This window comes from Hippopotamus amphibius, chromosome 17 (assembly GCF_030028045.1).
Source record: "Hippopotamus amphibius kiboko isolate mHipAmp2 chromosome 17, mHipAmp2.hap2, whole genome shotgun sequence".
Taxonomy (NCBI): domain Eukaryota; kingdom Metazoa; phylum Chordata; class Mammalia; order Artiodactyla; family Hippopotamidae; genus Hippopotamus; species Hippopotamus amphibius.
The window spans coordinates 30,764,111-30,836,199 of NC_080202.1; positions in this window are offsets into that span (position 1 = coordinate 30,764,111).

A 72,089-nucleotide genomic window follows, 5' to 3' on the forward strand; every position below is an offset into this window, starting at 1 on the left:
GAGAAGACAGCCTTTTCAATAAGTGGTGATGGGAAAACTGGACAGCTACGTGTAAAAGAATGAAATTAAAACAATTCCTAACACCATACACAAAAATAAACTCAAAATGGGTTAAAGACCTAAAATAAGCCCAGTCATGATAAAAATCTTAGAGGATAACATAGGCAAAACACTCTATAATGTAAATGACAGCAAGATCCTTTTTGGCCAATCGCCTAGAGTAATGGAAATAAAAACAAAAATAAACAAATGAGACCTAATAAATCTTAAAAGCTTTTATGCTTCCACCTAGGAAGTCCCAAGGTTAGGTTGTTTATTTCAGATTTTTCTTCTTTCTTGAGATAGGATTGTATTGTTATAAATTTCCCTCTTAGAACTTTTGCTATATCCCATAGGTTTTGGGTCATTATATTTTCATTGTCATTTGTTTCTAGGTATTTTTTGATTTCCACTCTGATTTCTTCAGTGATTTCTCGGTTATTTAGTAGCATATTGTTTCACCTTCATGTGTTTGTGCTTTTTACAGTTTTTGTTCCTGTAATTAATAACTAGTCTCATAGTCAGAAAAGATGCTTGAGAAAATTTCAATTTTCTTAAATTTTCCAAGGCTTGGTTTGTGACCTGAGATGTGATCTATCCTAGAGAATGTTCCATGTGCACTCGATAAGAAAATGTATTCTGCTACTTTCAGATGGAATGTCCTATAAATATCAATTGTTTATCTGGCTTAATGTGTCATTTTTGGCTTGCATTTCCTTGTTAATTTTCTCTCTGGGTGATCTGTGCATTGATGTAGATGGAGTGTTATAGTCCTCCACTATTACTGTGTTACTCTTAATTTGCCCTTTTATGCCTGTTAACATTTACCTTATATATTGAGGTGCTTCTATGTTGGGTGCATAAATATTTACAATTGTTATATCTTCTTCTTAAATTGATCCTTGATCATTATATAGTATCCTTCCTTGTCTCTTTAATAGTCTTTATTTTAAAGTCTATATTGTCTGATATGAGTATTGCTACTCTAGATTTCTTTTGATTTCCATTTTCAGAAAACATCTTTTTCCATCCCCTCACTTTCAGTCTGTATGTGTCCTTAGTTCTAAAGTGGGTTTCTTGTAGACAGCATATGTATGAGTCTTATTTTTCTATCCAGTCAGCCAGCCTGTGTCTTTTGCTTGGAGTATTCAATCCAATTACATTGAAGGTAATTAGCAATATGTATGTTCACGTTACCATTTTTTTTAATTGCTTGGATTTGTTTATGTAGGTCTTTTTTTCTTCTTCTGTGTTTCTCACCTAGAGAAGTTTATTTAGCATTTGTTGTAAAGCTGATTCGGTGGTGATGAATTTTCTTACCTTTTGCTTCTCTGTAAAGCCTTTTATTTGTCTGTTGAATCTGAATCAGATTATTGTTGGGTAGGGTAATCTTGGTTGTAGGTTTTTCCCCTTCATCACTTTAAATATATCCTGCCATTCCCTTCTGGCCTGCAGAGTTTCTGCTGAACTATCAGCTGATAACCTTTTGGGGATTCCTTTGTATATTATTTGCTGTTTTTCCCTTGCTGCTTTTAATATTTTTTCTTCATTTTTATTTTTTGTTAGTTTGATTAATATATGTCTCAGTGTGTTTCTCCTTGGGTTTATCCTGTATGAAACTGTTCACACTTCCTAGACTTGGGTGATTATTTCCTTTCTCATGTTAGCAAAGTTTTTGACTATAATCACTTGAAATATTTTCTCAGACCCTTTATCTTTCTATTCTTCTTCTGAGACCCAATAATTAGAATGTTAGTGTATTTAATATTGTCCCAAATGTCTCTGAGACTGTTCTCATTCATTTCCACCATTCTATCTTCCAGGTCACTTATTTGCTTTTTTGTCTCAGTTATTCTGCTATTGATTCCTTCTAGTGTATTTTTCATTTGTTATTGTGTTTCTCAGCACTATTGTTTATTCTCTAGTTCTTCAAGGTCCTTGTTAAATATTTCTTTTATCTTCTTGATTTATACCTCCATTCTATTTCTGAGATCTTGGATCATCTTTACTATCATTACTCTAAATTATTTTTCAGGTAGATTACCTATTTCCTTTTTATTGATTTGGTCATATGGGTTTTTACTTTGCTCCTTCATCTGCAACATATTTCTTTATCACCTCATTTTGTCTGACTTACTGTGTTTATGGTCACTTTTCTACAGGCTGCAGCATCATAGTTCCTCTTGCTCCTATTGTCTGCCCCCACTGGGTGAGGTTGCTCCAGGGGCTTGTGTAGGCTTCCTGGTGGGAGGGACTAACAACTGCTCTCTGGAGGGTGTAGCTGAGTATTTTCCCTCTGGTGGGCAGGGCCATGTTAGGTGGTGTGTTTTGGGGTGTCTGTGGGCTTAATATGATTCTAGGTGGCCTGTCTGCTAATGGGTGGGGCTGTGTTCCTGTCTTGCTGGACATTTGGCATGAGGTGTCAAGCAGAGGAGCCTGCAGGTAGTTGGGTGGAGCTGTATCCTAGTGTCAAGATGAATACCTCTGGGAGAGTGCATGCTAAATAATATTCCCTCTGTCTGCAGTCCAGCATCCTGGGCTTGATGCTCCCACCCTGGACACCCAGGCTCAACCCTTGGGCAGGTAACCAAGAACCTGGAAGTTGCACAACATGGGCAGAGAAAAAAGAAAAAAATGTAAAGAAAGGAAACAGACAAACAAAACCCAAGACAATTAGCAAAAACAAAAACCAACAAACAGCAACAACACACACACAGAAAAAGAAAAAACTAGCAGACAAACCAAATCCAAGACAAATGATAAAAACAAAAGCAAACAGAAACAGACAAAAATAAAAAAAGAAATAAAACAAAAAACAAGAGAGCAAAGAAAGAAAAGAACTGAACTCAAAAATGAAAACAATTATCAAAGACTAACAAAAGCAAAAAATGAAAGACAAAACAAAAGCAGAAAACAAAAAAGCAAAAATATAAACACATAAAATGATTCAAATAAAACAGAAAAACAAAAACAAGAAAGAAAATAAAAAAGTGAAAATAGAAAAATAAAGAATAAACAAATGAATACATAAATAATAAAAATAACTGAACTAAATGAAGAAAAATAGTAGTAATAAGATACTTGTCCTGGGGTATCTTCTGTCAGTGTCCTTGCTCCCATATTGAGCCACAACCAACCCCTTCCTCTCCATGAGGTCCTCTTATAACTCTAGGTAGATCTCTGGACCCATTTTGGGCACTGTGGGCAGCTCAGGCTCTGACCTGGCCCAACTCCTGCATGTATTTGCCATTAAAATTCAATGTTGGCAAACCTAAACCAGTCTCAGTTGTGGGAACATTTATTTTCTATTCAGATATAACACAGACTCAGTATTTACAAAGATGATCATGAGAGTTAACCCATGGCTTGTGCAGCTGCATGGAGAGATTTCCGTTCCTATTCCTTAGTCCCACTGCCTCTGGTGCTCAGCTTTGGTTTTAGCCCACCTCTGTGTGTGCACCATCTTCAGGCATTTATTCCCTATGCAGACAAGAGGGGGCAAAATCAGTGGCTGATTGGGGCACACTTACTCACTCAGGCCAGTGTGGGGTACAGCAGCCACAGCTGGGGTGTGCACAAAGTGCCTGTGGTGGAAGAGACCAGCAGCCATTTGCAACAGACTGGGACAGGCTTGCTCTGGTGTGAGTCCCTCCCAGTGTCTGTGGAGGCAGGGGCTGGCATGTGGGGGTGGTTGCAGCCCTTCCCCTTGTGCATCATTCAACATTGGCATCTCATTTCCTAGATAGACCATGCTTCCTCTAGGGGCATTCCCAGCTGTGGAGCCACTGACTCCAGTCTCCTCTATTGTATCTGTGCAGTCAACAGAAGTCCTGTCCCCAGATCTGCTCTCCTAACCCCAGGCTTCAGCACTCAAGCCCTGCCAGCATTGGCAGATTCCCAACTCAGGCCATGGTGACCAGGGCTGATTTCTGAGGAGGCTTTGGGTTGGACAGCACTCAGGACCCCAGAGACTACACAGGCAGAGGAGGCCTTGGCTTGAGAGGTGGGTGAGTCTGCTCAGTGCCCTTGGAAGCAGAAGCTGGCAGGTGGGGAGGGGATTTGAAATGGTACCCTGCCCCTTGTGTGCCACTCAACAATGACAACTTGCTTCTATGGTGTCCCAGACTTTTCCCACAAACATTCCTGGTTATGGAGCTCCTTACTTCTGTCCCTTCAGGCTGTATTTTCACAGCCAACAGCTGTCCTCTCTCTGGGTCAGTGCTCTAAACCCCTATTTCTAGCACCCAGCCCTCCTCCACAACAGGAGACATACAACTCTGGCTGGCATGTGCAGCACTGTGGCACAGACCATGCACACAGTTCTTAATTTGTCCTGTCTTCCACAGACTGTCCACTGCATTCCCCTTTGATTCCCAAAGCTCCCTTTCTGCACCAGCTGATCTCCACACCATGAGGGGGTTTTTCTGAGGGCGGGAACCTCTCCTCATCTTCAGCTTCTCACCAGGGGTGCTAGTCCATTTTTTCATTTGTCTCTTTTTTTCTTTCTTTCTTTCATCATACTCAGTTGCAAGGGGGGTTTTATTGTACATTTTGATGTCCAAAGTCTTTCACTAATGTTCATCAAGTGCTGTGTGAGAATTGCTCCATTTGTACATGTATTCTTTTTTTTAAAAGAACTTTTATTGAGATACAGTTAACATACAACATAAACTGCATGTATTTAGAGAGTACAATTTGGTATCCCAATCTCCCAATTCATTCCCCCCCAACCCTCTCTGCTTTCCCCACTTGATGTCCATATGTTTTTTTCTCTACATCTGTGTCTCTATTTCTGCCTTGCAAACTGGTTGATTTGTACCATTTTTCTATATTCTGCATATATGTGTTAATATACGGTATTTGTTTTTCTCTTTCTGACTCACTTCACTCTGTATGACAGTCTCTAGGTCCATCCATGTCTCTACAAATGTCCCAGTTTCATTGTTTTTTACAGCTGATGTACATGTATTCTTGATGTACTTGTGAGGAGAGACAAATTCCGCATTCTCTTTTTCTTCCATCTTGACTCCTCCCTCACATACTAATCTCCAGAACAATTCTTTAGCATTAAGCTCACCATTACTTTGGATATGGAGTTATTTTGGGTTAAGCACCCATTTCTACATGAACTGATATACATCTACATATCAGCTTTGTCCCTCTATTCTCCCTAATGAAGCCCATCCAAATGTTTTTTCACACACATCCTTGGATTACTTATTTCCTATACTTCAGAATGAATTACTTCTCATTTGGGGTCCATTAAGCCTCTCCTTAGTCCTCAGTCTAAACTTGACAGGTTGCTGTTTCTACACTCCTTGTCTTGATCTCCACTAACTAGTATATGTTAGGTTCTCACCAAATGTTTGTTACAGTGAATAAATAGTATAAAGGAATGAATTAGTACTTTGGAGGGTCTTTCCAGAATTGCATATGCTTTCTACAGATAGTGTTTTTTTTTCCTACTTGAATAATTGCTTCCAGATCTTCAATCCCTAATTACTCAGAGTGTTTGCTGTCCATTGCAGAACAGGACCTGGTTTTAGGGAGGGCTTAAGTTTATGTTAGATTATATCTTTTGTATGGTAACTAGCTTTGGTCTGAATCTTTGTATCTCCCCAAAGTTTCATGCTAAAATCCTAACCCCCAATGTGATGGTATTAGGTGGTAGGGCATTTGCAGGGGTAATAAGCTTATGAAGGCTGAGTCCTCAAATAGGATTAGTGTTCTTATAAAAGCAGTCCCAGAGAGATCTCTTGTTCCTTCCATCATATAAGGTTACAGTGAAAAGTTAGTCACCAAGCTGTCATCATCATGATCTTGGACTTCCCAGCCTCCAGAACTCTAAGAAATAAATGTTTGTTGTTTACAGGCCACACAGTTTATTGTATATTTGTCATAGAAGCCCAAATGGATTGACATAGCTGTTATTGCTGCTCAAGGAAAATAATCAAAATAAGGTTTTGTTTGCACCTCCAAATGAGGGAAGTTCAATCCCCAAAATTCTAAATAACACTTTTCCAAAACTGCTTTTGGATTGCTCACCTCTGCTATTATGTAAAAATCATATATAGCAGCGTAACTCTGAAAGCAGTTTAAATTTTGTAAAAGTTATCAAATATAAGGCATTAACTATGGCAGATTTGATGGTAAGTTTGCAAACATTAGCTTCCTAACAATCTAAAAATATCACATGTCAAGTTTCTTAGGGGGCCTTATTCTTAGGCCTTATTTGGGGGTCAGAATATATATCAGCTCTCTAATAAACTATAAATGTTAACTAAGTAGGCACAAAACCCAGTGTGTACTGGGCATGTTTCAAGTACTATAATTTATTAACTATTCATCGAAGAATTCATTGAATAGTTCAACATGTGTGATCAAAAAGCAGGCAGTTCCCTTTTAATTCTCTTGTAGAGAGTCATAAAGAAAAAAGATAATTGTTCTAAGTAACAGAAGCAGACCTTATTTAATTTTCTTTGCTTTATTCTTCTATTGAAATCAAGCCCTGTCTTTGCAATTTTAGCAATTTGCATCAACAAAACTTGAGGGTATGTTATTTAGCAAGTGTCCAAGAGGGATGGAAGCTGGAAGAAAGGCATTTCTTTCTCCAAACTGTGGAAGGGAAGCCTTTTTTCTAATAAATTTCAGTTTAATGTCTGTTGTTTGTGATCTAACTAGCAACTGTACTGTTACCTTTCTGTAATGGACCTGAGAATATACTCTTGTTCAGTCTGAGATAATATTATCTACTTGTGCTCCCCAAAGTTCTTGACATTTTGGCTTGCCTGTCTCAGCCATGGTTAAACTGAACCCAGAATTCATCTGTAAAAGAAGCTTCAAAAGGCAAAGGAAACTATAAGCAAAACAAAAAGACAACCCTCAAAATGGGAGGAAATATTTGCAAAGGAAACAACAGACAAAAGATTAATCTCCAAAATATATACACTATTCATGAAGCTCAATATCAAAAAACCAAACAACCCAATCAAAAAATGGGCAGAAAAGGAGGGAGGGGATATGGGGACATATGTATAAATACAGCTGATTCACTTTGGTGTACCTCAAAAACTGGTACAAGAGTGTAAAGCAATTATATTCCAATAAAGAGCTTTAAAAAAAAAATGGGCAGAAGACCTAAATAGGCATTTCTCCAAAGAAGACATACAGATGGCCAAGAAGCACATGAAAAGTTGTTCAAAATCACTAATTAATAGAGAAATGCAAATCAAAACTACAATGAGGTATCACCCCACAGCAGTTAGAATGGGCATCATCAGAAAAATCTACAAACAATAAATGCTACAGAGGGTGTGGAGAAAAGGGAACCCTCTTGCACTGTTGGTGGGAATGTAAATTGACATAGCCACTATGGAGGTCCCTTGAAGAACTAAAAATATAATTACCTTATGCCCCAGCAATCCTACTACTGGGCATATATCCAGAGAAAGCATGATTCAAAAAGACACACGCACCCCAATGTTCATTTCAGCATTATTTACAATAGCCAGGAACATGGAAGCAACCTAAATGTCCATCAAAAGATGAATGGATACAGAGGATGTGGTACATATATACAATGGAATATTGCCCAGCCACAAAAAGGAACAAAATTGGGAAATTTGTAGGCATGGCTGGACCTAGAGACTGTCATACAGAGTGAAGTGAGTCAGAAAGAGAAAAGCAAATATTGTATATTAACACATATATGAGGAATATAGAAAAATGTTACAGATCAACCAGTTTGCAAGGCAGAAATAGAGACACAGACGTAGAGAACAAACATATGGACTTTGTAGTGGGGAAAGTGGGAGGGGTTGGGGTGGGATAATTGGAAGATTGGAATTGCAGTATATACATTACTAATAAGAAAAAATATCAAATCATACACTTTAAATATATGCAGTTTATTGTATGTCAATTAAACCTCAATAGAAGTTCTCAAAAAGAAGAAATAAAAAAAAGAAGTTTCAAAAGGGATTATACATTAGTATGGAATATATTTAGCTGTTTTGTTTTTTAAGAACATATCTACCAACAAAAGAAAATCATGAATAATTCTCAAAATTGCATAAAAGCATTGTATTTCCAGCCATCTATGAATATATTTTGGTAGGATTCTGGAACAAGACAGGTTATAAAACATCAATATACTACAGATGAAAAAATTAAAATTTAAAATATTTATGCTCAATAAAGACAGCTGAAACCCATGAAAGTAAGGCTGGAGATTTGTGGTGAAAGAAGTAAGACTGATATGTCAAATTTGGTGACAGATTACTTATCATTCCAATTATAAATACATTATTTTGGCAGCTTATTCTCATGTGTAGCACTGAACATTTTTTTCTCCTTATTAGTAATTTTGAGGCAATTCTATTTGCACTATTAAGGCATATTAAAATAACAGCACTGAATATTACAAAGCAAACAAATGTTCTATTGGCCAGGGAATCCTTGCTGGGGCCAAGTTGACAGTTCAATTATCCAAACAGATTATAGATTATTGCATTGAAGACAAATGGCTGTGGATTTCCCTCTGTGAGTATTGTTCAATAAGATTGAAAAATGTCAAAGAGAAGATGTCTTCTAAATAACTGTATATTTGTGAGATGTGATAAAGATTGTTTGTATGTGTGTGCTGTGACTCTGTGTGTGTGTGTGGTGTTTAAATAATTAAGAGAATTTAAGGATTACAGCATTTTTAAAAGACAAAGTTAGTATAATCAATTTTCTGAAATTTTAACAATTAAAAAAATACTTTACCTGTCACTTCTATGATGTTACAATGAAAAGTATTGTCATTGTGAATTTTGTGAAGTATTACAATGTTCTGAATCACTTTTGGAATCACCACATAAAAATTGTGTTTAGTGTTTAATGTGAGTTGTGAGTACAGTGGTTCTATTTTTTGTTGGTAAACTATAAATCACCAAATGAAATTTAGGCCAATCACTACCCATTGTACTTAAACACCTAATTTTACCAGTTGGATAGCTATTTTGCTTTTTTATATTGTGCTTTTTCTATTTTTCATTTTTATGGAAAGCATAGCTCAAAAATAAATATGCGATTGAAGGCTTCACTTTGTTTTTTGTTTGTTTGTTCTTTTAATGAGAGTGAGACGCTATCTTAAAAAATCATTCTATGGGTCAAAACAGAAGAAAATTATTGTGTCCCTCAAGTTTTACGTGTTAAAATGTCCAAATTATATACTTAAGATTTTTGGAGCTTCAATAAAAGAAGGAAGGCAACATATTATGGTAGAAAAAAGCATATATTTTAGAGCCAAGTTAACTTGCAGTCTTAGACAACTTTTTTAAAACATTGAACTTAATTTTATTTGTCTCTGAAGTGGCAGATAGTATTACTCAGCCCATAGGAATAAATAAAATGACACTCAAATCACTGGGCACAATGTCAGAATATCATATGTGCTTTGTTAATGTTAACTATTGCTATTATAATGAACAGTGCAGAGAGACATATGGTCATCACTTAGGGTCTGGGGAGTGACATGAACACCATACCTTCTCTCATTAAATCATCCATTCCATTCATTTAACAGGTACTTATTGAACACTGATTGTGTCAGATACCAGCTGATATCTGGGTGTGAAAAAGTAAAAGACAGAGTCAAAAAGGATCACAATGTGGTGAGAGCAGCATGAAAGCCAAGAAATTATTTCAGTTGAGGTAGAGGCATGCATGAGATGCTATGGACAGAGGCATCGAATCTAGATTGTCAGGTTCACTAAAAAATGGCAAAGGTAATGGTTAAGTGAAAGTTTCAAAGTGGCTAAGGATTATTTAAACAAAAGTGCTGGGCAATAAGTGAAGGGATGTGTTGAAAACATTTACTAATCCTTTTATATTTAGGAAGGAGATTATACTAATATGCTTCCTAGGGATATACGTGTGGGTATTTAGCCCAGTAAAACAGTACAGGATTACTATAGACAGTTAAAGATGCAGAATTGTAAAATATTAGTGATATATGGACAAACATTTAAAATAATTCTATAGATTTTTTTTGTCTGTATCTCTAGATTGAGTTCTTTATACATGCTATTTGCCTAATCTAAAACTCTCCATTTAGAAAAGCAAAATATGTTGCATTTTATGTTAAAAAACATCAGATTTAAGATAACAGATTGACATCATTTTATCTAAGTAAGTGGAAGCCATTTATACCAAATTTGTATAGACAAAAAGATGTTTTTAAAGGCAATGTTCTTTTAATCATAACTACCTATCTTTCTTTTCTGTTGTTTCAGTCATACAGTAATGTGGGTATCAGTATTAATAGCAGTAAAAAACAATTGCATACACATCCATATGTATTGCTGCATTCTGTCACATAAAGACAATTAGATAAACAGTCCTTGACTATAAATTATGAAAGAAATGCATCAATATATAGCATGACTTGTTTTTTAAAAATTTTAAATTTTATATAATTTTAAAGGTTACAATTATTATAAAATATTGGCTATATCTCTTGTGTTGTACAATACATCCTTGAACCTATCTTACACCCAAGAGTTTGTACACTCCTGCATCCTTACATGCCCCACCACCTCCCCACTAGTAACTGCTAGTTTGTTCATTATATCTGTGAGTCTGCTTCTTTTATGTTATATTGATCAGTTTGTCGTATTTTTTAGATTCCACACATAAGTGATATCATACAGTACTTATTCTTCTCTGTCTGACTTATTTTCACTTAGCATAATGCCCTCTAAGTCTGTCCATGTTGCTGCAAATGACAAAATTTCATCCATTTTTATAGCTTAGTATTATACATAATGGCTTCGTATTATGTATACTTCTGGCTTAGTATTACATATAATACTAAGTACTATATATAATACTAAGCCGTGCATATGTATTATATTTATATTGTATATTATATTATATATTATATGAGGGATATATGTATATATATTCTTCTTCTTCTTTATCCATTTATCTGTTAATGGACACTTAGGCTGTTTCCATGTCTTGGCTATTGTAAAAAATGCTGCTATGAACATTGGGGTACATGTATCTTTTCAAATTAGTGTTTTTGTTTTTTTCAGATATATACCTAGAAGTGGAATTGCTGGCTCACATGATAGATCTATTTTTTTGTTTTTTGAGATACCTCCATACTGTTTTCCACAATGGCTGCACCAATTTATATTCCCACCAACAGTGTATAGGAATACCCTTTTCTTTACATCCTTGCTAACATTTGTTATTTGAAGACTTTTTAATGATAGCTTTGTGACAGGTGAGAGGTGATATCTCATTGTGGTTTTGATTTGCATTTCCCTGATAATTAGCGATGTTGAGCATCTTCTTGTGTGCCTGTTGGCCATCTACATTTCCTCTTTGGAAAAACTGTCTATTCAGTTCTGCCCATTTTTTAATCAAGTTGTTTGTTTTTTTGATATTGAGATCTTAGCATGACATTTATAATGTGCCATGCAAAGAACCAAGCACGCTATATTTTAATTCTCAATCTTATAAATAGGGTTTATTATCCACAATTTGATAATTAAAAACATTAAAACCCAAAGAATATGAGATACTTGTCCAAAGTCACACAGTTTGTTAGAGGTAAGCTCAGTTTCCAGCCCAGCTTTTTAATTCAAAAGGTCATATCCCTTTCTACTATACAATGATGTTTCTAAGAGCAACTTATTAAAAACAAATAAACCAAACACTAAAATAATTTTTAATGAAATTTTATGAAATTACTTTCTAAACAAAATGAATACTCAGTGATACTAGAATGGTATTTTGAACTCATGATCTCAAAAAAGCTCTTTCCTGTGTAAATTTTTGTACTTTCTACATACAAATTTTTTTATTTCTGTCTATCATTCTTTGAACGCTTTCATTACTCCTCTAAGCCAATATATTGCTATTATTATTAGTCCCATGGTAGTGTAATTAATAAAGCTGCATGCAAGCTAAGATACCAACAGCCATACCTCTTACAACACTCTGTGACCTATTACATAAAAGCCATTGAGACATCTATGGAGCCTGCTTATTGTGTCTTTGTAATTCACCAATTTAGATAATGATTCCATTTAGCACTACTTGTAGTGATATCAAAGTGATGGGTAATAGGGAAATCATGAAAAAAACATTAAACTGATGATCCTCAGATATCATCTAGTGCTATCATTACATAGGTGAGTTTTCTGTAATTTCTCCTTACTATTTATTAGTAATTTATGGGCTAATGTTATTAACTCATAAGCACATTGAAGACCCATCTCATGCTCATTTTAGTTATTTGAATGTAATACTTTATAAAAACAATACCAAGTATCATTTTGAAGAATACATTTAAGCAAAGGCTTATACTTAACTCATTGACACCACTCCTATTTTCACTCAATATGCTTAAATATGACTACTAAAATACTTTTTATAGTAATAAAAGTTATATTAGAAGTATAATTTAATTTGAATGCTATGGAACTGTTTATTAAAATTTCCAAATCATTAAATTTTAGATATTAAATTTTATCCCTTCCTTATGTTCAATATATCCTCCTTTGCCCACTCTAATTTGAAGAGGTTAGAAAAACTGTCATAATTGTAGAGGGACTCCCTTTTTCAATAAGAAATTTCTGAGTGGGAGTAGAGAAGTACAGACAAAATAGAAGGTTAGAATTGGAAAAGTCCATAATAAGCTTATGTGGAGAGGGGTTTCACATTAAAATAGAGTCATCCTTTTAAGCTTTGGAAAGGAGGATTCCAAAAGGAAGCTTCCAGATGGTGGAAAGATTGGATCATGTGTCTCTAACTTTGTTTCTGAATATCATCACCCTTTGTAATTGTCCCTGGTACTTCCAACCCCTTAACACCATATATGCTTCTTAGAATTCTGACATAATTGTAAGCAAAATTCTTCCCCTTGATGTCTTATCATATAGACTGATGTTTGCATGAGAGTTTTAATAAAGACAAAGATAAAAAAATTACAGCCATAAAACGCAATCTAAGTATTCATGATTCAGATGCTAAACACCCCAGTATAGAATAAGAACTCATTACAGAATTAATTCTCCAGATATCCTTAGTCCTCTGGTAACTTGCAGTTTCTTTTCTAAAGAACATTGGTATGAAATTTCCTTCTATCTTTAATGGTAGCATGATGTCATAGAAAGCACCCTGGATTTGGAGAATTCATTTCTAATTCTGTCACATGTTTTAGGGTAACTTTGACATAGCCCTAACTTCCCTGAATACAAGTTTACTCTTAAAAATAGCAAAAAAAAAAAAATTACTTTTTTTCTATAGGATTTTCATAACTTTCAAATGAGATACAGTATTAAAATAAAGATCAATTTTTTTTAAACTTTTTATTTTATATTGGGGTATAGTTGATTAACAATGCTGTGTATGTTTAGGGAGCAAAAACAATGGCCTACACTGAAAAGACTTTTCCTTAATTTATTCTCTCCAGCTTTCTTTTCCATATGGAAAACTCTACATATCAATACTCTATTAGACAATTTTACCTATCAGGATAAAACTGTATTCCTCAGAACCCTCTAGAATTTGTCAACTCAGCTTCAGATCTTTACAGCATCTGTATGTCATGGTTCAATTCCTTTCCAGGCCCATGCTGAATGACATTTTTAAGCCACAATTAACATTAAAGCACTTATTGACTCAGTTATTACCTCAGTTCTTCTCTGAAGCCTTTTTGATGATATATACAGGTGAAGACTGTTCCTCTCAGTCATCTATTTATGTACAATATACTGTCATTTAGTATCTAGGACATTATAAAAATCAATTAGATTATTTGCTAATTACCTATAATTTAGATAATTACACTGTATTGAGAGACATTTTCAATCCAGTGATTATTTGAATTGACACTCAAATGTTGCAGATAATCAGTGCTTTCTTTTTTTTTCTTTGTTTATTGAGGTAATGGTTTATAACATTATATATGTTTCATGTGTACAGCATTATATTTCTATTTCTATATCCACTACAACATGCTTACCACCAAAAATTTAGTTTCCATCCATGACCAAACAGTTGACTGCCTTTACCCATTTCACACTCTACACTGCACCTTCCCCTCCAGTAACCAGTACTTTGTTCTTGGTATCTATGTGTTTGTTTTTGTTTGATTTGGTTTGATCTTTTTTTGTTTGTGTGTTTGTTTTTTTTTTTATATTTCACATATGAATGATGTCATATGGTATCCGACTTAACCTAAAGAAATATTTTTGGAGTTCTCTTAAAGCCCCACAAGAGGCAATGTGAAGTTTTATGTAGGTATCTATAAAATATTGCCTTAAATTCCCTGAGCTTTGCTTAACCTTTCTACTGCAATGGCAGTCTACCTCCATTTAACCACCTATTTTTCTGTTGAAACAGAGCCTTACTTTCCCTGGACAATCCTTTAAATTCAACTGAGCAAAGAGATTAAAAAAAAAAAACCTAACAGTTCCATGTTAGTTAAAGCCAAATACCAGATCTGTATAATGATCTTAATTGTCCCCCCTCTTGCTTTGTCCTCAAATGTTTGTGCTTGTGCATACACTCCTGCATACACTCGTGCATGCTATAAGCCTTACATTAATATTGTAGGACATAGGTTGAAGCTTTGTTGATAATTTGATGAATTATGATCAAGAATGCAGAAAATAGAAAGTCTTCCCTGCCTTTTATAGTGACTTTGTTTTTAATATTGGTAGAATTACTAAAGGAAGTGTATATAAGGAAGGGAAATCATATGGGAAAAAATATAGGCAAACCTGAGCAGTTCTTAGTAACGTCTTACGTAAAGCTCTTGTGTAAAAATTGGTTTAGAACAGTAACCTTGGATTAATGAGCACATTCTATTCCTCTCCTCTCATCTGTTTTGTAAGATTCTTAAAGATTTTTCTTTCTTTTTTTTCATGGCAAGGCACAATACAATTACACTCTGATACACAAAAAGTCAGAACTCTTTGCTACCTATAGTTCTGAATAAGAGAAAGCTGCTAGGCTGGGCCACACAAGGGGATGCATGAGGGAACAGGAAAACAGCAAACTGGAGCTGTTCCTGTAGCTTTTGTATGGCAACCTGGAGGGAGTTAGCTAGGTTTCATGGACCCTTTCATAGATTGGCAAATTTGAATAATTTTACAGGCTCCATGACATAGGGGCTGCCCCTCACTGTCTGGCATCTGGCCCTGTAGTGATTAGGATGGGTGCATAAAAGCCCTGGAGTGTGAGGACCCCATAAAGGAGGTAGCTGGAGTGTGAATATAATCAGCTGCCAAGAAGAACTGACCACACTGTGGCCTAGTCTCAAAATTAGATCAAAGCAGCATTTCAAAACCAAAAAACAACAAACAAAAAATCCTATGTTTATCATCCTGCATCCCCTCACCTACATGAAATCTTAATCCTCTGACTAGCAACACTGAGAAAGTAAATCAAGGCAGAAGGGGCTCAAGTCAACAAGGTTTTCTGTTTCCCTGGTCAATTGACTCACTCAGGATGACCAAGGTTGAGATGAGAAACCAAGAGAGATTGTCCAAGAGAGCAGCGTCTCCTTGAACCCACAGCAATTTAGCCTTCTTGCCCACAAAGTACAATCAATATCTTAGACCTCAATTAATTTGTTAGCAGCTCCTCCTCCCTTAGGGAGATTAAAAGGTAGGAGGGAGTTGGGGAAAAGTAAGTACATATTTTCTTTTCTTTCAGCATCTTCAAACAACAGCAGCAAAAACCCAGACTCTAAAGACATGTCATGAAGATATCTGAATCAAGAGCACCAAAAAGAATGCTTTTTGACAGAGTTGTCTTTAACAATCAGTAACTTGTATGGAATTGAGGCTGATACAGAAACAAATCCCAAGGATTATTCTGAAGTCTGTGGATGTCTATACTCTCTAATGTGGCTTAAAATGTCTTTCTTGGCATATCTCTTGATAGCATTCATTTTACTTGTCCAGATACTTTCTGCACATCATCTGCTGTACAGCTATGAGAGCTTGCATTTTATTTGTCATCAGGTGTGTACAGAAGTTTTAGAATATTATGGTGAATTAAATGTTATTGTGGGGTTAAGCACAGAGAATTAGTTTGGCAAGAATGTACATTGTGAGATGGTAAGTGGTAAGATGTTATCAGTGAGATGAGCTGAGGTCATAGCATAAAGCATACTTATAAGTACCATGTTAAAGAGTTTGGAGCTTTTCCTGAGGACAATGCAAAATCATTGAAAATTTTAAATATGAAAGAGATACTACCATATTTGAATTTTATTAAGACAACTTGGACTATTGTATGGAAGATTGTCAGAGAGTGGTAAAATATAATTTTAGAAGATCAATGCTTTTAAGATAAGAGATGAAATGGAAAGAAGTAGACAGACCTAACAGGTATTAAGAGGGTAGAAACAACAGGACTGGATGATTCATTAGATGTGGAGAACTGAAGGCAATGGTAGGTCAACTAGGTTATTGTCTTGAGCAAATATTCAGAAGAAAATTGAACCTGAGGTACCTTGGATGGAAATGCAAGGAACATTTGCTCTTTCCTGGGTTTGAAATGCCTTTCTTCTTCCTTCTGGGTAAATCCCCCTCTCCTTTAACATTCTGATCAAGCATCACTTTCTTAAATATCTCCCTTAGATATTTTGTGTGCCAGGTCCTTAGGGATAACTCTCTAAATAGCATTCATCAAAATATATTGTAATCATTGGCTTCTTCACCTTTACTCCATATTATCTCGTGAGCCATCTCAAAATAAGACTCGAGTCTCTCATCTCTGTATCTCTGACTCATCACCTAAGGTATGATACTGGGTGATCAATAAATATTAGTTAAAAGGTGAAAGGAAGGAAGAGAGAAATGGTGATTGGTAAATGGGTAACTTTCTCTAGTAAACACCAACAAAATTTCCTTGTCTTAACAGAACAGATGTTTACTTATCACTCACTCTGTAGAACCAGGCAGGTTGTGGAGCTCTTCTCTATATGTGTCCTATAAGATCTCACTTCCAATTGATGAATCAAAGACAAGACTGCTTTCATCTTGAGGTTCCAGCATCTTCTAACTTAAAAAAAAAACCAGTCAGCAGATGGAGGAAGAAAGCATGGGAAAAGCATACCAGATGCCCCTAATTTGAATGAGATCTATCACTCTATCATTTGTACTCACTATTCATTACAAGAATTAGACATAGACACAATCTTAGAGGAAGGACATATGGGAAATGTAAAAAAAAAAAAAGCAACAACAACAACACATGGATAATGTTGAGCACTAACAGTTTCTAATGCAGGAATAAATTGAAAGGAAAGAAAAAGAAGAAAGAAAGAAAGAAAAAGAAAGAGAGAGAAAGAAAGAAAGAAAGAAAGAAAGAAAGAAAGAAAGAAAGAAAGAAAGAAAGAAAGAAAGAAAGAAAGAAAAGAAAAAAGAAGAGGGAAACTAAGTGATTGCATATGACTAGAGTGCAGAAAATGAGTCCTGATAATTCCCAATATTGAATATATCCCAACTTCAAAGAGGACAATTAGTTGCATACTGCATGATTGATGACTTAGTAAGCACCATGACAAGTGTGCTAAGAACATCCCTATTATACAGATCCAGAATCAGAAATGGGCATTGTAAAGCGAGCATATACAGTCACAAAATAACTTTTTATATCGCTATATGTGTAGTATGCCACAATGTGAGTGTATCCATGGCTTCATATATATCTTCAAATATTTCATCTTTTAAACATGCTATTTCATGTATAATAACTTCTGAGTTGTTGTACTGCCTAAGTTCCCCTTCTCATTCAGAGAAAGTTTAAAGTAAAAATTTAGCATAGGGAATTTTTTTGGTGACATAATATCAGGTGACTTATTATTCAGAAATGTAACGTTGAAGTATACAAAGCAGAGATTAATGCACATCTGCTTAAAATTCATAACCTGATCTTCTTTCAGTCACTTAATGCAGTATGGTACCTAAAATTTATAGTATGAATTTATAATATGAACCTTGATCTCAGGAGGTATCCTTACTATGCAAAATATTCCACTATTATCCAGTTGCACCTATGTGTTTCAACAGATTTGTTTTGTACATTTACTTTTTAAAATAAATTAGGTTTATTTGCTTGCTTTTATAGAAAAATTAGCATATTCATAACATTGAAGGTATAGTGTTCTTATTACTGAAACTCTGCCTCTAGAACCACACTTTAGAAAATATGTCTCAATGTGTATTCATGAAACTGTAACAGGCAGTGACATTGCATAATCTGAAATCATTCAAGATGTGAATGGGTGAGTATGTTATAGAGAAAATTTAAATCTGTAAGCTGAATCAAGCACGTCAAGGTCTTTCTGCTACATAATTGACATGGTATAACCTGTTAAAACCATTCTTCTCATTTTCAATTAATTTTCTCAGTCCTCAATGTCTTTATTTTATCTCATATAGGGATTGTTTTAAGGATAAAATTAGAAAATATATGTATATAAATGCCCACAAAAGCTATTGCATAGTAAACTGTGATATTAAAACCAATCCTTACTGCTAAACTCTTCCAAATTGTAACTCTACAAGAAGAAATTGATAGGATCAAATAAAAAAAATGAAATCTACTACTAACATGTCTGTTTATATTTCTTTCATATTGGTAGATTAGGGTCAGGTTCCTAGGAATTATCATAGAAATAACACATTCTTGTATTAATAGAATAACTTTTACATTGTTGTGATTTAATTAGATAAAATTTTGTGTAGGGTATTTGCATCTCATGTGTAAGTGAAATTTGTCAATAATATTATTTTCTTTTATTTTTCATACCCACTTTTTATGTCAGATTACACTAGCTAAATGAGTCTTGGCTTATAAAAAAAGCAAATAAGATGTCTTGTAGTTTAAAGTGTCTCATATAAAAGTGTTTGTATGAAGTAACTTGGATAAAGTATTATTTCTTCTATTTCTATGCTTTGAGGCAATTGTGTAAGATAAGGATTATCAGATTCTTGATGTTCTGGTAAAATTTTTCTGTAAGATGGCCTGTACCTGATGCTTATATGTGTGAGGAGGGAGGTGGTGGTAAATAATAATGTATCCACAATTTTAATGATTGTAGGCTGGTTTCCCTTTTCTTCTTGAGTCAGTTTTGACACATTATCTCTCCAAGGTATTATTTATTTGGCTGGGTTAGTTTGTTAATTCTGATGAAACTTCAATGTGTGCTTGAATGGAATGGAATCTCTTAGATAGATATATATAGATAGATAGATGATAGATAGATATGGAGATATAGAGATGTATTCTCTAATTGTTGAACATAAGATTGTATATGTTTACAAAATAAAACTATTATTTATTGTTAAAGTTTATGTTAATTTCTTTTTTTAAAGCTCTTTATTGGAATACATTTGCTTTACACTCTTGTACCAGTTTTGGAGGTACACCAAAGTGAATCAGCTGTATTTATACATATATCCCCATATCCCCTCCCTCACGTGACTCCCTCCCACCCTCCCTGTCCTGGCCCTCTAAGGCATCTCCCAACATCAATTTGATATCCTTTTGTTATACAGCAACTTCCCACTAGCTATCTATTTTACAGTTGGTAGTGTAAATATGTCTATGTTAATTTCTGAGAGAAGGATGTTAGCATCTGTCTGATTACAGATTCATCAAATCTTTTTTTTTGTATTTGCTTTTAATTTTGAATTTCAACTGTTAGATAAACACTACATCTGAACTTCTATGTCTTTATGGTATCAATTTGCCCTTAATAGGGACACTTCATCCTTAAAAATAATGCATTTAAGATTCTATTAGTATTGCATACCAGCCTCCCTTGGTTAGTATTTTCCCATTGTGCATTTTATTGTCAAACTATTTGAGTTATTATATTTATAAGTATGTTAGAACTGATTGCTTTATATCCCATTTGAGACTATCTTTCAATATGTAATATCTATATTCATATATATATAGTGATAAGCGATATATTTTGTTTTTGCTATCATCAAACATAGTGATTTTTAATTATCATACCTTTTCTTGGTTTCTCAGTTTTCCATTTTTGAACCATAACCCCTTGCCTTCATAATGAATGAAAAAAGAGATTTTAACTTTAATTATGATACCCTAGTTCCATTTTCTACTTTATTATCTGATATTTTGCATCTGTTTTATTTTAATATCATCAAGTTGGTTGTATTTTATATCAGTCATGTCTGGTGCTTATTTTAAGTTTCAAATATATTTGCCAATTTATGTGTATAAGACTATTTGTGAAAAATAATTACTTGGGCATTTCCCTCTAATCTTCTGTATTCAGAATATTTCTTACTTAAAAAAATCATTTAGAAGTTCTTTCAGAGATAACATCTAACTATTAAACTGTCATTTTCTACATGAAAATATATACATGAAAATATATTTCCTTTTCAGTCTTAAGTAACAAACAATGTTTAGAATTTAAACCTGTGAAATTCTTAAACATATTAGAAATATCATTTTACTGTTCTGGCTGATGAGAAGTGTATTATCTAGTTGTTTCAGTCTACACAGCATATATTTTCTTAATAGCAGTTTTTAAAAAAAACTAGAAATATATGCTATTCTTATGATTACTTATTTAAGCATTCCAAAAATAGAATATTAGCTTATTTATACACATTTACATTTGAAGGCTATCTTTCCACTCTGATATCTAGACCTGGGTTTCCTCTGTTCTCCTAGTGTGGTTGGTTGTGAACCACAGTTTTTTTTTTTTTTTTTTTTAATTTATTTATTCATTTTTATTTTTTACTTATTGGCTGTATTGGGTCTTTTTTTGCTGTGCACAGGCTTTCTGAATTTGTGGAGAGTGGGGGCCTACTCTTCATTGCAGTGTGCAAGCTTCTTATTGCAGTGGCTTTTCCTTTGTGGAGCACGGGCTCTAGGTGCATGGGCTTCAGTAGTTGCAGTGCGTGGCTCAGTAGTTGTGGCTTGCAGACTTAGTTGCTCCGTGGCATGTGGAATCTTCCCAGATCAGGCTCGAACCGCTGCCCCTTGCATTGGCAGGCAGATTCTTAACCACTGCACCACCAGGGAAGCCCTGAACCACAGATATTAATAGTTATTTCTTTTCCAGAACAACTATGTGATCCCTAGGTTTTCAATTCATGGCATCCTCTGAGTCTTATATGTGGTCAAGATTTCTCCCTCACTTTCACCTTATTAGAGCTATCATTTCTCCTGTCTTTCCTAAATATTCTCTTCCTTACTGTATAAATTAGCTATTATCTCCAAAATACTGTGAAGCAGTCTGTCTAGAAATTTAGTTGCTGAAATAAAACATCTATTATTGATTTAATGATTACATGTTGGTGGGTTGGAAGGTGGTCTCTCTAGTTTCAGCTGGGCATATTCATATACCTGCAGACATCTGAGAGTTTTTAAGGTGGTCCTGCTGATACAGGCTAAGCTTTCTCACATTTGGGGGGTTGGTTGTCTGTGGCCTGGTCAAGGATGGCCTTGTTTATTTTCCATATTTCTTTTTCACATCCCTCTTTTAGATTAGTTTATACATGTTTTCATGGGGGTGGCAAGAGTACAAGAATGGAAACAGCAATATGTAAGTGATTTCTCAACTTGTGCTTGTGTCAAATTTGCTAAAGCACTGTTGGCTAAAGTAAGCCATTGGCAACAAGCCCAAGTTTTATAGGAGCATATTACCAATAAACATGGGTACAAGGAGACAAGAAAAATGGTATAATCAATCATCACACTTATTTAGTTGAGATTTTCGCCTTTACAACCTACCTTTGTGAAGTCAATATTGTAGTGGCTAATCTCCAGCTTATCTTTGATCTGTGAGAAAACTCAATGATAAAACTTTTATTAAATCACAGAGCTGGTAACTGCTGAATGTAGGTTTTGAATCCAGGTCTTCTGACTCAAACTGTCAAGTTTTTTTTTGTTTTTGGGTTTGTGTTTTTTTCTACTTAGTATTCTTTATTCTTTTACACTTGGTATGCATTTTTATTTTGATTTTGTTTCATTTTTGTTTTTAGTTCGTAAGTTTCTTTCAATTACATTGAAATTTCAGTATAAGTAACAAGTATGGTAAATCAATAATATATTTAATTTTTAAATTATTTATTTATTTATTTATTTTTGGCTGCATTGGGTTTTTGTTGCTGCACACAGGCTTTCTCTAGTTGTGGTGCGTGAGGACTACTCTTTGTTGCAGTGTGTGGCTTCTCTTGTTGTGGAGCATGGGCTCTAGGCACATGAGCTTCAGTAGTTGCAGCTTGTGGGCTCAGTAGTTGTGGCAAATGGGCTTAGTTGCTCCACAGCATGTGGGATCTTCCTGGACTAGGGGTTGAATCCGTGTCCCCTGAATTGGCAGGTGGATTCTTAACCACTGTACAACCAGGGAAGTCCCAAATCAATGATAATTTAAACACAATTCTACAAAATATTTATTGGTTTTGCTTTAGCTTCTGTTTTTCTTTCTGCAAGGAAGTATGTAAACAATACTTTGAAGCATTCCAGTACATTATTTTTGTCTGTTGTAAATATCACATTAGAACAGTAAGTGGTATGGGCCACATTTGCATTTTCACTCTGCATAATTTAAGGTATTTTATCTTTATGTGTATCTATAACATTTTTAAAGCATTCATACAATTTTTCATTAGAAGGAAATATGGAAACTAATTCTTCTTACCATTTTTATATTTATTTATGCAGTAAATATCCTTCAGGAACATAAAACATATTGCTTCAGTGATGGCCAGATGAGTCTACTATTTTTTTTTCAGATCTTTATTGGAGTATAATTGCTTTACACTGTTCTGCCAGTTTCAGCTGTACAACAAAGTGAATCTGCTATATTTATATATACCCATATGCCTTCCCTCTTGAGCCTCCCTCCCACCCTCCCTATCCCACCCATCAAGGTCATCACCAATCACTGAGTTGATCTCCCTGTGGAGATCTATGCTGTTTGCTTCATTTGCAAATATTTTCTCACATTCTAAGGGTTGTCTTTTCATCTTGTTTATGGCTTCCTTTGCTGTGCAAAAGCTTTTAAGTTTCATTAGGTCCCATTTGTTTATTTTTGTTTTTATTTCCATTACACTAGGAAGTGGGTCAAAAAGGATCTTGCTGTCATGTATGTTATAGTATTCTGTCTATGTTTTCCTCTAAGAATTTTATAGTCTGTGGCCTTATATTTAGGTCCTTTATCCATTTTGAGTTTATTTTTGTGTATGTGGTTAGGAAGTGTTCTAATTTTATTCTTTTAGGTGTAGCTGTCCAGTTTTCCCAGCACCACTTATTGAAGAGGCTGTCTTTTTCCATTGTATATTCTTGCCTCCTTTGTCAAAGATAAAGTGACCGTATGTATGTAGGTTTATCTCTGGGCTTTCTATCCTGTTCCATTGCTCTATATTTCTGTTTTTGTGCCAGTACCATACTGTCTTGATTACTGTAGCTTTGTAGTATAGTCTGAAGTCAGGGAGCCTGATTCCTCCATCTCCATTTTTCCTTCTTAAGATTGCCTTAGCTCTTTAGGGTCTTTTGTGTTTCCATATAAATTGTATAATTTTTTGTTTTAGTTCTGAGAAAAATGCCATTGGTAATTTGATAGGGATTGTATTGAATCTGTAACCTGCTTTGGGTAATACAGTCATTTTCACAATAGTGATTCTTCCAATACAAAAACATGGTATATCTCCCTGTCTGTATTGTCTTTGACTTTTTCATCAGTGTCTTATAGTTTTCTGCATACTGGTCTTTTGCTTCCTTAAGTAGGTTTATTCCTAGGTATTTCATTATTTTTGTTGCAATGGTAAATAGGAGTGTTTTCTTAATTTTTCTTTCTGATTTTTTGTTATTAGTGTGTAGGAATGCAAGAGATTTCTATCCATTAATGAATCCTGCTACTTTACCAAATTCTTTGATTAGCTCTAGTAGTTTTCTGGTAGCATCCTTAGAATTTTCTCTATATAGTATCAGGTCATCTGCAAACTGTGACAGTTTTACTTCTTTTTTACCAATTTGGATTCCCTTTATTTCTTTTTCTTCTTTGATTGCTGTTGCTAAGACTTCCAAAACCATGTTGAATAATAGTGTTAAGAGTAAGCACCCTTGTCTTTTTCCTGATCTTAGAGGACATGCTTTCAGTTTTTCACCATTGAGAATGATGTTGGTTGTGAGTTTTTCATATATGGCCTTTATTATGTTGAGGTAGGGTCCCTCCATACTACTTTCTGGAGTTTTTATCATAAAAGAGTGTGGAAATCTGTTGAAAGCTTTTTCTGCATCTATTATGATTATCATTTTTTTCCTTCATTTTGTTAATATGGTTTATTACATTGGCTGATGTTCATATATTGAAGAATCCTTGCATTTCTGGGATAAACCTCACTTTATCATGGTGTAATGGCACTTTTAATGTGCTGTTGGATTCTGTTGGTTACAATTTTGTGAAGCATTTTTGCATCTATATTCATCAGTGATATTGGCCTGTAATTTTCTTTTTTTGTGACAGCTTTGGTTTTGATATCAGGGTGATGGTGGCCTCATAGAATGAGGGTGGGGGTGTTCCTCCCTCTGCTATATTTTGGAAGAGTTTGAGAAGGATAGGTATTAGCTTTTCTCTATATGCTTGATAGAGTTCACCTGTGAAGCCATCTGGCCCTGGGCTTTTGTTTGTTGGAAGGTTTTTAATCACAGTTTCAGTCTCAGTGCTTGTGATTGATCTGTTCATATTTCCTATTTCTTCCTGCTTTATCCTTGGAAGATTGTACTTTTCTAAGAATTTGTCCATTTCTTCCAAGTTGTCCATTTTATGGGCCTATAGCTGCTTTTAATAGTATCTCATGTTCCTTTGTATTTATCTGGTGTCAGTTGTTACTTCTCCTTTTCTTTTCTGTTTCTTTTGATGTGTCTTCTCCCTTTTTTTCGTGATGAGTCTCACTAATGGTTTATCAATTTTGTTTATCTTCTCAAGGAACCAGCTTTTAGTTTTATTGATCTTTGCTATTGTCTCCTTCATTTCTTTTTAATTAATTTCTGTTGTGATCTTTATAATTTCTTTCCTTCTGCTAACTTTATTTTTCTTTTCCTTCTTTCTCTAATGATTTAGATGTAAGTTTAGGTTATTTATTTGAGATTTTTCTTATTTCTTGAAGTAGGATTGTATTGCTATGAACTTCCCTCTTAGAACTGCTTTTGGTGCATACAATAGGGTTTGGTGATCATGTTTTCATTGTCATTTGTTTCTAGGTATTTTTTTTTATTTCCTCTTTGATTTCGTCAGTGATCTCTTGGTTATTTAGTAGTGTATTGTATAGACTCCCTGTGTTTGTACTTTTTACAGTTTTTACCCCCTTAATTGATATCTATTCTGATAGTGTTGTGGTCAGAAAAGACAGTGGATATGATTTCAATTTTCTTGAATTTACTGAGGCTTGATTTGTGACCCAAAATGTAATCTGTCCTGAAGAATGTTCCATGTACAGATGAGAAGAAAGTGTATTCTGTTGTTTTTGAATGTAATGTCCTATAAATAATGATTAAGTCCATCTGTTAATGTGTCATTTAGAGATTGTGTTTCATTTCGTTTTGGGTGATCTTTTCATTGGTGTAAGTGGGGTGTTAAAGTCCCCTATTATTGTGTTATTGTTGACTTTCCCATTTATGGCTGTTAGGATTTTCCTTAGGTATTGAGGTGCTCCTATGTTGGGTGCATAAATATTTACAATTGTTATATCTTCTTCTTGGATTGATCCTTTGATCATTATGTAGTGTCCTTCTTTATTTCTTGTAATAGTCTTTATTTTAAAGTCTATTTTGTCTGATATGAGTATTGCTGCCCCAGCTTTCTTTTAATTTCCGTTTGCATGGAATATCTTTTCCATCCCCTCACTTTCAGTCTGTATGTTTCCCTAGTTCTGAAGTGTGTCTCTTGTAGACAGCATGTATATGGGTCCTGTTTTTGTATCCATTCAGCCAATCTGTGTCTTTTGGTTAGAGCATTTAATCCATTTACATTTAAGATCATTATTGATATATATATTCCTATTACCATTTTCTTAATTATTTTGGGTTTGGCTTGTAGGTTTCTTCCTTCTGTTGTGTTTTCTGCCTAGAGAATTTCCTTTAGTAATTGCTGTATAGTTAGTCTGGTGGTGCTGAAATCCCTAGATTTTTCTTGTCTGTAAAGATTTTTATTTCTTCATCAAATCATAATGATATCCTTGCTGGGTAGAGTAATCTTGATTGTAGGTTTTTGCCTTTCATCACTTTAAAAATATTCTGCCACTCCCCTCTGGCCTGCAGAGTTTCTGCAGAAAAATCAGCTGATAACCTTATGGGGATTCCCTTTTATACTTTTTGTTGCTTTTCCCTTGCTGCTTTTAATATTTTTCTTTGTATTTAATTTTTAATAGTTTGATTAATATGTGTTTCAGTTTCTTTCTCCTTGTGTTTATCCTATATGGGACTCTCTTCTCTTCCTGGACTTAGATTGACTATTTCTTTACCCATGTTAGGGAAGTTTTCAACTATAATCTCTTCAAATAATTTCTCAGACCATTTCTTTTTCTCTTCTTCTTCTGGGACACCTATGATTCGAATGTTGGTGTGTTTAATATTGTCCCAGAGGTCTCTGAGACTGTCCTCAATTCTTTTCATTCTTTTTTCTTCATTCTGCTCTAAGGCAGTTATGTCCAACATTCTATCTTCCAGGTCACTTATCCTTTTTCCTGTCTCAATTATTCTGCTATCGATTCCTTCCAGATATTTGTAATTTCAGTTGTTCTCTTGTTTATGACTGTTTGTTTGCTCTTTAGTTCTTCTAACTCCTTGTTAAACATTTCTTGCATTTTCTCCCTGTGTGCCCCCATACTCTTTCTGAGATCTTGGATCATCTTTACTATCATCACTCTGAATTCTTTTTCAAGTAGACTGTCTATTTCTTCTTCATTTGTTTGGTCTTGTGGGTTTTTTACCTTGTTCCTTCATCTGCTGCATCTTTCTCTGTCTTCTCATTTTGTTATATCACTGTGCTTGGGGTCTCCTTTCCTGAGGAAGGAGGGTCATAGTTCCTCTTAATTCTGTTTTCTGTCCCCAGGGGGAAGCTTGGCCCATTGGCTTGTGTAGGCTTCCTGTGGAGGGGACTGGTGCCTATGTTCTGGTAGGTGGATCTGGATCTTGTCCTTTTGATGTGCAGGGCCATGTCCAGTGGTATGTTTTGTGGCAGTGGGTGTAGTATAACTATAGGTAGTCTTTCTGCCAATGGTTGGGGTTGTGTTCCTGTCTTGTTAATTTTTTGGCATGAAGCATCCAGCACTGGAGCTTGTTGGACATTAGGTGGAGCTGGATCTTTGTGTTGAGATGGAGACCTCTGAGAGAGCTCTTGTTGAATAATATTCCATAGGGTTAAAAGTTCTCTAGTGACCCAACATCCTGGACTCAGCTCTCCCACCTTGGAGACCCATCTGATGCCCAGCTGGGGCACCAACACCCTGCAAGCCCCACAGCATGGAAGAAAAGGAAGAAGGGGAAAAAGAAAGAAAGAGAGAAAGAAAAAGAACAGACAAAACCCCAAGACAAATGGCAAAAACAAAACTAAACAGAAAAAAAATCACACAAAAAGATGTATACACACACAATCTCAAAAAGAAAGGAAAAGAGAAGAAAAAGAGAGAGAGAAAATAAAGAAGAGAGCAACCAAACCAATAAACAAACCTACTAAACTAACAGATACATAGAAGCAGAAACAAGTCAAAACTGGGAAGCAAACCAGGAAGTCCTCTAATACTTCTATGTACGTCCCTGTACCTGTTGTGGGCAATATGGTGTCAGCTTAGACTCTGCTCTGACTTTATTCCTGCATTTACTTTCTACCAAAGTCCACAATTTGCCCCCAAAGTCCACAGCCTCAATTGTAGGAACACTTGTCTATTCAGGTAATGCACATATACAAGATCTACTGAGCCAATTGTATGTATTTAATCTCTCCTCCTTCAGCTGTATGGAGAGGTTTCCCTTTCTCTTCTTTGGTCTCACTGTCCCCAGGGTTCAGTTTTGGTTTTGGTCCCACCTCTGCATGTGGGCCACTCTCAGGCAATTTTTCCCCACCCAGGCAAGAAGGGGTGAAAGCAGGGTTTGATTGGGGCACACTTGCTCACTCAGGCCGGGGGGAGGGAGGAATATGATAGTCCAATTGAGACGTGTAGGGGGTGCCTGTAGCAGCAGAGGTTGGCATGAGCCTGAGGTGCACTGTGCATTCTCCTGGGGAAGTTGGTCCCAGAACATTGGACTCTTGGCAGTGGTGGGCTTCACCAGCTGCCAGGGGGGTGTGGATAGTGACCTGCCTTGCACGCAGTATGTGGCCATGGCAGTAGGCTCTGTATTCCAACGTAAGAGCCATGGCTCATGGTGGTGCTTGCATAGGTGTTCCCTGCCATCTGTGAGCATGAGCAGGAAGCTCCTGTGGCAGGCAGCCTTTCAAGCATCCCAAAACAAAGGTCTCCTGACTCTCTGTCAGGTCCAGGCTTTTCCCAAGATTACCTCCCAGCTAGCTGTGGCATGCTAGCCCCCTTAGGCTGTTCTCATGCAGCCAACTCCAGTCCTCTCTAGGTTCTGACGTCCAAAACCCAAGCCTCAGTGCACAGCTCCAACCCACCCCAGCAGGCAAGCAGACAAGCATCTCAGGCTGGGAAGTGCTGGTTTGCACTGATCCTCTGTGCATCAATCTCTCCACTCTGCCGTCTATGCACCTCTTGCTGCCCTCTCCTCCAGTGGCTCCAAAGCTCCCCCTGTCCCAACCAGTGAGTGGGCTTCCTAGTGTGTGGAAACTTTTGCCCCTTCACAGCTTCCTCCCAGAGAGGCAGGTCTCCTCTGGATTCCTATGTCTCTTTATTTTTGCTCTTTCTCTACCCAGTTATGTGGGGTTTTCTTTCCTTTCTGGAAGTCTGAGGTTCCCTGGCAGTGTTCAGTAGGTGTTCTATAGGAGCTAGTCCACATGTAGAGGTATTCTTGATGTATTTGTGGGGAGGAAATTAACCTCCATGTCTTATTCCTCTGCCATATTTCTGTATCTTTCTGAGATCAACTATTAAGTAATCATTTTTCTGTCCTGATTTTAGCATACCTAGTATTTTCAAAAACAAACAAACAAACAAACAAACAACAAAGCAACCCCCCCACTGGCAAACTTCTTATTTCATGGCAAAGATTCATTATTGCTTTTTGTTGTTGTTGTTATTTGCATCTCAGGACCTCATGTTTGAACAACTTCAAGAATCTCAGAACTTATCCTCCCTCCCATACCCCTGCCTCCATCCCCTGCCAACTTTCGTATGTCCTCTTTCTTTGATACTTCATTGCACACAATATTACTCACAAAATTTTAATAATTTTCTATTTTATCTAGTTCAAAACTCACCAAAGAATACCCATAAGTCCAGCTGTAAACTGGAAAACTTCCCATATGTACATTGACTAAAATTCATTTCCTTCCCTTATCTCACTCAGACCATGGCTGTTCCTTTTCTATGAATACAGTGCCCCTTACCCTTTATTCATACTCACAGTCCCCTAAACTAAAGTTATATCTGATGTCTTCCTTGCCTTACCTCCATAGATATTTAAATCTTATAGATTCTATCCCTTAGTCTCTTTACAAACATTTTCTGTATTTTCATTCTAACAATTGTTCCCTATTTTACTCCCTTATTCATTTATACCTAATTGCAATATCCTCTTTCCTAGATGCAATTCAACCCATAACACATTTTATGTTTTTCCTATGATATGATGGATTGCTTATTCTGAGAATGTACCATGCACTGTCACATCTTAATTTCACATGCTAGTCTTTCTACATAAATTGTCTATTTTCCACTTAAGGTGAGCTTTTAACCTTTAATATTCAGCTCACTTATCACTACCCTCCAAAACAATATCAAAACATTCTTTTTTTGTATTTTCATAGAAGTTCTTATGTGATTCTATATTCATTTAAATTGTTTACTATATACTTGTAATTGCACAAGTGAATGTGAACCCTGTCAGTGTAGTCTGTCTGATATTCATTTCTGCATCCACAGTGTCTAACACAGTATTACATAAAATATCAGGTCCTCAGTATATATTTTACATGAATTAATGAGCGGTTGGATGGATGGATGGATGGATGAAGTGCCACTAGTGGATATGATTTAATCATGTGAATACATTGCTCAAAACAGCTCTCAATTTTTTTGCATGATAATGTCCAGATTCCTTACTGTAACTCCAAAGACATTTCATAATATGACAGGTTAAACTTGTGCACTCTCCTAAATTGTCTAGTTGGGCCATGAACATTTTATTACAGCTTGCTCCAGTTATATAAATTTTCAAACCACAATATGTGTTCTATATTCAACAGACACATGCAACTCTTGCTGTGTCAAAGCACAATTACATAGTATTCTCTCCTTTGGTTGGTATACCAGTGGGTCCTCTGAGCATCTGATGTTCCATCTTCATATTCATTTTCAAATATGATATTACTTTTTGTTTTAAACACCTTTGCATGTATTCCCTATTTTGCACTTTCATTCTACAAAAGTGCCCCCATTTAATTCTAAACAAAACCATAACTTCTCCTTAGCTATCTCCTTTCTTGATGCCAGTGCAATGTTTCTTTAGCCCTGGGTCTTTCATTTGGGCTACATCAATTAATAAAGTAGACAAACATCTCTGCCTTTGTGTTGCTTATATTCTAATGGGGATAGCCAGATAATAAACATAAATAGTAAACACAATAAATAAATAAGATGAACTCTTAGAAAATGATAAGTGATAATGAAAATAAGAAAAATAGTAGATCAGGGTAAGGAGGATAGGAGTAGTTGGAATTTCAATGGTGGTCAGTAATAGTTCATTGAGAAACTGACATTTGAGCAAAGATGTGAAGGAGGTGAAGGAGAGTCAAATCTGGAGGAAGAGAATAATAGGCAAATGAGACAGTCAATGTAAGACTCTAACTTGGGAAAGCACTTGTTTGAGGAAGGAGCCCTGTTTTTGGATATGAGTGAAACGTAGGTAGGAAGAAGCAAAAGAGGCGACCTCAGCTGTAACTTACAGGTCATGTAAGACATTGAAAATCATATCTGTAATGCCATAATTAACTACAGAATCATCAATTTATATTTCCTCACCCTGCTTTGTTTCCTTCAGAGTATACATTTCTATCTGTGATTATTCATTTTACTTATTTGTTAAAGGTATGATGTTTCTCTTTCATACTGGACTATGAGGTCCTTAGGACCAAGAAATCTAGAATAGCTCTGGGGACATATTAGTGACACAGTTATATTTGTTGAAAAAACATTAATGTTGCATTGTGTTTCCTTACATTTTCTAACTGACATTTACCTCAGTAGTATCCTTCATATCTGTTTTTTCTAGCCTCTGATATTGATGCTCAATATATATTGGCTGCTTTGAACTACAATAATGGGAAATGAAAGCAGCATAGTAGCCTATTACAGACATGTTTCAAGTCATTCAACAGAAGAGTTTCATGGTGTTTATTTATTATTCTACAATCTGTATATGTGGATCCACTGTGGCTACTAATTGGTAAGGAGAAACCTCAGGCTGTGCTTATAAAATAAACACTAAACAAGCTGTTTAGTTTTTATAAAGATATAAAAGTGAAACCAATGTTCTATTGTCCATATCCTACTCACTTAGAAATATCTTCCTAATGGAGAAAGACATAAGGAAAAAAAAAAAAAAAAAACTACCCCTCTTTAAATTAGTATTTCTAGGTTTCTAAATTATTTTTTTCATATTTAAATAAACAGTGAAATAAAGCCACATAAAATTTAAAAGTGTGTGGAATAATCCATATATTTTTCTTATGTAGTAGTTTTAATTCTAATTCTAATTCTATACATTTTAGCTGACAAGTGTCTCTTGACCAATAGATGAAGTAGAAATAGTGCCAGTCAGGAGATTTCTGTTAATTCCAGAGCCTCAGTAGAGACAACATTAGTAATGTTTCCACTGATTCAGCATTTCTAAGATTAAAAAAAAAAAAAAAAAAAGAACTATATATCAACAGAACAGGATAGAAAGCCCAGAAATAAATCCATGCACCAATGGTCAATTGATCTTCAACAAAAGGGGCAAAAATATACAAAGGAGGAAAGAGAGTCTCTTTAATAAATGATGCTAGGAAAACTGGACAGATACATGTAAAAAATGAAATTAGAACACTCAAACACCATACACAAAAATAAACACAAAATTGATTAAAGACCTAAATGTTAATACCAAATACTATAAAACTCTTAGAGGAAAACATAGGCAGAACACTAGCTGACATAAATTACAGTGATATCTTTTTTGATTCATCTTCAAGAGTAATGGAAATAAAAACAAAAGTTAAAAAATGGGACTTAATTAAGCTCAAAAGCTTTTGCACAGCAAATGAAACCACAGAAAAAACTGAAAGACAACCCACAGAATGGGAGAAAATATTTTCAAACAATGTGACTGACAAAGGACTAGTCTCCAAAATTTACAAACAGCTCATGTGGCTAAATATCATAAAAACAAACAAGACAATCAAAAAATGGGCAGAAGACCTAAACAGACATTTCTCCAAGGAAGACATACTGATGGCCAAGAGGCACATGGAATGATGCTCAACATTACTAATTAGAAGAGAAATGCAAATTAAAACTACATCGTGATATCACCTCACACCAGTCAGAATGGCCATCATCAAAAATTATACAAACAATAAATACTGGAGAGGGTGTGGAGAAAAGGGAACCCTCCTACACTGTTGGTGGGAATGTAAATTGGTGCAGCCACTATGGAGAACAGTATGGAGGTTTCTTAAGAAGCCAAAAATAGAGTTACTATATGATCCAGCAATCCCACTCCTGGGCATATATCCGAAGAAAAACATGGTTCAAAAGGATACACACATCCCAAAATTCATTGCAGTGCAGCTTACAATAGCCAAGACATGGAAGTAACCTAAATGTCCATTGAAAGATTAATGGATAAAGAAGTTGTGGTACATATATATATACAATGGAATATTACTCAGCCATTAAAAACAAAGAAATAATGCCATTTGCATCAACATGAATGGAACTGGAGATTATCATATTAATATCATATGATATCACTTATATGTGGAATCTTACAAAAAAAACATACAAATGAGCTTGTTTACAAAACTGAAACAGACTCACAGACTTAGGGAACGAACTTATGGTTAGCAGGGGGGAAGGGTGGGGAAGAGGGATAGATTGGTAGTTTGGGACTGACATGTACACACTGCTATATTTAAAATAGATAACCAACAAGGAGCTATTGTATAGCACAGGGAACTCTGCTCAATATCCTTTAGTAACCTAAGTGGGAAAATAATTTAGAAAAGAATAGATACACACATACGTATAACTGAATCACTTTGCTGTACACCCAAAATTGACACAACATTGTTAATCAACTATACACCAATATAAAATAAAAATTAAAAATTTAATATAGTTATTGATGTTTCATAAGCTCTTCCTGGAAACTCACATATGCCTTTATTTCTGGTTCTTTCCCTTAATTTTTGAGATTGGTCTTATTTTATGCACATTGCTTCTTTGGATTCCTCATTCAGACTCCTCCTCTACCCCCTGGCATTTATTCTCCTACTATATTGTCTTTGTCAGTTATAGTACCCTTCTTTGGAAGGAAATAATATACTCTCTCTTGGGAACTTCTCAATTTGCAAGGACAAGAACATATTTAGAACAGTTCATGAAAGAAGGTTTTGCTCAGTAGAAAAAAAAATAAACAAATAATATGAACTTTCTTTTTAAATTCTCATTTAACTATAGTCATTGTTTAAGGCAAAGCTTTTTAAAAAGCTTATGTTTTTGTCCCAGTTGATGGGCACACATTAGGTATATATGATAACATATATATACTGATTAAATAAATAATGTGGCATATATATGCCATAATGATAATATGCATAACACAATAATTCTAAGTATATATGATATATATAAGGCAGAAATGCTGCTTCAAACTTTTTATTATGAATGGATTACAGTTAGCTGATGTCAAAAATCCAGGTAGTTAGAAATGTCAAGATGTTTGAATAGATTTTTTAAAATAGCTGATTCATATAAACATAGCATAAATAATTTGAAAACCAGAAATTAACTAAAAGGGAAATGAGAAAAATATCCTGTTCATGACACTAATTCTAATTTTTGAGTGATATTGTAGGGCAAATTTTTTTAAATGTAATGCTCAATTTTTTTCTATTATTTACCATTAAAACAATTTATGTAATTAAAATATTTTCACCACATATAAAATAAATTTAAGCTGACTCATTACATTTGGTAATATGTTGCATAATAAAAGGAGTAATAAATACAAAGATATTATGTAGAAGGTTGAATAATAAATGATAAAAGTTTACAGAGGAATATGACAATGAGCAATTATTACTTAGATAAAGTTTAGATGTATCTCAAGGAATTTGTAATATAGTAGGATAAGCATAGCATTAAAAATGTTGAAAGTAGCATAAAAAATTTTTAAATTTGGTCATAAGTATGATGTATGCTATAATATGATGTCAGGCCCATTATGATCAACAGATATAGATTAAATCATGATAATGCTTCATAGAATAAGGCTTTATTTGTTATCTCTTTAGCTTTCACCTATGACAGAAATTAAGTTGGGACTGCTCCTGTTCTAGTTGTTTCTATCCAGCAATGATGAATTTTTCATGTGAAGCTCAAAAACAAATTTCTTTTTTAAAAAAGAAAACTATTTGGGCAATTAATCTATGACAAAGGAGGCAAGATTACACTACAGGGAAGAGACAGCCTTTTTAATAAATGATGCTAGTAAAACTGGACAGATCTATGACAAAGAATAAAACTGGACTCACACCACATACAAAAATAAAATTAAAATGAATTAAAGACTTAAGTGTTAAGACCTGAAATCGTAAAATTTGCTAAAGAAATATAGGCAATACTCTCTTTGACATTGGTCTTAGCAATGTTTGTTTTTGGATATGTCTCCTCAGGCAGGGGAAATAAAAGCAAAAATAAACAAATGGGACCATATTAAACTAAAAAGCTTCTGTACAGCAATGGAAACTATCAACAAAACAAAAAGGTTGCCTAGTAAATGGAAGAAGATATTTGCAAACAATGTATCTGATTAGGTGTTAATATTCAAAGAACTCATACAACTGAACATCAAAAAAAAAGTCAACCTGATTAAAAAATGAGCAGAGGAACTGAGTAGACATTTTTCCAAAGAAGACATGCAGATCACCAACAGGCATATGAAAAAATGCTCAACATCACAAATAAAAACTACAAAGAGACATTACCTTAAACTTGTCAGAATGGCTTTTATCAAAAAGACAAGGATAAAAAGTCTTGGTGAGGGTGTGGGAAAAAATGAACTCTCTTGCACTATTGGCAGGAATGTAAGTTGCTGCAGCTACTATGAATAACAGTATGGAGCATCCTCAAAAAATTAAAAATAGAACTACTGTATGATCCAGCAATTCCACTCCTGGGTATTTATCCAATGAACACTGATTGGAAAGGATATATGCACCCCAGTGTTCAATGCAACAGTATTTACAGTAGCCAAGACACAGAAGCAATCTAAATGCCCATTAATAGATGAATGGATAAAAAAGACTTGGTATGTATATACCTTGTGCATATATATATACATACACAATGGAATATACATGTATACATAGGATGGAATATATATGTGTATATATATACATACAATAGAAAATTAGCCACAAAAAAAGAGTAAAATATTGTCATTTGAAACATATATGGACATAGAAGGTATTATGCTAAATGAAATAAATAAGACAAAGACAAATACTGTATAATTTCACTTACATATGGAATCCAAAAAGCCAGAACAAGTGAGCAAACATAACCAAAGAGAAACAATCCAAACAAACAAACAAACTTGTAGAAAAAGACATCAGATTTGTTGTTAGAGGCAGTGGGGAGGGGGAGGGGGAATTGGATGAAGGTGATGGAAAGGTAAAAAATATCCAGTTATAAGTAAATAATTACTAGGGATATAATGTACAACAAGATAAATATTATTAACACTGTTGTACATTATATATGAAAATTGTTCTCATTACAAGGAATTTTTTTCTATTTCTTTAATTTTGTGTCTATATGAGATGAATGCTCACTAAACTTATTGAAGTAATTATTTTATGATGTATGTAAGTCAAATCATTATAATATGTTCCTTAAACTTATATAATTCTGCTTGTCAATAATATCTCAATAAAACTAGTAGGAAAAAATTAGGGCCAAAGAAGAGGCCCCCAAATCCTATTTTGGTTCATAGATTCATGTTTGCTATTTTGATATCCAATTTATATTTCTCCTACTCCAACCTTCATGAGAATAGGATCTTGTTTATTATTGAATACCCATAGATGTATGTGCCTGGTCTAATATAGTATATATAATGTATGTGTATAGTATAATAAATATCGCCAAAGTTACTTGAATTAGCAGAGACCTACCTGATAAGTCTCCACAATAAGGAAGCCTGAGAAAAGTATTCTAGGTAAAAGAAACTGAAATTTAAAGTCTCTGAAATAAGAACAATCTTGAAGATTTTGAGAAATGACAACATGGCTATGGTGGCTAAAGCAGAATACAATTGGAAGAATTGTTTGTAGTTGGACTCAGATTCTACAGAGCATTGTAGGATATGCTAAAAGACTAAATTACATTCAAAGAGTAGTGAAACATTATTGCATGGTTTTAGGGAAAGAAGGTTATGTGACATATTTTATATATTTAAAGGTAATTTGGGTTTTTCTACTGGATAAAAAATAGACTGTTGGAAGCAAAAGTGAACAGTTAATAGGCCCCTTGCCTTTGCCCAGTGAGAGATGTTAGCATTTTAGACAGGAGTAGAGATGGGTGTATTTAAGAGCTAGAGAAACTGCATGCTGATGGGTAAGTTGGAGGGATGAAGTCAGAGTGAGATGAATCTAATAAAATCACCCCAATCATTTGGCTTGAGAAATTGGGTGACTATCTGTATAATTTTGACAATGGGCAAGACAAGGTTAAGTGATATATGGTTTAGGCATATATATTAATCATAAGTATTATTTTGGGTCTGCTAATTGAGGGTGTTAAGTAGAAAGTTGTAATTGAGCATGAGATGAGATAATTCATTAAAAATTAGCTTATATCTCTATAAAATATATTTGATATTATTGCCCTGATGTTAAACCCAGAGCACTTAAGTAACTTGGAGAATGTCATGTTTTATTAATTGGTGAAATCACAATTCAAACCCTGGTCTGATTCTCAAGTTAAGGTTGATTTGTTTATGGTGCTCCACATTGCTCAGCCTAAAATGTAATGAATCAGCAAACATATACTCAAACAGCAGTAATTTAAGGCAGAGTGTGATAAAATTTCTATCTGAGAAGGAAGAACATTTTTCAACTGGGGTGGTGAGTTGAGGGGGTAGAGTTTCAGTAGACAGACTGGAGGCAAAAATTGTCTGTCTGAACCAGATAAGAAAACCATATATAAGCAAAAGCAAAAGAAAGAAAAGAAGTGTTGATATACATTTGGGAATTTTAACCTTAGCATAGCATGAAGAGAGGGTTTAAATTCGGGCCGCATAAAAGGAAATGCTGGAATGTTGCTGCTAGACACTACACGTCCAGGTAAATAAAGTAAGTTTTATTCCGGAAAGGAAAACTCTATAAAACCATCTAACGCTACTCAAAATGTTACTCTGGAATGGAAAACTTCTGTAAGATTTTGAGTACGGCTAGATGGCTGATCATATAAATGTAATGTGAATTGTATGTTCTTCTCATAGAAAACCATAAGAAGTATAAGCCAAAGGGAAATAAAATTTAACTATTTACCATACAAGAAATCTGAAAATAAGATGACAGATTATTCACCCAAAATCATATAGAAGTTAATGGTGAATCTGGAAATAGAACTCAGATGTCCTGATAGATTTATGTCCTGTCTGTCTTTTATGCAGTACTATGGACTATTTCTTATAATCCCATATACTGTTATTGTTTACTTTCATAATTCCTCTATCCTCACCACTTCAACCATAGTACTGCATACTGTAAGGACTCAAAATGTATTTGTTCATGATTCTGTGCTGATGATAGCTCTGACAACATAGTTTTACTGTTGTTGTTATTTAATTTCTTTTCTTCCCCCCCAAAAAACTAAAGCAACAACGAGGACAGCAAAATGAAAATGCAAAATTGTCTACAAAAATACTAAGCATTCCCACAAACTGCAAAATGTGAGTGACTGGAAACAAACCACTGAAGTCAACAAGACCCCCATGTTATCAGTGCCTATGCAATTGGAAATGAAGAGAAGATTTGGGGATCTCTGATGACCTGTTATACAGAGAAACCTAAAATAGCCTATAAACAATCACTGGAAATTATAGCAGTCCCATCAAAGCAATGGTCTGGGCCCAATGAGCTCTCAGAACTAACTAACTGAGGCTCCATTGCAGGATAAAGCCACATACTGAGAAGATAGCATAGAAAATAGAATCCAAATTGACAAGAAAAAGATAATAAGGGCAAAACCATTCAGATATTGGAGTGTGGGAAAGAAAATAAATAGGTATCACAAATTACAAAACTTTCCATTAAGCACCTCACAAAGACAGTAGAAGAGGGAGGTCAGGGGCTGTGGAGCCATATCTAACTGCAAAGGAGGCCAGAATATGTAGTCTATTTGTTTGCCTGGGAAGAAAATGTAGACATGGATATCAGTAGCCACTGGCAACCCTACTACGTGTAGAGCCATTGCTCTCCTGGGACATTAGTACCATGCCTTGATATTGATAGATGTGGAGTGGACAAAATTAGAATGATCCTTTCATATATGTGTATGCAGACTGTTGTATTTATATCCAAATATTCTATTGTAAGCAAATGCACATGTTATTAAATAATTTACAAAAACTTTTTGTTTACTGACTACAACATACTCCCTTTTGTATTTCTTTATTCTCTGTCACTTGACACTTATGCACAGTATAAGATAAACATGCTTCTGTATAAATGTATGTCCATATTAATAATTATTTTTAAAGATTAAGTTCTTAGTGGGGAGTTTCTTTTTAAAATTTATGAAAAAATTTTATGGTTCTTGCTATATGCTGCCAACTTGCCCTGTATAAATGTTGTACCATTTTGCATTTCCACATGGGCATATCAGTGTCTGTTACCTTGGACAACACTGGGCATTGTCACTTTTTAAAAAGCTTTTATAGTTTGTGGAGATAAAATGTCTCAAAATGCATGAAACATATGTATTTTTATTTTTTCTTAAAGATTATAATAGTATCTGTGGCCATTAAATTGATATTAAGGTAATCAAAAATCAGGATCAGGATCCCAGAATCAGATAAGCCTATTCAAATGTGGGAATCAGGTAAATGGCTTTTCTTAAAGAAAGTATGAAAACTATAGTTTTGTGAATGGCTTTAGAAAGAAAGATTGTTTAATATTTGCCACACATCCAATCTATCTTTTCAAAGGACTTAGTAAAGAGCAGGCTTTTTTGTACACTGCTAAGAACATATGATCACTGTGCCCTTTAATTTCTCCCAAACAGAATAAAGTTAATACACATATATCTCCATATACTTGGAGCTAATAGATAGTTGAACATCATTCAATAACTTCATGAAGAAAATTCTGAATAGAATCCATCTGATCTATAATGTCATGGATTATTAATAATTGTCTAGTTCTATTAGAAAGGATATCCATTTCTTATCTTAAATGCAATATCAGAATTTGTAATTTGAGTATTATAAGTATGTGAAACTTTTGAATTATATCCATGTTGTGCAATTCAAGAATATTATTTACCAATAGATTTTAACACATCTAATAAAAATGAGACATTTAGGGTTATAACTAATTACAAGAGTTACATAAGTACATCAAATATTCATTCATTAATAGAAATATTGCCACCAAAGATTAAGGAAGATCAGTTTCTAGTCTTTTCTGTATTAGAATTCTGCATATGTTATGTCATAAGATATAATGTATGCCTGTTTACTTGTCTGTCTTGAAGAAACTTTATTTTCATAAATGTATCCCCAATACCTAACTCATCATTTGCTATGCATTAGTTGCTTTTTAGCAACTACAAATCACTGATTACCCAAGAATGCAAAAGAACTGCAAGGCATTTAAAATATTATTATATCACCATCATTATTGTCATCATCACCATCATCACCATTACTATCACTATTATCCTGTGACTTGCCCAAAGTCTGTTTCATGTCTTACATTTGAAAGTGATAGAAACCCAAAACTATCAGCTTACCAAAAAAGATTTATCATCCACACACTGGCACATCCCCCTGATTCAAGGCATTCTGAGATGTAAATTAGGATGAGCTGTAAGAACAACTTGAGAACAACACTCAAGGACATTTTTTTTCTTACTTTATTTCTGTTCTTTTATTCCTATGTGATTGTCTTCTCTATTTTCCTCAAATTGACTTTTCTTCTTGAGTCCATGTATCTTCTTCAGTCCAATGACTTTCATCAGTAGTCAAGATATCGTAGGGCCTCTATAGGATATTATTTTCTTTCTTGGTCTTTGTAAGCTCTGGGAAAAATTCTGATTTGCCCAGCTTGAATCAGGTACCAAATCCTGAATACATTTTTCTCTGTTCAGATTCACAGTTATATTATGATGCAGGATATTATGACTGTAATAACTCACTGAAATGAAATTCAAATTTGTCCAATGTGATGAATGATTAATTCAGACAAAATTTATTGCTGAAGGCCATTTTCTAAGTCATCAAATTGCCAACTGATTCATTTCTCAAATTTCCCAAGTATACTAATTGTTAAAAATGGTTTGCAAGTGTATTAAAACAGTTTGATAAGTGTATTAACAGTTTTCACAAGAATGTACACTTTAGGACACTGCAAGTATAAAGTCTTTTTGATATATATATATTTAAATATTATGCATATTAAATACATATTTAAACATATATAAATGTTTTGAAATATATACATATATGTACACATACACATATATACATAAGTATAAATATTTATTTTTAATAACTTAAAATTAACCTAATTAAAGTTATAGTTAATTACTAAAAATAACACATTATATCTAATTTGCTTTAATTTTGAAAAGTACAAAATAACATCCAAAAGCCTCTAAAAGGAATCCAAAATAACTAAAATACTCACATCACTTATGAAATGCTGAAATTTTGGTATCTAACAATAAGAAATTGAAAACATTGACCTGTTACCTCTTAGGAGAAAGATTCAGTATTAAAGAGTAAAAGTGTTCAAGAGTGGAAGCAAGATATAGATATCCTAAAGGATAAATATAATGGACTCTACAAATAGAAATAAATGAAGAGGTGACAGGAGCAACCATATCATATAATAAATTGTATGTAATAAAAAGTGGCAGCTAATTTCTAAATATAACAATTGAAATTTAAAATGTTACCTGAAATTGCTACATGAATTCTGAAACTGTTCAAGATTATAAATCCAAAATTAACAATTATTTTTGGTTTTAAATTACATTAACTTGAAAAATCCCTATATAAATTAATGAAATGTTGGTTACAGAATCTATAATTCACTTTTTGAAATAAATATATACATATATACATACACTTAGAACTCCAATATTAGTATTTTGAATTGTAATATTCATAAAATTGTATTTCAGCAGAGGGACCAAAAGTGTATATTCCTGTTAAGCTCTCAAAAAATTCCTATTAAAGCAATTAAATCTTTCTCTTAAATTGTTAAAATCATATTTACCAAATTTCATAATATTTTAAAATCAGTCATTTAGCAAAGTATTCATCAGTAAGTTTGATTTTTGGCTGATTTACTTTGTGGCAAGATGAATTTCAGTAATTTGACTTTTGAATTTATTTTCAACAAACTCTCTTGATTTCAAGGCTGAATGGAGGACATTTTGAATTCTTATATATGTCTCCTACACTGAAGTCTCAGATCATGTCAGTGGTAGCTTACAAACAAAAGAGACACCCCAGAGGTCCCTATTTCTAGTTTAACAGGCATACCTTCTCTTTTTACAGTAGAAAATCACTCAAGTGCCAGTGGCTAAAGAGGTCATGTTCTCAGATGGGATTTCTAAAGGAGTTGAAATAAACTGATTATTAAAATCACATATTTTGAATATTTTTCTCTTGCATCCATTCATTTTTAAGCTTCATGCCCATTATGGTTTGAAAACAAACTCTGTCAGAAGATTTGACATCACATAGATGTAACAATGGATCCCTGACTTCAAACCATAATATAAAGCTACAGTGATCAAGACAGTATGGCACTGGCACAAAAACAGAAATATAGATCAATGAAACAGGATAGAAAGCCCAGAGATAAACCCATGTACATATGGTCACCTTATCTTTGATGAAGGAGACAAGAATATACAATGGAGAAGACAGCCTCTTCAATAAGGAGTGCTGGGAAACTGGACAGCTTCATGTAAAAGAATAGAATTAGAACACTTCCTAACATCATACACAAAAATAAACTCAAAATGGATCAAAGACTTAAATATATGGTCAGACACTATAAAATTCTTAGAGGAAAACATAGGCAGAACACTCTATGACATAAATGACAGCAAGATCCTTTTGACCCACCTCCTAGAATAATGGAAATAAAAACAAAAATAAACAAATAGGACCTAATGAAATTTAAAATCTTTCACAAAGCAAAGGAAACCATAAACAAGATGAAAAGATAACCCTCAGAATGGAAGAAATATTTGCAAACAAAACAACCAACAAAGGATTAATTCTCAAATATACAAGCAGCTCATGCAGCTCAATAACAAAGAAACAAACAAGCCTATCCAAAAAGTGAGCAGAAGAGCTAAATAGTCATTTCTCCAAAGAAGACATACAGATGGCCAACAAACACGTGAAAAGATGCTCAACATCACTAATCATTAGAGAAATGCAAATCAAAACCACAATGGGGTATCACCTCACACTGGTCAGAATGGCCATCATCAAAAAATCTAGGAAAATAAATGCTGGAGAGGCTGTGGGGAAAAGGGAACCCTCCTGCAATGTTGGTGGGAACGTAACTTGATACAGCCACTATGGAAAACAGTATGGAGATTCCTTAAAAAACTAAAAGTAGAACTACCATATGACCCAGCAATCCCACCGCTGGTCATATACCCGGAGAAAATCTTAATTCAAAAGATACATGTACCACAATGTTCAATGCTGCACTATTTACAGTAGCTATGACATGGAACAACTTAAATGTCCATTGACATATGAATGCATAGAAAAGATGCAGTATATATATATACAATGGAATATTACTCAGCCATTAAAATGAATGAAATTGAGTTATTTATAGTGAGGTAGATGGACCTAGAGACTATCATACAGAGTGCAATAACTCAGAAAGAGAAAAGCAAATACAATATGCTAACATATATATATATATATGGAATCTAGAAAAATGGTACTCATAAACATAGTGGCAGAGCAGGAATAAAGACACAGATGTAGAGAATGGACTTGAGGACAAGGGATTTGGGGGGGCGAAGGGGAAACTGGGACGAAGTCAGAGAGTAGCATAGACACACTACCAAATGTAAAACAGATAGCTAGTGGGAAGTTGCTGTATAACAAAGGGAGATCAACTCTATGATGGGTGATGCTTTAGAGGGCCAGGACAGGGAGGATGGGAGGGAGTTACGGGAGGGAGGGGATATGGGGATACATGTATAAATACAGCTGATTCACTTTGGTGTACCTCAAAAACTGGTACAAGAGTGTAAAGCAATTGTCTTCCAATAAAGAGCTTAAAAAAAAAGACGCAGATGTAGAGAATGTACTAGAGAGCATGAGAGGGATGGGGAGGCTGGGATGTAGTGAGAGTAACATTGGCATATGTACACTACCAAATGTAAAATAGATAGCTAATGGGAAGCTGCTGCATACCACAGGAAGATAAACTCAGTCCTTTGTGATGACCTAGAGAGATGGGATAGGGAGGGTGAGAGGGAGGCTCAAGAGGGAGGAGATATGTGGATATATGTATACATGTAGATGATTCATTTCATTGTACAGCAGAAACTAACAAAACACTGTAAAGCAATTATACTCCAACAAAGATGTATAAAAATAAAGTTCTGGTATATTCTTTTAAAAATAGCCCTTTTTCAGTCTTGTTCTGCTTCTGGATCTTGCTTCAAAAATTGGCAGAGCAAAGCATCTTCTGTAAGTTTGACATTAAGGCAGGTACTTAATATAACATCAAAAAAAATCACAGGATATTTCACTGCCATAGACCAAAATGCATTTCCAGTCCAAAGAGATGACCTCAAAAAGTGAGAGTATTTTGTGTATGTTGATGTGCATGTGTGTGTGTGTGTGTGTGCACATATGTGTGAGTCTGTGGCTGTGACTGTGTGTATGCACAAGTGAGTGGTTTTATATGCTTTTATGTTATGGATGTGATATTTGGGCATCCAAAATAAAAATAAGGAAAATTGAAATTTAATAAAATAGCATTTAAAAAATCTACTGACTCAGCTTATCTATAAATTATTAAACTAAATTAATATTTAAAGACCCTTATGGACACCAGGGTTGCAGCAATAAAGAAAACAGACAGAAGTCCTGTCTTAACATGCTTGTATCAGTATGTGAAAAAAGAGATACAAGAATGAGTAAGTAAAACATATAGTGTGTTAGTACTGGTGTTAATAGTGGTGTTAATAGCTTAGAAAAGAATGATACAGTTAACTGGCTAGGCTATGCCTTGTTAGGAGTATGTGTGTGTTTGTATGTGTGTGTGTGTGTGTGATTTTAAGTAGGTGATGAATAGGACCTTACTCAGAAAGTAAAACCTGAAGGATCTGAGGACCTGAACCATGGAGACATCTGAAAGATAAGTACTCCAGGGAAAGAGAAGAGAAATACAAATACCCTCAAATGGGAGCTTGTCTGCTATATTCCAAAGAGGCAGGTCAATAAAACTGAAGAGTGTGAAAAATGGTAAGAGTAATATGAGGTGAGTTCAGGAGAGCGACTGTAGGCCAGATTGTATAGGAGTTTGCTGTCATCATAACAAAATCATTGTAAGGAATTATTGTAAGGAATCATGAGGAATTTGAAGCTTTGTTGACAATTTCCTCTTCATGCCTGACATTCAATCAATTACTAAGTTCTATATATCTACTCCAGGAATATCCTTCTAACTCTTTTTCTTCTTTCACTTTCCATGATCACTGCACTAGAACTAGGTCAGCTCTCATTGTCTGTATAATGATTACAACAGCCACCAAAATGAGCATCCTGATTTCCTCCATCCTCTGTATTGCCACTAGAGAAGTCTTTCTCAAGTCTTTTGAAAACACAAATCTAATCATATAATTATATAAAGACTTAAACACATTTCCATTGCAATGTGATAAAGCCCAAATGCTGGGCATGGCATTCAAACACTGGATGACCTTACTTAATTTTTCAGCCTTATCTCTAGGTAGTGACATCTTCCTCAACCTCTCTACACCTGTAGCAATCCACCCACACCTCATTCAAATTGGATACCAATATCTCCACAAATCAGGCTCAGTGACTTTGCTCTCAATAGTATTTTGTACTTTATTGTATTACAATATGCTTTAAGGCTTTGGGCTCTGTATTCATGTATTATTCCTACATGTGTTGCAAGTGTGCTCCCTGCATGTGGCTTTATGGTGCATATTCAATCTATTAGGCCATTTCTGGGTATTTCTGGCAGGCAAGAGTGGTGAGATAACTTGGATGCTTCTAGCATGAATACCAAGGTGATTGATGATAAGAAATAATGACTGGGCTGTAGCAGCTGATAGCAAATTCCTGGGTATAGAGCTTGTTTAAAAAAGTAAGCCCTGGAGTAGGAATATCTGATATTGAGAAAGTGGCATAAACTTCTATGTATAAACTACAGATGACAATAGTGCCACACTCATTGGGCCATTGTAAACATTATCACAGTGACTATCACATAGCATGTTCTCAGTAAATGTTATCTATAATGAGTATTATAAATCAGGTTCACCATTGTGGGGAATGAATTTACTCTATTAAGATAGAGTCAGATATAAGAAAAGCAAATGAGGTCTAGTAAAAATAACAAGGAGTTAATGGAAAGACAAATCATATTTCTGCTATAGGTGGACTCCTAGAATAGACAAAGGCACAACACTGGTACTGGGTGCAGCCATGAGTTGTGGATTCTCTGGGAAGCACCCAGGGCTCCTGTGTACCCCAATAAGAGGAGGCCATGGCACACTGACAGGGGAACCACATTCATCCTTACAAGTACTATTTGTGAAATATGCCAAACAGTTTAGAACCAGAGTTAGAGGAGATAATTTGCAATGTATCTGGTGAGTTTGGAGCTATAAGGTGACACTTGGCACTGTTTTAACTCAATTCTACCCCTAAATTGGTGCAGCCAAGATAATTGCTTGCTATTATATGTATTCCTGGAGCCTATTGCAAGGAATGGCATATAATAGGACTCCATCATAAATTTTTACTGAATGAATTAATGTTGAATCTTCACTTCCTCTTGGCAATCAATATTTTACTTACATTGGTGGCAGTAATGGTTAGTTCATGAAGCACTAATGGGAAACAAGCACATTCTACAGGAAGAAAATATAAAATGGAATGCAGCAAATAGCATTATGGATACCACTAGGTAAATATATTAGTTTCTCCTCTCCCCCAATTGCATACTATAATCTGAATCCCATATGAAACAAAACCATAGGCTTCCCACCTACTGTTGTTTTCATTTCTATTCATTTATAGCTGTTTTTACAGTCTTTGAGGCTTAACATGTTGGTGCCAAATTTGGCTTTTTTACCCTCACTATTACTTTAATCAACTCGCACTTATTGAGCATTTACTATATACAAGGTACACTGTTAGGTGTTAAAGTAACAATGATTAAGGAGAAAGTTTGTGCTCTCAAAGTCCTCAAGTTTTGCTGAGAGGAGAGATGAATAAACAGAAAAATGTTAAGTCATGCTTTTGAGAGACATAGAGAACTCTGAAGACACAGATGGTGATTCCTGGGCTGAATCTTAAAGAAGGAACCAGGTCAAATCATCTCCATAACTGACTATTTTATAAATCTTTGGTGTCAATACACTTTTTCCTAGCAATTTGGTCAGATAGTATTTCTAAGGTAAGTTTTATGTACCTTCATTTTTATATTACATCTCAAGACATCCTCTCCTCCAATCTGCATGAAAATGGTGTGAAGAATTTAAAGGAAGAATAACCATCCATCCAAGTTTAACAGGGCAGTCTATTCTACACATATTATCCAGTTTAATTATTAATAATATCCTCTTCCACTCTCAGAGTGTATTGAGTTAAGAAATACATTCTACAGTCACACTATTAAAGGATGAGCAAGACACTCTTAATAGTCCCTTCAATTTAACTTGAAGCAGGTTTCTTCCTCCCTCTAGGCCCAAGTTCCCTCTGATTCCCTGTCCTTACAGAATCTAGATGGCCTTACTGCGGGAGTTCCTCCCCACCTATTTTCTTAGAATTTTTACTTTAGAAAACTTGTAAATTCTTTCTCTAACCCTTTGAGATGTGAACCTTTTTTAAACCTCTTGCCCACTATACAATGCACAAATGTTGTTCTCAAGGACATGGGAGACATCCCTTTGATTAATATAGCCATCAAGGAATTTCCCAGTTTCTATGGGAGGGTAGGAATATAATTTTGTTGGGCACCTTGCTCCAAATTGTAAAATCACCTCCTGTCATGAAGATACAAGTATGTTCACTTTTCAAAGTGAACAAAGTCAATTAACAAACACACAAAAAAAATGGCCTAAGATCTCCCCACCCCTCCTCAGCTCCTAAAACCCCTCCAGCCCTTTGTTCCTGTGGAGTTCAGTTCTGGTCTCTCTTCCTTATTCTAATATGTCCACCAGATGTGGAGGCAAAGCTAAAGAGAGGTCCCCAGCATCGTCTCTGTACAATAGACTCATATATCCAACTATCTACTGACCATATCCACTTGGATATCCGAGAGATTTCTCAAGCTTAAGATGTCCAATACCTAACTCTCAAAGTTAACCAATCAGTCCCACTACAACAACCACCACCACCACATACATAGAAACTACTCCTTTCAGCAATTTCCTCATTTCAATGTATGGGAATTTTATTGTCCTAGTTGCTCAGGCAACAATACTTGAAGTTATCATTTACTCATTTCTTTTTTCTTTTATATCTTGTCTATTTGTAACACCCACTGAGTTTAACTTCAAAATATGTTCAATATTCATTTCTTATCACTTAAACATTTACCACCCTAGTTTAAGCCACTGTTGTCTCATTTCGGATTGCATGTATTTAAAAACAAAAAGTCATCCCTAAATTTATTCCTTGCTTCTAACGTTGTTCCCTCCCCCTACCTTCCCAAAGAAAGACAATTCTTAACCAACAATAGAGCTATCTTTTTAAAATGCTCTTCTGTTTACAACTTGTTTTACTTCCAGTATAAAATCAGAATCAAAGCCAGAAACTTTCTAATGCCTTTGTCATGAATTGAAATGATACAACCTGGGAGGTTGACCAAGTCAGGGATTTAGTGAAAATATTTATTAAGATTCCAGAAAGAGTTAAAGAGGTGCCTAGTTTCCCCTAAGGGAGTTTGTAATCATTTTTGCTTTTAGGGGCCTAAAGGATGACTTTTTTCATATAGTAGTTTGTGAGATGGCATTTCAGTTCTCATTCAGTTTTTTTCACTCCTGTATCTGACAGTTCGTTTTCTGCAGTGATTGTTTTACTCTTCTAAAAAAAGACACAGCTTGGTTTTACATACAAGATTACGCTATTTTGTGTGTGAGAGAGAAAACTTTTCAGCATAATCCACATTGTTCTCTCCACAAAGCAATTTTTCATATTTATATTGTCAACTGACATATTTCTTCTGTCTGCACTGAGGCTTGTTTGATTAAAATGGAAAGTTTACATCAAATACTATCTGTTTTAAGTCATTCTCCCAATCTCTCTTTCTCCACCCACCTCAGCTGTATCACCTATCTTTATGACAGAGACCTTGAAATTGGAAAATGCTGGAGCTAGAGCTCTCTGACTAATCATTGTAGGTAAAGGATGGCAAGAGCCCTCTAATGCACCTTGACCTTAGACAAGAAAGGCCAAATAGCAATTACAGCAAAGACAGGAAGCAAATATTGTTCCTTTTCTTTGATTGGTAGATCACGGATTGTTCAAACATACTTTAATAATTGCCCAGAAGATGAGAACCTGGTAAGTTTTAAGTAGCTGGATCAAGGGTTAAATGTATTTTTTAAACACCTATTGTTGAAATGAAATGATTTATTAAGTTTAGCAAAAGCTTTTGGAATAGATTATTAACAGATATTTGTTAACAAATGTAACTGTGCCTGTCATAAACTATTTTTAAGTGAAAGAAAATTTACAATATTCTGAATGAAAGTAATAGTGAAAAGCCAATATTTTCACAGCAGGTTGTTATAGTTTGCTCCTGAACTCTGTCTATCCCTGCTTTCCACAAATATCAGTGTAAGTGTGGTAAAGTGGTGAGATATCACTTCAGGAGGCTCTTTGCAAGAGTGATGGACTTGCTTCCTGTGAGAGAATTGTCTATATAGCAGTATAGGGAGCCAAGAAACACAGTCTTGCTCATTATAAAACTATTTGAAACAGTAATTATATGAGGGATGGACAATTCTGAGAACAGCATGCTGTCTGGCACTCAGATTTAACTCTCCAACATGTCGACTAAAGGTGCTGGTAGTAGAATGGTGGGGGGTGGTGCTTGACAAAGTTTTGAGGCACATAGTCTGAATAATGAGTACTGTTAGGCTAAGGTATTCTCTCTCCTGGACATTGATCTCCTTTTCTAATTTCTGATATGGGTCAATTCCCTTCAAGTCACAGTATTTATTTTAGCATGCAACCTGCTAGAGCAGATATGTAAGCAAGACTGCATTAGTATTAATTGCCAAAAGGCATGGTGCAGAGCCCCACTATCTAAACAAAGACTATCAACCCCATGCCCTCTTCTACCCAGCCATAAGCACCCTTACTTTACTCTAAACCGCTTTTTCCAGGAATTCTGGGAGTGGTCTCTCAAGCTGCTCTGGACAATGTCCTGTGCTCATTTCTTTTCTCATATGACCTCACTCGGGAAGGCAAGTGACCAAGGAAAGGATTTATGGTTCCAGAGCAATGCTGGATTCCATGCAGAAGTGGGCATATTAGCCCTGTATTCTGTCACCTGACCTCTGTCACCCTGCACCTCTAATTATACAGAGCACTTCAGGAGATTTTGTAACTTCTGGTTCTCTATATTTTTATTTTTAATTCATAATTAGTTATCTATTTTATACATATTAGCATATATATGTCAACCTCAATATCCCAATTCATCCCACCACCACCCCACCCCATTTCTCCACCTTGGTGTCCATATGTTTGTTCCCTGCTTCTGTGTCTCTAATTCTGCTTTGCAAACTGGCTCATCTGTGCAGTTTCTCTAGATTCCACATGTAAGCATTAATACACATATTTGTTTTTCCCTTTCTGACTTACTTCACTCTGCATGACAGTCTCTAGGTCCACCCATGTCTCTACAAATTACCCGATTTCATTCCTTTTTATGGCTGAGTAATATTCCGTTGTATATATGTACCACATCTTCTTTATCCATTTGTCTGTCGATGGACATCTAGGTTGCTTCCATCACCTGGATGTTGTAAATAGTGCTGCAATGAACATTGGGGTGCATGTGTCTTTTTGAATTATGGTTTTCTCTGGGTATATGCCCAGTAGTGGGGTTGCTGGGTCTTAGGGTAATTATATTTTTAGTTTTTTAAGGAACCTCCATACTATTCTCCATGGTGGCTGCATCAATCTACATTTCCACCAATAGTGCAAGAGGGTTCGTTTTTCTCTACACACTTTCCAGCATGTATTGTTTATAGATTTTCTGATGATGACCAATCTATCTTCTGTGAGGTGATACCTCACTGTAGTTTTGATTTGCATTTCTCTAATAATTAGTGATGATGAGAATCTTTTTATATGCTTATTGACCATCTAAATGTCTTCTTTAGAGAAATGTCTATTTAGCTCTTCTGCCCATTTTTGGATAGGGTTGTTTTTATTTGTTTTGTTTTATTTTTGTTTTTCTATTTTATATTGAACTGCATGAACCATTTGTATATTTTGGAAATTAATCCTTTGTCTGTTGACTCATTTGCAAATATTTTCTCCCATTCTGAGGGTTGTCTTTTCAACTTATTTATATTTTCCTTTGCTGTGCAAAAGCTTTTAAGTTTCATTAGGTCCCATCTGTTTATTTTGCTTTTATTTGCATTACTCTAGGAGGTGGGCCAAAAAAGATTTTTCTGTGATTTATGTCAGAGTGTTCTTCTTATGTTTTCTTCTAAGAGTTTTATAGTGTCTGGTCTTACATTTAGGTCTTTAATCCATTTTGAGTTTATTTTTGTGTATGGTGTTAGGGAGTGTTCCAATTTCAGTCTTTTACATGGAGTGTTTCCCATCACCACTTATTGAAGAGACTGTCTTTTCTACATTGTATATCCTTGCCTCCTTTAGTTGACCATAAGTGCATGGCTTTCTATCCTGTTCCATTGATCTATATTTCTGTTTTTGTGCCAGTGCCATGTTGTCTTGATTACTGTAGCTTTGTAGTATAGTTTGAAGTCAGGGAGTATGATTCCCCCAGCTACATATTTTTCCCTCCAGATTGCTTTGGCTATTAGGGGTCTTTTTTGTCTCCATAGAAATTTTAAGACTTTTTGTTCTAGTTCTGTAAAAAATGCCATTGATAATTTGATAGGGGTTGCATTGAATCTGTAGATTGCCTTGGATAGCATAGTCATTTTCACAATATTGATTCTTTCATTTCAAGAACATGGTATATCTCTCCATCTGTTTGTGTCATCTTTGATTTCTTTCATCAGTGTCCTATAGTTTTCTGAGTACAGGTTTTTTACATCCTTAGGTAGGTTTATCCTAGGGATTTTATTCTTTTTGTTGTAATGGTAAATGGGGGTGTTTTTTTAATTTCTCTTTGTGATTTTTCATTGTTAGTGTATAGGAAAGAAAGATATTTTTGTGCATTAATTTTGTTTCCTGCAACTTTACCAGACACACTGATTAGCTCTAGTAGTTTTCTGGTGGCATCTTCAAGATTTTCTATGCATAGTATCATATTACCTACAGACAGTGACAGTTTTACTTCTTTTCCAATTTGGATTGCTTTTATTTTTATTTCTTATCCGATTGCTGTGGTGTGGACTTCCAAACTATGTTGAATAGTAGTGATGACAGTGCACATCCTTGTCTTGTTCCTGATCTTTCAGTTTTTCACCATTGAGAATGATGTTTGCTGTGGGTTTGTCATATATGGCCTTTATTATGTTGAGGTAGTGTCCCTCTGTGCCCACCTTCTGGAGAGTTTTTATCATAAATGGGTATTGAATTTTGTCAAAAGCTTTTTCTGCATCTATTGAGATGTGGTTCTGTATTTCTTACCTCAGACTTTAAAGCAGGCTCTCAGGCAAGTGGGACCAAGCAGAAGCCGTTATAATGTCTTTATCCAGTAAAATTATATATTATATATGTATTAATATAATAATGATGATGACAGCAATAGCAAACCACCTACTGAGTGTTTAGTGAATGTATCATCTATCAGGCTTTATTATTATAAATTCTTCAAACAATTCTGTGGGATTGGTGGTTTATGATAATTTCACTGATAAGGATCCTGAGTCTTTGAGAAATTAACTAAAGTCCATTAAGAGAGATTTTACTTAAACTCAGCTCTGTCCAATTTCAAATCCATTACACTCTACTATAATTTCCCCACCCTCTCCTTCACCTGTTTTCCAAAGAATTATATACATATTTCTCATTCTCTTTCTTAAATAAAATCCATCACATATAAGCTCATTAAAAATAAAGAAGAAACAAGAAGAAAGTTAAATAAAACCAAGGAAGCAAGCTCAAAACATATCCACAGATAGTCAAATTTGAATTTCAGTTTGGAACTCAGGGCATTCTGCTACTTTTAAAAATAACAGTATCTTCAATAAGTATATCAAATAGTGTAGTTTGTGAGGTTTTGTTTGCTTTTGATGTTAAGACACAACAGATGTAGCAAAGCTCTGAATTAATGGATTTATCCCTTTATTCAGTGGCTCATTATTAGGCACCTCAAATATGCTTCAAACTGTGCTAGATGCTGGAAATTTAACAGTGAAAAAGTAAAGATGATTTAGTTTTTACCTTCGTGCAGTTAATAGTGTAGTAGGGGCAACCAGTTTTAAGGAAAAATTACACGTGTTTAATGAAAAAAAAAATGTGTTAAGTGCTAAAAAGGAAATATACAGCATGGCCTGAAAGCATAGATATAATCTTGTCTGGGTTGGACTTTCAGAGGGTGGTTGTCTTTTATAACTATCCTTATGATCTTTTGTTTTCTCCATAGGTTTTCATTTCACTATAGATGACAAAGGATAATTATTATAATAATTGATATTATAGTCATGACAACATATGCAAATCACCTGGCATCTGACTGTGCACAAAGCATATGCTCAGTAAATAATAGCCCCATTCCTCTCTGGAATCCCTGCCATGTATGTACTTTCTGCCTCACCTTCATGAATCAGCATACTTAACTCAACTTAAAAATAGCACAATTTGATCATGAGAAATAATGACTTTTTTCCCTTTTGACTAACTCATTAGTTTTTTCTCTCTTTTGAATAATTCATTACTTTTTAAAATCCTGACCCCTTTTTTAATTCTTTTTTTTTCAGTTAAATATTTGTCATTTATCACTGCAGATCCAGGTTATTAAAACTTTATCAAATGCAAACATTTTTATTTTGCAGTTAAAATAAGGGAAACAATATTAAATAGAACTAGATTTTGTTCAAGTGAGTCACATTCATAGACCTCAATTACTTTTTTTTGACACATACTTGACCTAAAGCACTATGTTACTTTCTGATTCAAAACAGAGTGATTCAATATTTCTATACATTACAAAATGATCACCACCATAAATCCAGTTAACCATTTGTCACCACACAAACATTTCAACCCTGTGACTCACTTATTTTGTGACAGGAAGTTGTGCCACCTGATTTCCTTACCTATTTCACTCATCCCCTGACCCCCATCCTTTCTGGCAACCACCTGTTTGTTCTCTGTATGAGTCTGTTTGTATTTTGTTTTGTTTTTCAGATTCCACGTATAAGTGAAAGCACATGGTGTTTGTCTTTCTCTGTCTGATATTTCACTTAGCATAATACCCTCTAGGTCCATCCATGTTGTGGCAAATGGAACAATTTTATTCTTTCTTGTGTCTCAGTAATATTCTATTGCACATATATACCACAACTTCTTTTCCCATTCATCTATCAATTTATGTTGCTTTCATATCTCGGCTATTGTGAATAATGTTGGGATGAACATAGGGGTGCTTATATCTTTCTGAATTAGTGATTTTGTTTCCTTTGGAACAATATTCAGAAGTGGAGTCACTGAATTGTATGGCAGCTCTATTTTTAATTTTGGGGGAACCTCCATAATGTTTTCTACAGTGGCTGTACCAACTTACATTACATTGCCGCTAACAGTGTAAGAGGGTTCCCTTTCCTCCATTCTGACAAGTATGAGGTAATATCACATTGTAGTTTTGACTTGTGATGCTGAGAATATTTTCATGTGCCTATCGGCCATATGTATGTCTTCCTTGGAAAAATAGCTATTCAGTTCCTCTGCCCATTTTTTATCAGTTTGACTTTTTTTTTTTTTGATGTTCAGTTGCATGAGTTATTTGAAAATTTTGGATATTAATACCTAATCAGATATATTGTTTGCAAATATCTTCTTCCATCCAGTAGACAGCCTTTTTGTTTTGTTGGTAGTTTGCTGTGCAGAATGTTTTTAGTTTGATATAGTCCCATTTGTTTATATTTGTTTTTATTTCCTTTGACTGAGGAGGTGTATTCAAAAAAATATTGCTAAGGCTGGTGTAAAAGAGAATACTGCCTGTTTTCTCCTAGAATTTTTATGGTTTCAGGCCTTACATTTAAGTTTTTAATCCATTTTAATTTTATTTTTGTATATGGTGTGAGAAAGTAATCCAGTTTGATTCTTTTGCATGGAGCTGTCCAATTTTCCCATCATTATTTATTGAAAAGGCTCTCTTTGCCCCATTGTACATTCTTGCCTCCTTTTTAATTGACTAAGTGTGGATTCATTTCTGGGTTCTATATCCTGTTCTATGCATCCTGTTCTATGCATCTGCTTTTGTGCCAGTATCATACTGTTTTGATTACTGTACTTTTGTAGTACAGGGAGTGTGATACCGCCAGCTTTGTTCTTTCTCAAGATTGTTTTGGCTATTTGGAATCTATTACATTTACATACAGATTCTAGAATTCTTTGTTCTAGTATTCCATAGGTATTTTAACAGGGATTGTATTTAATTTGTATATTGCTGTGGGTAGCATGGTCATTTCAACAATATGAATTCTTCCAATCCATAAGCATGTTATATCTTTCCATTTGTTTGGGTCATCTTCAGTTTCTTTTATCAGTGTCTTATGGTTTTCTGAGTACAGGTCTTTAGCCTTCTTAGTTATATTTACTCTGAGGTGTTTTTTTTTTTTTTTTCTTGATGCAATTGTAAATGGTATTGTTTCCTTAATTTCTCTTTCTGATAGTTTGTTACTAGTGTTTAGAAATGCAACATATTTCTGTATATTAATTTTGTATGTTGCAACCTTACTGAATTCATTTATTAGTCCTAACAATTTTTGGTGGTGTAGTTAGGATTTTCTTTATACTGTATGTCATCTCAAACAGTGACAGTTCTATTTCTTCCTTTCCAATATGGGTTCCTTTTATTTCTTACAGTACCCCATGCTTTTTAAAAATATCTCTTTTTTTTTTGCCATATACTATGGTACCTAAATGAGTGAAAAGCCAAAGGCATGGACAATTTTCTCTAATATTCACACAAACAACCTCTTCCCCCACCCCCCACCTTGTATTCCGGTCTGTCTCTTGCTCTTATTTCTTTTGACTCTTGTAATATTTTGGATATTCCCAAATATTTACCTCTGTTGATTCCACATGATAGTTTACAATATCTGTCTTGGATGCTCTCACAGCAATTGTTACCAAAAGTGGGGTCTGGCTGCTCACCATCCAAAAGCCAGTAAAGAGGCAAGGTTAGTAGAAAGGAAAGTTTGCTTTATTTTGGAGCCTGGTAATCATGGGGGTGAGGGAGGGCAGACTCCTGTCCAAAAGCCAGCTTTCCCATAGCAACACCAGACATGCAGTGGGCAAGAACTTTTATAGATGGAAGGAGGGGGCTACATGCAGAAACAGCACAGTCAGTTCTGACAGTTGTCTTGAAATTAGTCATGCAGTGGTCTGATCAGCATTATCTTGACTGTTTTAAGTACATGTAGTCTTTAGTTCCAGGGTCAGTTTGTTACCATTTCTTTGTGGCTAGTGCTTGGAACTGTGGCAGCTTATGTTGTGGCTACAGTGTGGTCATCCTGCAGTTAATTTCTTCCACCTGGTGGCAGTTTAAGTATCTATAAGACAGCTCACAGAACATGGCTTAGAATATTATTTATATCCCTTGAAGAGGAACTAAAGGTCCTTGACTATGCTTAATGACTAAACTAATATTATTTAGTCTTGTTGGACTGTTTTCCTTTGTTTCTGCATTTTCTCACTTCCCTGACTAAACTTATTCTTTGGCTAAAGTTGTTCTGCAGACAAAAGGCAGCCAGGGGACATGGAAAGGAAGGACCATAGGGCCCTACTCCATTTCATAATGATCAATTGAGATAAACATTTCTAGAGTAAAACTCTACACACTTCATGAGTTTCAAATTTTATATTTTTTTCAACTAGTTAAGAATAAAAGTGTTGTCAGTTTATCCATTTCAGTTGATAGCAATGTACCTCTGCCCAGTTGAAACAGTTAATCTTGCTAAGCAGTTAGCCCATTCCAAAAGAATGAACTTGTTTCCACCTGACTGCTGTATGCAAAGCTGTCAAACTTCTAATGATTATTCCATTTGAATGTACATTATAATGGCTAACATATTCTCTAATAAGTTATTATTAATATTGTACAGGGGTTTTCCTGGGTTATGTCAAACTACTCAAGTTTTTAGCCAAGACAAGGAGAAGCCTCTACAAACTATTTGTGCATTTGACTCATCTCTGTTGAAATAAAGAAGAAAAGAAGGTGACAAGTTACTGTTTTCACATATTTGAAAAGCTGTCTTTTGAAAGAGAGATTAAATGCATTGTGTCCATTTTAATGGAAAATATCTAGGATAAAAGAGAAGCAATCTTGACACCAATACACAAAGGGTAAAGGAAGGCACAATGTGACACCACATAAAAATTGCCTTTATGATAGAACTATTAAAAAAAAACTGAGTTGGTGTTTCACACAGTTGTGATTTAACTTCTGATTTAACCAAACTGACAGCTGTAGAGGATTATGTACATGGGGAGTTTTCTTTGATGGAAAGTTCAACTGGATTATCTTCACTATCCCTAGTCCCTCTAAATTCCAGTGGCTAAGAAGCAGTTTTTCTTTTTCCCTCTAATTACAAAGCATGGGGGAGGATAGAGAACACATATTGGGGTAATAAATTTTTAAAAATATATCAAATATACTTTCATCAATGAAAAAATTCTCTGGAGTTAATTCATGCAAAGAGTAATTATTAATGCACTGCTTCCTCAAAAATTTATGTTTTACTTTATTTTTATTTTTATCTCAGTACAACTTTTAACAGAAGTGACTTTGAACTCTAGAGGTATACAATGCATGATTTTATTCCATGTGGACAGTAATACCAAAAAATAAAGAGGAGACATTTTTGAACATCTCTATCAAACCTACATCAAAAATGAATGAATCATTTCAGTGTTTCTACAAGTATTCCAAACATGCACTTCCCTTTTTCAGACAGGTCACTTGCATTTACAGTTTTGAAACAATGCAATTATTTTTTTTCTAATTCATTTAATCCACACAGTATTACAGATGAAAGAGGTACAAAAGATCATCTAATTCAAACTCTTCTATCCTGTGAGTAAGTATGCTCACAGAAGTGAAGTGACAATGAGAAGGTGGAATAAACATTGTATGCATCGTAATTAGAGGTGCTGACTATTTTTTAATTAATTAATTAATTGGCTTCATTGGGTCTTCATTGTTGCACAAGGGCTTTCTCTAGTTGTGGCGAGCAGGGGCTACTCTTCCTTGCTGTGCGAGGGCTTCTCATTGTGGTGCTTCTCTTGTTGCAGAGCACAGGTTCTAGGTGAACAGGCTATGGTAGTTGGAGCATGCAGGCTCAGTAATTGTGGCACAGGGGCTTAGTTTCTCTGCAGCATGTGGGATCTTCCCCAAACAGGGATTGAACGTGTGTCCCCTGCATTGGCAGGTGGATTCTTAACCACTGCACCACCAGAGAAGTCCTAGAGGTGCTGACTATTATACTACATGACCCCCTTTGCTGAGATCTGCAGAACCTTGTTAATTAACCTCATTCTACAGTAGTGTGTAACTTAAATACCTACTTGCTTAATTCAATCAAGCATTATATGAAGTTAAATTGAGTCAGTATTGATACTGGGAGTTCTGGAATCCTTAGCCCTAATTCACTGCCTCTTAGCAACCCTTTATTGAGTGCTTATAATGTGCCAGACTATATACAGTCCTGAAAATATAAAGAACCAAAACCCCCATACTCTACGAAGTCCCATCTAAAGGAGAAGATAAACAGTATAGTGAGTCAAAAAGCAGGAAATGCTTAATACAGTAAAGTGAGATAAACAGATAGAGTGAGACCTTGTAAATGATTCAGGTGCCAAAAGAATAGGGGTTTTGTTTTATTTACTGCAAATCCTGAGTACTTAGAGTACCATGTGGGAGAATAAAGAAAAAGAATATGAAAAGTCAGAGTCATGGGTCAGGAGAAAACAGGTTAGGTTCCTTATGGCTAAAATTTCAGTGTACATATAAAACATGGTGAAAGGTGAAACTGAAGTTTGACATAGAAGGAAGATAATAAAGAGAGGGGTGGCCACACAAAGAAGTTTATGCACCTTCTGGGAGCCAATGGGAGGATTTTAAGTAGAAGGACAATAACTTTGATGCCTGAACATAAGAAGGAGGGAACAATTTATGGAGGGATGGGGGAAGAGCATTGAGCAAGTCACTGGAGCAAAGGAGAACAATTGGGACTTTAAACAAGCCAAGTTAAATATATATATATATATATATATATATATATATATATATATATAGTGCTAATAAGGATGCCTTGACATAGCTTGTATATCCTATGTAGGTACTTTGTCCTTGATATATAATTTATCTAATGTCATTCCTTAATTAGAATCTGAATTAATAAGCAATGAGTTTATTTCCTCCTAACTTGAAGTGTTTCTATTGAAACAATGTTTAAGGAAGGATATTTCTGGGAGAGGTAGCAGCATGTGCTAAGATTTGGAGGGGAGGAGAACATGGAACAAAGTTCAAGAGAAGCAGGAAGTTCTCCATTTCAGGTAAAGTATGGCACATGGATGCTTAACTAGGGAGGGTAAACAGAAGTGAACTTATAAAGCACTTTCTTTGCTAGGTAAAGAAACTTGAATACAATTCTGAAGAGATATAAATAGCTCAAAGAACTGAAGCAAAGAAGCACCATAATCCAGGAAAAACCAACAGTCAAAATGTAATAATCTCTGGACAGACATATTAGCTTTGCGATGACTCAAGCTTCTACCTCAGAACACCTTGCAAAGAAAACTTTAGATTGAGCAAGTGCAAAGCAAAAAAACAAACAAATAACTCAGTACTTTTAATCTGTTTTTAATGTCTTTAATATGACCTGTATACTTGTTTTGTTTTTATTTTTTTTCTCTTAGTCATGGTGAAAGTTGAAGCATTATTCTGTTTCCCATGTCCATCCATCTCTTAAGGATGGTCTGGAAAAGGGGAGGACAGGGATTTGATTTGTTTGGTATAACCATTTAGTATAGATATGCAAATGCCAATGCTCAGGAAAAGATAAAGCAGAGGGCATGAGCCAAAAACTCTTGGCCAGAAATGAGTGGTTATGAGGGGCGCACTGTGTTAGTAGATGTTTTATGACAGAAACAAAGATGAATGTGAATGCGTGAGGAAATAATGGCTGATTTAGAATTGAAAGACTTTTGAACCAGTAAGAAATTCTAAAGAGAAATTTAAAAATATGATGATCCCACAGGGACATGGCTGGAAATCCTGTACAGGGGACATAACAGTGCCATTCTCATTCATTTCATAGGGAAACTGCCTTCTGGGAAGCTTCAATCTCAATCTCCCTCTCTCTCTCTCTCTCTCTCACCCCCCCCCACTTTCTCTTCCCCTCCCCAACACACACACACACACACCAGAAATACTAGAGATTTGTTTTGTTGTTACTGCACCCAATCACACTGTAAAAATAAAGCTAACCTCTTACTTTTTGCTTGCCAAGTTTTACATTCTTATATAACCTAATTCTCCTCCAAATTGTATGATACATGTCCAAGTATTGCATCCATTGTAAGGTTGGGAACATGAATCTCAGCTAGGTCTAATAACTTATATAAAAGTAAAAGGTAGATATATAGTTACCACATGACTGTAATTCACTCCAAAGTATATATCTAAGAGAAATGAAACATATTCATACAAAACTTATAGCAAATGTTCATAGCAATATTATTTATAAAAACCCAAAATTGAAAACAATCTAAACATCCATAAACTGGTGAAATGATAAACAAATTCTGGTATACCCATACAATGGAATATTATTCAGGAATAAAAAGAAGTACTCATACATGCTACAATACAGTAAACCTTGGAACTGTTACACTATGTAAAAGAAGCCTTCACCAAAACAAAATGAAACAAAAAACCTACCTATTTTATGATTCCTTTTATGTAAAATGTCAGAAATAGAAAAAAAAACCATGATGACTGAAAATAGATTACTGATTGCCTAGGATTTAAGCCTGGAAGAGAGGAAAGTGAAGGAAAAAAAGGTAATGACTACTACTGGGTTCTTTTCTGGAGTGTTGTGAATGATAAAATTAATTTGTAGTGATGGTTCATAATTTGTAAATATACTAAAAAAATTGAAACAAACCCTGTAAATGTAGTTTCAATATTTTAATTTTAGGGAATGTGAAATTTATCTCAATAGAGTTTAAATGGTAGACCCAGGATTTATACGTGGACTGTATTCCTGTACTTGTAGCTAATAAGCTAATCAATCTTCTTCTACTTACATGTAGGAGTTGTCACCACTGGTTAGCTTTTATGAACTGCAAAAGACAGTTTCCATAGATCCTCTTACCTCTTAATTTTACCTAAATAGTAAAGTCTATGCAATGCAAATTATCAAATTAACTCTCCTGTGCTTCAAAATGACAAACTGCATGGCCTCATTTTCCTCTTTTTTTTTTTTTTTTTTGTATAGACAATATTTCTTTTCTAAAGAAAATGTCTTAAGTTTCTTGATTGTATCCTCTTTCATCTCTTCTCTAGCTTTGCTCCATTTTTAACTCTTCTTCTAAATTTCTGCTTCTATCTATTGCTTGTTTTCTGGCTACAAACATTCTAAGATAATCCACATTCTTGGTTAAAAAAAAACACAACAAAACAAACAAACAAAACATTCTGTGCCTTTTCTTTCATCATCAACCTACCACTTCAAATCTTATTTTATGGCTGCTACACTTCTTGTAAGAGATCACTTGATGGCTCCATTTCTCCAAATTCCACATAAGCAAAATCTCATGACATCACAGAGTGGCTTTCTTCCTTACTGGTTATCTATTCTTTAAATTCACCTTCTAATTACTTCCTAATGGCCAAATCCAGAAGACTTTCAAAACCCCAAATCTGAGGGCAAAAATGGAATCTTAGCATGAGACAGGTGAAAGTTTCAGTACTGAAAATCCAAGGTCTGCCACTTTCTGAATCTAAATTTTCCTATTTTAATTGATACAGCAAAAGATACTGAAAATATTACTTTTGTGTAATAAGCATTCATCAACCTTAAAGAGTGCTGGACATATATGTAATATAGTTTGTATATAAGTTAACACTTCTGGACTTCAAGAAATGAAGAAACAAACTACAACTAACCTGATCATTAACTAATAATGATTGTGCCTTCAACAGAAAATATATAAGGTGAAAGTAAGAATACTGCTTTGAGGAAAAATAAACTAATTGTATAGGTTTCATTTATTTTAGCCTATAATATGATACACATGAAAGGATCTTTAAGATGATAAATTGCAAGATAAGATAAATTCATGTTGTGTTATCTTTTTAATTGAAGTACAGTTGATTTATAATGTTGTGTTTGTTTCAGGTGTACAGCAAAATGATTCAGTTATATATACATGTATACCTACATTTTTCAGATTCTTTTCCCTTATAGGGAAACTATACTCAAAATATTGAGTATAGTTCTCTGTGCTATAAAGTAGGTCTGTGTTGGTTATCTATTTTACATATAGTAGTGTGTGTATGTTATTCCCAAACTCTTAATTTATCCTCCCTCCCCTTTCCCCTTTAGTAACTGTAAGTTCTTCTTCTATGTCTGTGGGTCTACTTCTGTTTTATATGTATCATTTTTTTAGATTTCACATATAAGCAATATCATATGATATTTGTTTTTCTCTGTCTGGCTTACTTCACTTAGTATGATGATCTCTAGGCCTACCCATGTTGCTGCAAATGACATTATGGCTAAATAATATTCCATTGTATAAATATACCACATCTTTATCCATTACTCTGTTGATGGACATTCAGGTTGTTTCCCTGACTTGGCTGCTCTAAATAGTGCTGAAATGCACATTGGGATGCATGCTAGGAATGTAAATTGGTGCAGCCATTATGGAGAACAGTATGGATGTTCTTTAAAAACCTGAAAGTAGAGCTACCATTTGACCCTGCAATCCCACTCCTGGGCCTATATACAAAGAAAACCATAATTGTATTAATTATTATTTTCTCTTCCTTTTTACAAACAAGTTCTGATCACTTTTGTTTGAGCAAGTCATATCTACTATCCTTTATAAATTATATGCTTACATTTAAGTATACTTGGAGAGAAAATTTCAGAGTTCTCACTATATTTTTCTAACAGTAAAGGCAAAGCTTTTAAAGCTCACTTATGTTTTAAAAATTACATAAAGTTATTAGCAAGTGGGAATAATAACTTCTAAAACCTAAAGTTTCAGGAGATATTGATGATATTCTTTATTTTAATTTTTATTTTATATGGAAGCATAGTTGATTAACAATGTTGTGTTAGTTTCTGGTGTACAGCAAAGTAATTCAGTTATACATATTCATGTATCTATTCTTTTTTTTAATTATTATTATTTAATTGGCTGTGTTGGGTCTTTTTTGCTGTGTGAAGGCTTTCTTTTTAGTTGCGGTGAGTGGGGGCTACTCTTCGTTGTGATGCGTGGGCTTCTCAGTGCTGTGGCTTCTCTTGGTGGGGGACATGGGCTCTAGGTGCATGGGCTTCAGTAGTTACAGCACATGGGCTCAATAGTTGTGGCTCATGGGCTCTAAAGCACAGCCTCAGTAGTTGTGGCACATGGGGTAAGTTGCTTTGTGGCATGTGGGATCTTCCTGGAGTAGGGATCAAACCCATGTCCTCTGCATCGGCAGGCAGATTCTCAACCACTCTGCACCACCTAGAAAGCCCACATGTATCTATTCTTAACTAGTACATGTAAAGTGTAAATATTAAACCCAATATTCCCATTTGCATTTTTGGATTAGAGATTGAGGTTAGTGTGTAGAGAATGGGCCAAGAAGGAATCACAGTAAATTTAAGATTCATTGAGCTATATTTTGGATATCAACTGGCTACTGGGGTAATAATTTTAAAAATAGTGAAAGAACTTTGCTTTCAATATAGTACATTAATTTTAAGTTAAGAGCCAGTAGTAGACAGAATTTTGGCCCTCATAATTTGGTGTTGCTCCTATGAATACACAGCAAAAAGGACTTTGCAGACAGAAATATAATTACTAGTTATTTGACCTTAAAAATGTTAGATAATCCCAGATTATCCAAATGGAATTCATCTAATCACATGAACTTTTTGAAGGACAGGGATTCTATATGCTATCTTTTGCTTGAAAACTAATTACAATTATGAGGAACTGAATTCTTCCAACAACCTGAATGAATAGGGAAGCAGAGTCTTCCCCAGAGCCTCTAGATAAGAGGCTACCCCAGCTGGCATCTTGACTTAGACCTCATGAGTTCCTTCACAGAGGATCCAGTTGAACCACACTGTGCTGAGACTTCTAACATGGAAGTGTGAGATAATAAATAGATGCCATTATAAACTGCTAAGTTTGTGGTAATTTATTAGAGTATCAATAGAAAAGTAATAGGCATCCTTACCAATGATTTTATAATAATGTGACAAGCCTTGCTATATTTGGTATTCAGTATATTTGACACTGAAGATGACAGAATGTAAGATTTTTAACTTAAATTTGTACATTAAAACATATATGTGCTACCTTACAGAAAGAACTGAAAGACACAATTGCTGGAATAACTACTTTCTGTTTGTTTTTTTTTTATCCTTAGATATCACAGAAACAGTAATGTGTATATATATATATATACATATTCAGCATGATATATATATATCATGGTGTTATGCATAAAAGATGAAACCTAACTATTTTTGATTGGTGTATACTTTTGAATTCAGTATCTCAGTATGTAGCCTTTATGCTCCTCCATAGCATGAGTAAACTAAACTTGGTCTTTGGTGTGTTGGTTCTGTACATGTACCCAGTATAAAGCAGCTGAGGTGAAAATAATTCTTCTATTCAGAAGTGACAAGAAGAGAATTTGAATAGCTTCAATTGTTTCTCAATGTTATAGGCCCTGGTTCTACAACTTAGAAACATAGTCTTGTCACTATTTAAAATATTCTGTGTTGCAGCTGAATCTTAATGGTAATTTCAGTAATAACTTAAAGACCTGCCTAGCCACATTTTAGCTACAGTTTAGTTCTGCTCTTTTAGAAAAATTTCAAAAGCGCAGTCAAAAAAAGAATTCAACCACAATTCTGATGTCATGAATCCCAGTTACATGTCAGACAGGAAATTAGACAACCATTCTAAAACTTTTGCATAAGTTGTTCCCTATTGATAATTAAGAGTTTCAGGACACAAGGTACTGCCCTGAATGAAAATAATCAATTCTCAGGAACAGCTTGTTCCATTTTCCTCATCCCCAGTGTCATACTAACCCATAAACTCAGCATGGATGTTAAAGCCTAAATGGATCACAGAGCTAAACCTATGAAACAAATTTTAAAAAACATAGGACATGATCTTTGTGACCTCCATTTAAAGAATATTTCTTAGAGATAACACACAAAAAATACAATCTACAAAAAATTATATGGGGATATATGTATACATGTGGCTGATTCACTTTCTTGTACAGCACAAACTAATACAATACTGCAAAGCAATTATACTCCAATAAAGATTAAAAAAACAACAGAAAAAATTATAAAGAGGACTTCCTTCAAACTGTGTTTTAAATCACCCTTCATAAAATGGAAAGATAAACCACAGCTTGAGATTATATTTGCAAATCATATATCTTACAAATAAGAAGTTTAAAAAATTTTAAAAAGAGGTAAAAAAATAGATATTATACTAAAAAAGATATACAAATGACTAATAAAAATAGAATATACTCATTAGTCCTTACAAAAATGCAAATTAAAACCTCAATGACATAGCTCTTCACATCTACTAAGAGGTCTATTATAAAAAATATATTAATGATATGATTGTCTAATGGAACAATACTTTAGTAGTGAATTTGGCAATATTTTTTTGTTAAATGTAAATTTATCTTAAGACTCTGAAATTTCACTTTTATATGTCTATCCAAATAAATAAAAATATATTTTGACACAAGGCTCACAGGTAAATGTTCACAGAGATATTATTCATACTAGCCAAAAACAGAAACAATTCAAATAGCCATCAACTTGTGAATGGATAAACAAGTTATGGTATATCTGTGCAATGAAATACTAATAGACAATAGTAGGAACCAATTATAACTATGTATGTGACAATATGGATAAACTTCAAAAACATTACTGAGTAAAAGAAGCCAAACACAGAAGACTTAATAGTGTAGAATTATATTTATCAGAAATTTCCAGGAAAAACATATCTATAAAAACAGAAAGATATTCATGGTTGTCTGGGACATAGAATGGGAGTAAGGATTGGCCTTAATTCTGCATAAGGGATCTTTTGGTAGTGATATAAATGTTCTAAAACAGAATTGTGGTAATGGTTGTATACCTCTATATATTTACTAAAAATAATTGAATTTTCCACTCTCAATGAGCATATTTTATGATATGATATAAAGAATATCCTAATATTTTTTAAACAGCTGGCAGTACTCTATACTTCCTCCCTAATTAGTTATTGAATATGGGCTACTGAAGCAAGATCTTTACTTTTGGCAAGAAAGATTTGCAGCTGAAGTGATCCCTGAAGGTATTGGCAATTGACAGCTGTCTTAGGACAGCATTCCAAACAAATGGGGGCAAAAAGGCTTTTATTGAAGAAGGATCTGAGTGGTCCATCATAGTGCCACCACAGAGTTCTTAACATTCCTTAGAGAACATTGAGAAGACAGATTTGATTAAACAGATAACTTTGGCTATGTTTGTAGGAGTAGAAAGAGATAGAATTGGACAGCTGATGGTAGAGGGCTTTGAAATCATACTTTTACTAAATCTGTAGAAATTATGGTTTTTGTGATTATTAATAAACGTGGTATAGTAAAATTAATACATTGAGAAACCTATTTAAAAGTAAAATTCAAAATGATTGAAGTAGAGATAATCTTGAGAATCAGATTTAGTAACCATTTGTAGAGAATCTTTTAAAACTGAAGGATGTAAATGATATGAGGAATTATAAAAAATAAACCATATTGGCTTCAGGTTGGATGTCTCCATGAAAGAGTGTAAACTTGCAATTAAGGGATATTAGCCAAAAGACTGAAATGATGATGAAATAGAAAATAAGTGCTCATGGAGCTAACTTGGAGCTGAAGCTTGTAAGTAGCTATATTGAATATTGATGGAAACAGAAATTCAGATGGCATACTTGGTGGGTTATCTCAGGTATGGCCCTGCCCTAGCCAGGGCCCTGGCTTGTCAGCTGGGATCCAAGTGCCTCCAAGGACCTCCACATCTTCCTGCTCCTCCTCTTAGTGCTGGCCCATCATACCCTGCTGGTGCCTGTGGCTGGGACCTGTGCTGGCTCCTGTGTCAGCCCTGCCCCTCAGCCTATATTTATTCATCACCAGGGAATTTGGGTTCTGCCAAAGGAAACAAATCCTGAATCATGAATGCCTACTGGTCAGGGGAGGAACTCAAGATGTCATAGTAGAAGGAGGTGGGCTCACCTTTTCTTATGAAAACACCAAAATCACAACTAACTGCTGAACAACCATGAACAGAAAAACACTCAAACATACCAAAAATGATACCCTACAGCCAAAGATAAAGAAGAAGCCACAATGAGATGGTAGGAAGGGCACAATCATGATAATATCAAATCCCATACCCACCAGGTAGGTGACCCACAGACTGGAGAGCAATTATACCAAGAAGACCTTTCCACAGGAGTTAAAGCCCTGAGTCCCACATCAGGCTTCACAGGCTGGGGGTCTGCCAAGGGGAGGAGGAGCCCTCAGAGAATCTGGTTTTGAAAGCCAACAGGGTTTAATCTCAGGAAATCCACAGGACTTGGGCAAACAGAGACTCCACTCTTAGAGGGCACACACAAGGTCCCATGTTCACCAGAACCCAGGGGAAAGAAAAGCTGTGACCTCATAAAAGGGTGGGTCAGGCCTACTTGCTAGTATTGGAGCATCTCCTGCAGAGTCTGAGAGCAGCTGTGGCTCAATGAGGGAACAAAGACACTGGTAGCAACAGTTATGGAGAATACTCATTGGCATGAACCCTTCCAGAGGCCTCCAATAACCCTACCCAACAGCCTCTAGTCTCCAGTGTTGGGACACCTCAGGCCAAACAACCAAGAGGGCAGGAACACAGACTTACCCATGAGCAGACAGACTACTTAAACTTTTCTTGATAATGGTCCTGACCATCAGAGGGACAAGACACAGTTCCAATTACCATGAAATTCCTTCCATCAGGAAGCCAGAACAAGCCTCTTACACAGCCTCATTCATAAGAGGGAAGACAGTAGAAGCAAGAAGAATGACAATCTTGCAGCCTGAAGAAGAGAAATCAGAATCACAGAAAGTTAGATGAAATGAAAAGACAGAAATATGTTCCAGAAGAAGGAAAAAGATAACACCTCCCTAAAAACAACAACTAATTGGAGATAGGCAACATATTGGAAAAAGAATTCAGAATAATGATACTGAAGATAATCCAAGACTTCAGAAAAAGAATGGAGGCAAGGATCAAGAAGATGCAAGAAATGTTTAACAAAGAACTAGAAGAACTAAAGAACAAACAGAGATGACAATACAATAACTGAAATAAAAAAAAAATGCACTAGAAGGAATCAATAGCAGAATAACTGAGGCAGAGGAAAGAATAGTGACCTGGAAGCCAGAATAGTAGAAAGTAATATAATGGAACAGAATAAAGAAAAAAGAATGAAAATAAATAAAGTCTAAAAGACCTCTGGAGCAACATTAAATGTACCCACATTTGCATTACAGGGGTTGTAGAAGGAGAAGAGATAGAGAAAGGACCTGAGAAAATATTTGAAGACATAATAGCTAAAATTTTCCTTAACATGGGAAAGGAAACAGTCACCCAAGTCCAGGAAGCACAGAGAGTCACAGGCAGGATAAATCCAAGGAGGAACACACTGAGACACATAGTAATCAAATTGAAAAAAAAAAAAAAAGACAAAAAATAATAGTAAAAGCAACAAGGGAAAAGCAACAAATAACATGCAAGAGAACTTCCATAAGTTTCTCAGCAGAAACACTGCAGGCCAGAAGTGAGTGGCAAGATATTTCTAAAATGATAAAAGAGAAGAAACTAGAACCAAGAATACTGTATAGAGCAATGCTCTAATTTGGATTTGATGGAGAAATCGAAAGATTTACAGACAAGCAAAAGATAAGAGAATTCAGCACCACCAGACCAGCTTTGCAACAAATGCTGAAAGAACTTCTCTAAGCAGAAAAGAAGAAAATCACAACCAGAAGCAGGAAAATTATGAATGGAAAAGCCCACCAGTAAAGACAAATATACAGTAAAGGTAGGAAGTCATCTACACACAAATATGATATCAAAACCACCAGTTGTGAGAAGAGGAGGGCACCAATACAGAATATTGGAAATGAATTTGAAATTAAAAGACTAGCAACTTATATCAATTTGTTTATATACACACTGCTGTATCAAAACCTCAAGGTAACAGCAAATCAAAAATCTGCTATAGATACACACACACACACACACACACACACACACACACACACACACACAGAAAAGAATCCAAACACAACACCAAAGGTAGTCATCAAATCAGAACAGAAGAGAACAAAAGGGGAAGGCAAGAAAAAAGAAAAAAAAAAACCTACAAAAACAAATCCTAAACAATTACCAAACTAGCAATAAGAACACTCATATCAATAATTACCTTAAACATAGATAAACTCTCCAACCAGAAGCCTACAAGAGGCCGACTTCAGAACTATGGACACAAACAGACTGAAAGTGAGGGGATGGAAAATGGTATTCCATGCAAAGGGAAATCAAAAAATGTTGGAGTAGCAATACTTACAACAAAAAAAATTGACTTTAAAATAAAGACTGTCATAAAAGACAAAGGCAGACACTACATAATGATCAAGGGAACAATCTGAAAAGAAGATATAACAACTGTAAATATATATGCACCCAACATAAGACCACCCCAAAATATAAGGCAAATATTGACAGCAATAAAGGGAGAAACTGACAGTAACACAATAATAGTGGGAGACATTAACACCTCATTTTCATCAATGAAAGATCATCCAGACAGGAAATCAATAAGGAAATACAGGCCTTAAATGACACATTAGACCAAATGAACTTAACTGATATTTATAGAGCATTTCATCCAAAAGCAGCAGAATACACATTCTTCTCGAGTGCACATGGAATATTCTTCAGGATTAATCACATGTTGGGACACAAAGTGAAACTTGGTAAATTAAAGAAAATTGAAAATACATCAAGCATCTCTTCTGACCAGAATGCTAGGAGATTGGAAATTAATTGCAAGAAAAAAAAAAAGTAATAACACAAGCACATTCAGGCTAAACAATATGTTACTAAAACAATAAGCAAAAAGCAAAATTAGTAAAAAAAAAAATCAGAAAGATCAGAGCAAAAATAAATGAAATAGAGAACAAGAAAACAATAGAAAAAAATCAATGAAACTAAAAGCTGGTTCTTTGAAAACATAAACAAAATTGATAAACCTTTAGTGAGCCACATCAAGAAAAAAAGGGAGAGGGGTGAAATCAATAAAATTAGAAATGAAAAAGAAGAAGTCACAACAGACATCACAGAAATACAAAGTATCAAAAAAGACTATTATAAGCATCTATATGCCAATAAAATGGACAACCTGGAAGAAATGGACAAATTCTTAGAAAGCTACACTCCCACAAGACTGAACCAGGAAGAAATAGAAAATATGAACACCCCAATCACAAGTACTGAAATTGAAACTGTGATTGAAAAATTCCCAACAAATAAAAGTCCAGTACCAGTTGGGTTCACAGGCCAATTCTGTCAAGCATTTAGAAAAGAGTTAATACCTATCCTCCTAAGATTTGTCCAAAAAATTGCAGGGAAAGGAATACTCCCAAAATTGTTCTATAAAGCCACCATCACTCTGATAGCAAAACCAGACAAAGAGGCCACAAAAAAAGAAAACCACAGGTCAATATCACTGATGAACATAGGTGCAAAAATACTCAACAAAATACTAGCAATCTGAGGCCAACAATACATAAAATGATCATATATCATGATCAAGTGGGATTTATTCCAGGGATGCAAGGATTTTTTCAATATCTGGAAATCAATCTCTGTGACACACCAAAGCTACAAATTGAAGAATCAAAACCATATGATCATCTCAATAAACACAGAAAAAGCTTTTGACAAAATTCAACACCCATTTATGATAAAAACTCTACAGAAAATAGGCACAGAGGGAACCTACCTCAACATAATAAAGGCCATATGTGGCAAAGCTACACGTAACACCATACTCAACAGAGAAAAGCTAAAAGCATTTTCCCTAAGATCAGGAACAAGACAATGGTGTCTACTCTTGACAATTTTATTCAACATAGTTTTGGAAGTGCTAGCTATGTCATTCAGAGAAGAAAAATAAATAAAAGGAATCCAAATTGGAAATGAAGAATTAAAACTGTCACTGTTTGCAGATGACATGATACTATACATAGAAAATCCTAAAGATGCTACCAGAAAACTACTAGAGCTCATCAATGAATTTGGTAATGTTGCAGGATACAAAATTTATACACAGAAATCTGTAGCATTTCTATACACTAACACTGAAAGATCAGTAATAGAAATTAAAGAATT